General features: G+C 35.5%; 1 long non-coding RNA gene across 4 annotated transcripts; it reads right to left on the reverse strand.

Annotated features, from left to right (window-relative positions):
• Nucleotides 1-9720: 9720 nt before the first annotated feature.
• Nucleotides 9721-54689, reverse strand: LOC141922274 (uncharacterized). 4 transcript variants are annotated; one of them, XR_012622934.1, is made up of 10 exons: nucleotides 53074-54689; nucleotides 26984-27132; nucleotides 24428-24487; nucleotides 24223-24287; nucleotides 24021-24112; nucleotides 21291-21344; nucleotides 17895-18100; nucleotides 12499-12612; nucleotides 11327-11396; nucleotides 9721-10615 (listed from the first exon to the last, which is right to left on the reverse strand). It is a non-coding gene; the product is annotated as an uncharacterized LOC141922274 (long non-coding RNA). The 4 variants fall into 4 exon arrangements; XR_012622935.1 differs by having other exon boundaries at nucleotides 11275-11396; XR_012622933.1 differs by lacking the exon at nucleotides 11327-11396.
• Nucleotides 54690-66519: the final 11830 nt, after the last annotated feature.

Here is a 66519-nt window from a genome sequence, read left to right on the forward strand (position 1 = left end):
TTCATCTGGATACTACATAATACCTGCTGTTGAGCATTATTGTGCAGCAAATACCACAAGGAGTAATGTGGTTAAGGGGAACAATCGCACTGGGTGCAGGGATTGAAGGAAGTGCCCTCATTTATATTTGTTTAAGTTTTGCTCACAGAACAAATCCAGGATAATGTTCACGACTGAGTTGAATAAGTGATTTTGCTTTGCTTAGCCAGATACCATAATTCTGAGCACTGAGGATAAGCTTCTTCTGGCAGTAGCAAGGTATGCATTTTTTAATTAATTTTTTTTTAAATGTAATCATGGAACTAATAGCTATTTTGTATAAACACTGAAATTACAAAAAGATATTTAAAAGCTTTTAGTTAGGACGGGAAGAAACTTTTAATCTGAATCAAATTGTGTTTATTACTTCATTATACCACTAATTGGAAAATAGACCTTAACATTGGCTCACTTCCAACACTTTAAAGTCTATCAATACAATGCAAAAGAATAAAAGATAATGAAGCAAGGAGCCTCTGTTAATTTGACAATGTGGCTAATATTGGCAGCATGGTTTCACTATGATGATCCAGAAGATACGTTTCAAAATAGGAGGTCTGCCAGTTTTCAGTAACAATGTAAGTGAAGTGTCTTCATCTTTCTAGAACCTGCTAAAACCATTTAAACACAAGCTAAATTTGTTAATTTACTTTTTTCCCTGTATAACAACCTTGAAAGCAAATCCTGCTTTGCTAGCTAAAAGCGGTATAAATTTCCCAGTTTGTTATGCTTTTCATTGCCCAATCTGAGACACTTCTTTTGGCTTTCTACTAACACCCACAGTTTACATAATATAATTGCTTGAATTACACCAAACTGTAAAAAAGCCACTATTTCCATTTATTGTGAGAGAACAGTAGAGCACTACTGTTATCAAAAGAAAGCTTCCATGAAGAGGGAAAACATTTGTACAATAGAATAAAAAGAGAATGAATACTGACCAGAAATCTGTTTCTAAGAACAATATAGGTCTTACCCTCACAAAAATCCCCAAGAAAAGCAGTCCTCAAATCCTGTACCCTGTCAAAAGCAGACTTCAGTGATGCCAAGCAGTTGTAATACCTCACAAGAGTCTAACTTGAAAAGATCTTTTGATATGGCTAGCTACTGTTCTAAACCAAATTATATGTACGTTTTTGCACAATGAATGTGATAATCTTGAATTTTAAAAACATGTTATTTTATTCTCCCTTATATCTGCACCAACACATAATTTAGTTTCTCATTTTGACATCCTACAGATTTAAGCTTCTGGTGGCTTCCGCTTGGTTCCTGCTTGCTTAATACCACCAGAAATAAAGTACTCATGGGAGAGTTCTGCCTAAAGAATGAGCTCAATGGTGACACAAAATTATCTTCTGAGCTACAAGAATAAAGTATGTTTCAGTTTTATAGAAACTATGAAAATAAAGCCCTCATCCTTCATCATCTTGTTACCTTAAAAAGGACATCAGACGTGATAAGGAACTAAACTGTTCTAAAAGGTGAAGTATATTTTGGTACTTATTAAAACTACAACACAAAGTGTGGCCTGCTTCTCAATATAACCTGGTTTGCTCCTTAGCACAATTAAGACTACATGAAGACAGATTGGCCAGCCTGATGTGACTTGACTTTGAAAAACCATTTCAAGGGGTACAATTTCCACAGTCTCCTTTGTGTCATATATTAATCTTTACACAGTATTATGAAACAATGGACTAGTCTTATTTTATAAGGATATAATAATAGTGTAACAAGATAAAGATAACAAGGGCCAACCATGTTGTGACTGATATATTACAGAATCCATTTTGAACTGTACTGTTTTTATTACAAGCCACTTGGATGTGTTTTCACCTTCAGTTTATGACTACTTTTAGAAGTGCCACTTGTCTTAGATCAGTCCTTAAAAGCAGGAGAAGATTTCAGGCTTGCGTATTTCTCTTCCTAGCCAGTTTTCTGTATCTGTGGAAACCTTCAATGTATCCTATAGAATCAGCTGACATTCCAGGGGCTAAATCAAAATGTACTTTCATCTGCTCTTCACCTAATTAACCAGGTAATCACATCAGTCCAAAATATCATGTGGCTTAAACAAAGACAGAATGTTGCAACAATATATCAATTTGAAACTCATGCCCACATATCTGATTTGGAAACAGAAACAGTAATCTAGACTGGATGTTTAACACCAAGACTAAACTTTAACTTTGGAGCTGTGCAAAGACTGAAAAAAATGAATGCAACAAGGTTTTGATGAAAACAAAACCAGAAAAATAAGAAACCACCCTGGGGGTCTTTGCAAAATATGCTAGATGTCTTCTCATAAGATTTGGGGAAGAAGCAGTCGGAAAACAAATTTCAAGAGAGGAAAAAAAAAAGAAAATAAAATTTGTCATGTATGTGGAACTTCTTGTGGGAATAAACATTCACAGCTGATTCACAAAAAAAGAGTGGGAAAACACATGTCTATACAGACACATACAAACATCTCTTCTTATGCAAGTGGGCATTCAGAGACAGTTAAACCCCACAGAAATGTATTCTTCAATCTTTGACACCATATTCAGGAATTCACTCATTCTCACTGGTTTCCTCTTCTGTAGCTCCTGAGAAACCAGTTCCAAAGAGGTCACTGGTGTAAACACAGCAAGAGTTGTTAGAATACATGTTCTCTTGGCAAACCCTATTTTCCACTACTCTAAACCTGTTGTTTTGACCACCACTGCTTAATCCAGCAATGCTTACTAACAGCAAAACATATCCCTTAATCTTTATTAAGCATTCTTTTTCCACATTCTAGATGCTGTACCAAGTGAACATATGGCTCAAAAAAATTACATCCCTTATATTCAGCATATAGAGGATTATGCTTAAACAATTTCTTATTTTCCAACTAGCACACACATGCTCCTGAAGTCATACGACATCAGACTTTTAATAGCCTTGTCTGTGAAAGCTGACAGTACTCACAGTCTGAAATTGATGCTACCAGGTCCTTGATATAGCATAGGCCCTGATAGTTGGAGCAGAAGTTTCAGTACCCTAAAACTCAGATAGTCATCACACTAGTCAAGCAGCCACGGGCAAGCACGCTAAAATATGCTTTTCTGCCACCATGTTATGACATCAGGCTTTGGCGAGAAATACAAATAGGTCATTCTGAAGAATGTACAGTGCTTTCATCTTCAGCATTTTCAATGTATACCTACTTCAGTGGGTAGTGGGTTCTAGTTCCTTCTTTAAAAGGAGACACCTTGCCTTTAAAAAAGGTTTTATATGCTTGTCTCAGGCTGGTTATAATCAGTCATTACTGTGGAAGGATGGGAAGAGCTGATGATAATTTCTACACAGCTTCCCACATTACCTGTAGAAAAGATTGAGGCTGTCGTGAATCAGAAGTTACTCATGTGATTGGAGCTCCTGCAACGGTTCCTAGTGCTAATCTTAAGTAAGGTTCAACTTTGCAGATGAGGACAAGTTTAAACTTGACAAATACTGTGTTATCCATAATAGACCATGAGGTTTTCAGAGTAATAACTTACCAATAATAGAATGGCAGTAAATAAAAACATACAACATTGAAAAGCAAAAAAACCACAGCTGTTTTATATGATCTTATATCTAAAAATCCTTGCCTACTAAGAAGGTGATTTTCTTTTTTTTCAAAGAAGACACCAGGTCATTTTCATGATAAAAAAATAGTGTTTCTGTGTATGTAATATCTGATTGAAATTTATGAATTTATAACTCTAATTAATATTACAAGTTTGGTGCAAGGATGGAATGATTATCGTTAACTAAAAGCACACAAACTCATCTTTAAGAAATGTAGCACTTACAGATATTGCATTTCTGAACCATTCTGAGTCAATTCTTGTGAGTGAAGAGAAGAATGTGAACATAATGAGAAAAAATCAATAGCCCGCAGAATTATTTCAGGTGAGTAACATATAAAAAAGTGTATTTTTTTAAAGTGTAATTCACTTTGAAGGTTTTAACTGAACTGCAGAAGGTCATGATTTTTATTATGGTTACTTACAGGATGTTGCTAGAAAGTCACTAATCTTTGTTACTAACACCTATTATATTAGAGCAAAAAAGCTACCCTTCTTCATCTGTAGTTCTTACTATAATCTGTACTATTTCTTTTCAAAAGATTTAGTTATCAATAACATATATTATGTGAAGAAATCCCAGAAATCTGGTACCATTACTGAACATTCTACGGTGTTTAAGATAGTCTCAGCACTTACTCTATAAACCCTTGCTTTCAGAGGTTTATGACTGAGCCATAAAAATCAGTCCATTGTATAACTTCACTTATTAACTCTTATTTTAGGAGTCCATTCCCTCCCCCCTTTCCCCCTCACTAAATATCCAGAAAATTTTCTTTACCTAAGTTACAGAAAGTTATTTTTAGAAATACTCTTTTATGAGTGATTTTCTTCCAGTTCCTTTCCCTTCACAATTACACAGCATGATAACAAACCTTTTAATATAAATGTAAGATGATCTCTCAGCTTTCAAAGACATAGATTATTAATAACTCAATGATTCTAATACATTTAATCCCCAAATCCTGAGCTTCTATTTTAGCTTGCCTCATTCATTATTGAGAAATAAGGCCCTTAGCTGTTGCTTCTCTTTGCTGTTGTCACAAGCCTCAACAGCATCCCCACCTGATTCTGTATCAGCCTGCCAACATATATAGAAAGCTGTGAAACAGAACCACATTTTCATGAAATATTTGCAGAATTTCCACATCTTGGTGCTTGCCTTGTCACTTTGTATCTCTGTGACACAGACACAGGCCACAACACTAGCCTCACATAGTCTTAGCAGATTTTGGTGTTACCATAGCACCAGCATGTCTGTGTGATATCTGAGTGATGCCCTCTATATTGTGAAGAATTTCATTAGATTTCATATGGTATCAGAAATTCTTAGCATTTCAACTCCTCAGCTGCAAGCCACCCAAATGGCTGTCAGCCAGCCATAGCTACAGTAATCTCCCACATATATGTTCCTGCACACATAGGGTCTGGATCCTACATGATTGCCAAGCACTCAGATTCATATTATCCAGAATGCCCAGCAACTCTCTTTGGTTATTCTGTCACAATCATCACTGTAAGGCAGAGACTGACCTGATTGCTGCTGTCTCAGTCGAGAACTGCCCTGCAGGATAGTGCTAGTAGAACTACTGCCTGGCCTACATCACCCCACTCTTTGCAGAATATCTGCAAAGGATTTACTTGTCAGCAGCAGTCCATTCTGATCTTCTGAAAGAGCAAAACAAAGTGAATAGCCCTGAAATACACAAAAATCTGCCTGACCTGGAGTTATTGGTGAGGCAGGACGAAGGGTGGGAGGATAAAAATGTTCTCATATAAATAGGTCTCATCAAAGACAGCTGCTTATGTGGTAATCCTTGTCCTCTTAACTCTTAAGAGGAGCTCTTAGCCTTCATGAGAATCCATGTCATTCTTCTTCCTGGTGTTAGTTTGTTCAAAAAACCTCTGGAATGAATAAACTAACTCTTCACTGTGTCCAGCACTGGCATCCAAAGTAGGCGAGTTTCCTGTTTTGTGCAAGCTATTGCACACTTAGCCTCATTTGACAGATCTGGTACATTGTCACAAATGGATTTTGAGAAGCGGTGGGAAAGTTCTTCGTCTGACTTTTAATCCATTTTTTTCTCCCTATCATTCTGTGATGGCACTGTTGAATAATAGGCAAAGACTTAGGGCTCCTTTTGACCAGCATTAGCAAGGGGTGCATATGAAAACTGACCAAAGGGGCAGTGTGCAGGCTCTAGAAGAGTCTAGCTTTTTCATGTGTGCTGCTGGCTGAGAGCTGTGGAGAGACCCGGTGGGTCTGAAGAAGGACATGGCTGAGCGTTATTACACGTTCAGTCCCATTGCTGCATTCCTAAGTGATCTAACAGAGCACTGGTCCTTTCTCAAGGAGTATGTTGATGTAGTGTAATAAAAAGTGTATTGATTTGGCTGTCAAACACAAAGACAAACTCATGGACATTCCCAGAAATAAGGCAAAGTTCTCTTGTCCCTTTCTGTCTGAAGAGAAGAAAAAACACATCACACTTCCAGAGAGAAACTTCCTGTTTTCATTCTTTCTTATTTATTTATCTATTTATTTGCTTTCATCCATTTCTTTTTTTTTTTTTTTTTTTTTTTTTTACTGCTTTCTTCACGTTGTCTCAACTTTCTTCCCTGAGGCTTGATGCTTTCAGCTGGCCTGTTGAACCTAGTTCTTTTCTCAAGCAAATGATAACTGAAAGCAAGTAAAATCAGACTGTCTACTTAGTTGCTTATGATATATTGGCACTCTCCTAGATTAAGCCCTCTTAGGAAAGAGAGATTCATATGTCTATATTGTCCCAATGTTTCTAAATAACTATCTGGGGAACTGACATAAAATCAAATAGACTGATTGCTTTTAGTTTCTTTACCCTCTTCTGTTCATGTAGTTCAATGAAGAGTTTAAACTCCACCAGGAAGGGCATCAGATTTGTTTATAGTATTTCTAATAGCACACATATGGCTCAGTGAAAACCAGAAATAACAAGATATTCTAGACTCTCATTGTTTTTCACTTAGTGTGATCTACAGAGGCTGCACAGCTTGGATTCTTTTTGTAAGAGTATCACTAACTTTCAGAGTAACCTTCAGTAAATCTTTGAACCCCATTTTTCCTTAATTATGAAATGATGATAGTAATATTCCATAAACCACAAAACACTAAGTGTGATCATTATTATCTAATTAACTTCAAATTTTGTCATTTCCCTCCCAGAAATATATACATACTAAAACAAAACAAAAAAAATCTGCAATATTTATAACCTTCTTCAAGGCCTTTTCCCAGCAAGTGAAAGACACCAATCCACTAGTCTTTATCATGTGGAACAAGGATTCTACATTTACAAGTCATCATCAAATAGCAGGGGAGGAATCTGAAGAAAGTTACTGGTTTCAGAAGTCCTTGGATGAGGCCACGTATTTTTATTTAACTGCTTAACAGGACACAAGAGATAGTTTCCATTAGATTATAGAGTCAGAACACTTGGTCTTCAATTGCATCTCCCATTCTGAGAGATTAAAATTACTTTGCTTCTATGGGAAACTGCTCAGCTATAGCTGCAAGGTTATGTTCTTTCTAAGAGCACAAGAAACCTCAACATGGGCATTTCTATAAATGGATGTGTACACTGGATATGTCATGTCTGTGAAAAAGGAAAATTAAAATTGAAGCTGATACTAAACTTTCATACTAACACTTCCACTGAACAATCAGATTTCAGGATGAAATGCAAGAGAAATAATTTTCTCTTAATTTTCTTATCAAGTTTAAAGTTCAACAAACTGCATCCACTGTTTAGAAATGCTAAAATTATAACTGGTAATTCTGGATCATTTATTAATGGCAGTCACTTTTCTAAAAATAATGTTATCCGGACTCTAACAAAACAGGAACTTTTTAATTATAGACTCAAAGTACACATCAGTTGGCTGGGATACAAGAAAGCATACGAAACAACTGTTTAATTTTTGAAACATTTTCTTAATTGCAGAGAGAATTAAAGAGACAAAGGAATCAAGTTTCACAGACAAAATTTTCCTGCACTAACATCAATAGACATTTCTCTTTTAGCAAGTCATCAACAAAAAGAAGCTGGTTCTGCTCTGAACCATCTGCTTTATTGTATTTAAAATTACATATAATGATTATATGTATTTGAACATTTAACATTTCTAGCTACCTTGAGAAAAAAATGCAATTTCTTAGCCCAACTTTTAATTTATATTTTGGCTCATGCACTCACAAGGGAGAGAACGGCTGCTCTGTAGCAGTTTTTGAGGCCCCCAATCATAAAGTTAGTCAAGATTTTGGAGAATTACATAGAAGAGCTTCAGGATTGCTTCAGCCTACACTGCCAGTAGTTACCAACTGAACATACAAGTAGCCACAAATGAGACCATTTTGTCCCCTTTGTCAGGGAAATGACTCAGAGCCTGTGCCCAATTCAATCAGATAAACTAAAGTTATAGTAGCCATTATTAGGGACTTAGTGTAGTTAAGAATGTGACTTTTAAATATTTATTTCTACAGATAAATCATTACTTTGAAGTCTAGCCAAGTCCAAAGCTATGTCTGAAAACAATATCAGGCATTATATACGAGTCTTGCTTGTCTTTATTTTCTTTATTTCCATTTTAGTTTGTTTCCTTCTCATCCTCTCCACTCTAAATATCACCAAAAGTACTTGAATAAAGGACATTGTCAAAAGAAATCCATCCAAGTGCATTGCCAGCAATAATGCAAGTCAAGTAGTTGCTAGCTATTTTATTTCTGACTTTTAATTCCAGCAATCCTAGAAGTACACCAAATCAAAACACTTTTTTCTTTTTTTAATTGAAATATCTCTGTGAACATTTTTGTTTCTAACTTTTACTTTGAGTAATGTAGTTAAATCAATGTTTAGTTAGGTGTCCTAATATTTCTTTGTATCTGAGCAAAGGTATTCTTACTTTGAATTCTGTTATGAGTTTGATGAAGTGCTACTGCAGATTAATAAATTTACTGTGAATAAAGGAAGTGCAGCACAGCACGGGGGTTCACTGCATGGATGTATTGCTAGTCGGTAACTTATTTAATTACTGGTTTAACAAACTTTGTTGGTGAGTCAAAAGAAGCCAGAAGGTACTTTGGGCACTAATAAAAGCCTTCTAAGAAGACCTGCACATTATGGCTAGTTATTTGTTGAGATTGTGAAGAAGATTTGGTGCAGGAGTTGATGTAGTCAGGGAACTGTTCTTTGAAAAACCTTCTCATCAACTCAGGGTAAGGATGCTCCATGAAATACTGCCAACTTTTTGCATAAGGGGAAATTTCCATCCATGCATGCATGCTACATATTATTCCCACATTTTTCACTTTTTTTATGATTACATTTAAATATTCTGTTAAATATTTCCTTGTCTTTATATGATTAGAGTATATTTCCAAGGGAGGAATTTCTTTCTGCTGCAAGGAAATTCCAGAGTACAGTTAGTTTTGCTGGGATGGTGAGGCACAAGGCAGTTTATTTATTGATTAGGAGCCAATAAGGGGTTTTGATAAGGCTTTTTGTTTGTTTCTGTGTGGCGAAAGAGCTACATATATGAGGTTTTCTCATAAAATATTTATTGGTAGAGTGTTCTGGATATTATATTTATTATAAAATGGTAATATAATACAGTAGTGGAACTATAATATTGTTTCACAGAAGAGAAAATAATTACTAAAGAAAATATATCCATTGCCCATTTTAGAGTGCTTAAGCACTGTTTTTTGGAAAAACATTATGATCTTTACCCTGATATGTTGCACAGTACAAACGAGTAAAGGAGTTATAAAACTTCTCTGGATTAGCAGCTAAGGGGATCCCCTAATGATGTGTTGATGGCACAGATGTCACTACAACTTTCACTTTTTGTTGCAATGAAATAGAAGTGAAAACTTGATGGCAGAGGCATACCACAGTGCCACTTCACTCTAGCTGACCTCTAACATGTGTAATGACACTTTGGATACACTTAGAGACTGCCATAATTTATTACGATGGTACCAAAATGAGGCTAACAGAAGGTTGGAACAAAAGTTTTGCCCCTAGTTGAATAAATTCAAAATGTGTTGTAGCTGTTTCTGAATTTATTTTAAGATTTTACAATGCATAGTGAAACTGAATTAAAATTCTAAGGACTTCTCAGAACTTTTTCCAAAATAACATTATTTAAACATTTTGCTTCAAACATCATGTTTAAAGTATCCAGTGTACATAAGAAAGAATTAGGATAATGATGAACACATAATCTAAATGCAGGAACAGAGAGGAAGTTAACTAACACAGATTAATTTAGAGGATTAATGGGTTGTTTCCTCACTATATTTTTGTAATCTTCTAATGTGTCACAACACCCAACTATCTCAGGGAGAGTACTATTTTCTGTCTCATCTGAGAGAAGTAAAGAGTCACTTGAAAATGTTGCTTATAAAACTATATTTCTCTTTCAGGGATCTTGTCAGTGCTTTTACAAATCGTTGATCTCCTACTGCATATTTTCACATTTGATACACAATTATTATTTACAAGCAGTATGAATTCATTAGCTTTATGAAACTGATAGTTATTATGCATGAGTTGCTTCCTGTCCCCCAGGACTGAAATGAAAGTGAGATACTGCGTCTCTAAAGGCTTCCCTAAAAAGGACATTCATAAGTAAATAGTATAACTAAGCATTTGTTAGATTGACACTAATGTATACTGAAACACGTCTTACCTAATTTGAAGAAAAGATAATCTGGCTCCTTAATTTCCAGTATCAGTCTAGAAGACCTACATGTAGTGATGAGCTTGCTCAGAATGATTTTTTTTTGTCTGTGACTGCAGACTTGTTGACACCAGAAGTCCTTCTCATATTGCTTTTATGGTTACTAACATATTTCTTTGTATCGAAGCAACATGTTTCTCAGAGTTGTATCAACTTTGAAAGTTTCTGACTGGAAAGTTTCTGAAGTTGGATGTTTTCTGAGGAGAGGAATAGAGAGAGATCTAAATAAGAAACCTGTCTGTTTCCAAACAGAATAAATATTTTGACATGAATCTTTCATGAAAATAATTCATTATTTCCACCATTGAGCAAAAATAAATATAAGCCATCACAAAAATTTTACAGCTACCTTTTCCAATGAATGGCCTTGTGACAACTGATCAGGTAGTTAAAAACAAAACCTTGTAGAATGGTTTTCAATAAAGTCACAGCTGGTACTCTCTTTACAGGTACCAGGAAATAGTTTCATGTAACGTGACTTAGTTTATATCTTAAAAACCAGTATGCTCTCATTCCAACTAAGACACTACAGTCTGGGGAAACTTATATTACTTGCATGAATCAAGTCTGGCTTCTAACTTTCAAAGCTTCTTTTACATATTTTTCCATTTTCCTTAGCTTATGTTCAGCTATTGCAGCACAGGAATATATTTGCTAAGGTAATATGAATCTTGAAAGCCAGGACTAGTACCTCCCATAGAAGGTTTAAGAGAAAAAGCCATTTAACTGTGTTTTTCGAAGCTGCACAAATGACTTAAGAAAGTAGGGGAAACTGAGTGTTTCTGACTGCTCAGTTAAATTAGCAATTTTAATTAGGTGTACTAACGTATTTCATTTATGAGGAATGTCTTCTGACCTCATAACTAAACAGTGTGAACAAGATAAGCAGGAATATTTGTCTAGCAGACCTTGAGAGCATCCACCATCTCCCTGTCACATTCAAGAAAGTACCAGCCATATCTCCCAGCCTACATCCTCCTGTGACAGAAAGGAAACAAATGCAAGGGTTTGATGAGATATAGGGCATACCCCAGGTAGGTTCGCAGTCCTGATAAGCAGTGAATGTGGATTTGTAGGTCATCCACAGATGTCTTGAACTCTACATAAAGCCTTTCCCTACTTTCATCTTCTTTCTAATGTCTTTGCCTTACTCTAACACTCAGCATCATAAATATTAATTACTTACCATCATGGACACTCACTAACTCATTAATGATCACAGTATAATCACACTCAACAATTCAACAGAAGAGAACAAGCAAAACAAATTCAACATACAAATAAACAAGCATTTTCAAAAAACAGAAAAAGAAAAAAAAGTCACAAGCACAAAAAAATCCTAATTAAAAAGACCAGTTCAAAAGCAAGTAAGACATCCAGATAAACTGGGTATTGATAAATCAGTTTCACAGATTGACAGCTGAATGGGTTGACAACTGACCCTTATTATATAAAACAATGTTCTAGAACTAGTATTGCTAATCTTATTTCTAACGCTTCAAGCAGTATTAAAACTTATGCTTACACTGGTGACATACGCAGTCTCACAGGCACAGGGGCATGCTACCTGACCCATTCCTACAACGCTCATCACCTTCCTGGCCACCAGCCACACCATGTAGCAATGACAGGGAAGTTGTACTCCTGCACACTGCCTGCTGGGTGGCTGGGAGAGGGTACACATGCTCACGAAGCTAGAGAACTGATCTGACCTCAGGAGACACTCTTACAGATGTAGACAAAGGTCCATACAGAGAGCTTCTTTGCCTCAGGCTCACCACTATAGTAAGCTCTTCTCTCCTCCCATCAGCAGTCAGTGCTGCCATCAGGCATCCTCCAGGATCTTAAAAAGATCTGCAGCCAAGCATCTGCCATGGACTGTGATTCTGGTCTAGGTAACTCATGAGTTCACTCAGTCAAGTAACTCCTCATTCATCTCACCATGACCTTATACAGCCATCCTCAGTGCTTAGCAAACCGTACCCCTCTGCTATTAGTTTCAATCAACCACCACTAAGATCAGCAGTTAATTTCCTCTTTGGTTACACCAAAACCTTACAGTTTCTTTCAGTTCTATTACCATCATTTTAAAGCTGTGGGTTACACATTTGTCTCTGGCAGACTTCAGGCATCAAGAGATAGGTAAGCAGCCTCTCCCACACAAATATCTTGAGTACTGTGGACAGTCCTGCACCTGAAGAAAACATCATGGAGTTAGAAAGGTACAGAGAAGGAGTAATTACCTTACAGAGAGAGGTGAAAAGGCTGGAATTCTTCCATCTGGAGAGAAGGATGATGGGGTATGCTTGAGGGTCTGTAAAATCACAAGAGTGAATGCAGAACTATTTATTCAACAACTCCACAACAGAACCAGCCAGCACTCAATGAATTTATTAGATCAGTTTAAAACAGTTAAAAGAAAAGATGTCTGTACACAGCAGCAAGTGACCTCCCGAAATTTGTTGCCTCAGAAGCCTCTTGGAGGCAGCAGATTCAAAAAGGAATTAGAAAAAATTAAAGACAACAGGTCCATAAACAGGTACTAAAGTGAATAAGCAAAAAAGCACCTTCTAATATCCTTAATCTAATAACTGTGGATTTCTAATTTCTTCAATATGAAGAACTCATTAATTCTTACAAGTTCTTACCATTCTTATTCTCTTCCTATAAGTTTTTATAAGGTTTTCAACACCTGGTTGCATAAAGCCCTGGGTAACCTGGTCACCCCTCATAGCTGAGACTGCTTTGAGTAGGAGGCTGTATGAGATAGGAGCTTGGATGAGGATGGCTCATGAGGTCCCTTCCAGTCTGAAATATCCTATGAATTTATGACTGCAATAAATTTAAGAATTCAGGAAAAATAAAATTGATAGCCTTCTGGTGCCAGTAATCTTTTCAACAGAAAGGCCTTATCACAGGAAAAAGTACAGCTATATTGAAAGACAGAAAGTTAAAATTCTGCTACAATGTTTAGCACATATTAAAGTTAATGGGGCATATTTTGAAACAGCTTAAAGTCCATTCATCCCCACTGTTATAGTTAAAAAGAATAGAGCATCAGTCATAACTTGGTGAGATTTCAGGTGTCTACCTGGAGAGCAAATCTTAGCCCACAGAACTGTTCCCTTTCATTTGGAAGGAAAACAGTTGAGCTTGCTTGCTTGACAATAACTTCATTAATAAAGCTCCAAAGTGAGAAACTTGCTTGTGCACTGATCTAAGGGTAATGTAAATGGAGAAACCAGGCCATTCATGAAATAAAACCCTTTCACATCTTGTGTAAGCAGGATTCATAAAGGTCCATCACTCTTGTTTTCCAGTGAAGGGATGAGATAATTCTGCCGTGTCCCATATTTGCTTTTTTTCCTCCCTGCTCATCTTGATGTTAAAAAGTTAAAACAGCACGTTTTACTTTTTTAGTTTTTCATGAATAGTGCCAAGTAAAACACAAAATTCCTATAAATTATTTCACCTTTGGCCAATCAATGATTCTCATTATAATTATTATGGAAAATTATATGGTGATCATTAAGTTAAACCTTCATTACAATATAGCTGTAACCAATATTGCAATGGTCATAAATAAATCCTTTCAATTCAGTTACAAATTTTAATGATAAATCTGTGGGGAAGATAGACAATATAATTCTGGCTCTCTTAGACTTAACAACTAATCAAAAGAGATAATTCTCAGAAAAAATGTATCTTAAGTAGACTACTAAATTTATGTTTTAAAATGTATTGGATAACTTACTTCCAGGCATAGAGCTGATTTCACATATTCAGTCACAAAAAACCCTGACATAACAGCCTAAATATCACTGAAAGTAAAGAATCTGCTTTCTTTCCATTTTACTGTCACTTTACATTTGAAATGTACAACTTGTGAAAAAACTACAGACAATTCACGTAACAAAATATGAGCCAGCATATGTCAGTAGCATGCTTTATTTTTTCAAATTAAATAAATCATGCTATTTAACTTCCTATATTATTCACAATAATAATGACTAGAGTTTACTGACAGATATGAAACTCTTGACTCATGTATAACAGCAACCTTTTAAAAAGTTCCAAGTATAGACATTGTAGACTTAGGAGTTAGCATTGCCAGTTGTTCCTCTGCTTACAACCCCTGCACCAGAGGAAGCAAAAGCCCGTGGAAAAATTACAAATGTATATTCATCATTAGTAGCAACTTACCCTCCCAGCAAATTTAATTCATGTTCCAGAGACCACCACGTACGAGTACTTTACAAGGAACAGTGATATTCAAAATCACAGCTATAATATACACTATTGTATGACTGACCTAGTTTAATGATCTTTCACCATAATACTGTAGACTTGGCAGTGTTGGCAGACAAGCACAGGGAAAGGTACACATACCTGCAGGGATAGCCAAAAAATGGCCTCTTCGATTCTCTAAATTTCAGATAAATCAACTATGTTTCTGCTTCTTATTCTAGATTTTGTTTGCTTGGTGGCTTCCTGAGCTCGTAGTAGGAACTCGTAAAATCTGAATTTGGTTCTAGAAAAATCCAAAGCTGCTTTCCCTTCTTTCCAAACCCATTCAGGCATCCTCACACATGGATTTGATTGCTGCTATTGCCCCATTCAGTTTGGAAAATGGCATCCCACACCTACCTTGCAGTAAAATGACAGAAAGTGACATGCATATTATCAGCTTAAATGGTTTTGCTGAACTTCGTAGTTACAGCATCTGTCAATAGGCATATTGCTGACAAGGACTTGTAGTACAATGCAATATGTCTCATGAGGAATGAAGGGGAAAATATTTGATTTTCCCCTTCTCTGCTGGAGTATTTAAGAAAAGCCAGACTTCATCCTAATGCTATGCAGCAGCCCACAGTTTACTCCACAGCTACAAGAAACTTCATATTATTCAGCTAAGTTCGAGTATGAGTCAGGGTCAAAGCAATACTGGATGATAGTGAGAAAACTTATGGATTCTCTCAAATCCAAAATATAATATCTCAAATTGTCTCATATTTTGAATACCAGCATCTATCCTTGCCATGTCAATAGTTCAGCCTAAAAGGCTTGTGTCTGAAACATTCATATTAACCATTTTATTTTCCCTGGGAGTGAGTCACAAGCTAGTGGAGAAAACTGGTGTCTTTCCATTGATTTTAATGGAGCTATGACAGCTGGCACACACCTAAAAGTTTCATGACTTATCTCAGATTCCACACTCAATATGCCTTAATTCACGAACAAAGTAAAAGCTTGTGGGAAGAGACCATGCCTCTCTACTGCACTGTCTCATTACTAACACTTACGGAAGATTTGGTTTTAGAATTCATGACCTGCTATTACTTCAGAAAGAAATAAAGCTAAAACAGCAATGCAAAAAAAAAAAATAAAGCTGGTTTTATTACCTGGATTGTGTGTGTATTGCGTATTCAGCATCTTGGCTTCTCAGTCCAAAAGTATAGAAATAAACAGATGGCAAATAAAATTCTTAAAGCATCTTTAAAATACTATTGTTACATCCAGAAAAGATATATTTCCCAAGGTCACCTACGTCATAAAATGTTAAAGAGGAGTGAAGAAATAACTTGGAAGAACCTCTAACTAATCTCTCAAAGTACAGCAGCCCAAATTTTACAATGCATTTTTAGATAATCTCCAAATTTGTAGGATCAATTTGAACTAAATATTTTGACTGGACTGTAATTTCTGTTGTTTTATGAGGTAGAGAAATCTAGACTATATGTGTTTATTTTTTCTATGTCTTTTTTTCCCAGTTATGGCTATTCTTGAAGAATTCATTATTATGTAAAGGTTTTATATTTGAGTCAGATCTTAGGTCCATATCTAAGAGTGATTAAATTCCACAGCACTGAAACATTTAGCTTTACTTGCTTGCTTCCTTTAACAAAATCTATACCTATGACTTAGTTTCCTAAATTCAAGAAGTACAGGGACAAAAAGAAGTCTCAAAACCACAAAAATCAGGGTACAGCTGGAAGCCAACCCCATATAATGTTTCTAAAGTGGACAAGACAAAAAATATTCTGTAGCTTAGAATGTGGGCTACAAGGAAAGATAAATTTCAGGCCATATTCTGACTACCTGAAGTAAAATCCATGGAGTCAGTCGTCTTGTCTAAGGCCACATCCTCCAATACAACAAATATCCAGGATGCAGTTGTACTTGCATTCAGTCCAACTCTTCTCTTTCCCTATATCATGTCTCCATGCCTTCCACTTTGCCCTCTTCCCCTTCCACACAGACTTAGGAACTCACGCTTCAAAGTTGTAGTCCTTTAAGGTCACTTCCACCAAGTTAATCAGATACAGAACTGGTATACAATCAAATATACATCTGATACACAGATAATACAGAATTCTTCAGTGTCCCATCACACAAGTTGTAAAACACCCCTCAAGGCACAAAACGTGCCTCAACATCCAATCACAGAATAGGGCCTTTAATATAAAAGGACAAAAGCCTATAAAATGAAACATGCTAGAGAAGGAAGTCTGCAGTAATTAAGGATACTGCCTACATCTTGAGATTCTGCAATAGAATGGAACTTTTTGGTGAAAATACCCAGAGGATCCCTGAAACAAGACTGTATAAAGCACTCCAGAGTAAATCAGTCTGGCATAAGGGAAAATTCCTTCTTTTCCCTAATTCTGGCCATAGGTTTAATGTGGGCAGCAAATCAAAGACTGCCACACCAATCAGATACAGGCAACTAAAGAGTTTCCCAGCATGCCTGGAATAACAGGCTTTCCGTGGCATCTGTCCTTGTCAACCCCTAAGGTAGCTCTATTCTTTCAAAGGAAAGCAGCACAAGCTCTTACCCCAGCTACTACCCCAGCACTTCTCCCCAAAACAAATCACATATCAAAGGAGAGGATATTCTTTCTATCTGGGTCAGAAACCTTTAAAGACAGCAGTAATTGAATGCAACACTGGTATGAGGCAAGAAAAAAAGAGTGATCATATCTCATTTCAATTTCTGTTTGGTGTTCATATACAGGATCGGAGCAAGTTACACTGTGCCATCCAAACTAATTGTCAATGAAGAAAGATAAAAGGAGGCACTAAAAACTATCGATTGTTCAATGTGTCATTACAGTCAAGAAATGATCATATATCCATCTAAAATGCCATCTCCTCCAGAATAATATGTGCAGCATTGACCACTGTGTTTCAAAAAAACGTGTTAAAGAACTGGCAGAGGTTCAGAAAAAGGAGTTCAAATCTCAGAGAAAGATTCAAAGAAATGATCAAAGGGAGGGGAAAATGCTCAGAAAAGTTGGAATTCTTTTACTTAAAAAGGTGATGGAAAAGGTTACTCTTTCTTATCATGTATACCCATCACAATAAAGACATATGCACTGATAGTTTGGAAATGGTTGGGAGCTTCTGATCTCCATTTCTTGCAGTAATTGAACAGGAAATAATTCAATTAAAGGGTAGCAAATTAATCATAAACACCTTTTCTTCTACACAGCAGAATAGAAGTCACTGTTCCTGGAAGCTGCTGAGATCAAAATCTCAGAGATCCAAAAGAACATATGTATCTGATGAACATCCTGAATTCTTACAAGTATCAATAACCTTTATTTTGGAATATGTATAAAACTTCAGGACTAAGGGTAAAAACTTTGAAACTTTGTATCCAGCAGAATTCAGTTTAAGACCTAGAGGAACAGAAAGAAAAAAAAAAAAAAAGTAAATTATTTTAGATTAACCAAGCCAGAAATTCTCACCTTTTTTTTTTTTTCTATTTTTTTTTTTTTTAATGTAGCTACAGATCCAGTAAACAATATCTTACAATATCTTTCCTAAGGTCGGAATGAAAATACTGGATGAGACAGACCTCTGTCTAGTCCATTATGGAAATTCCTAAAACAACGGAGATTAAAATTATCTAGAAAATAAGTGTCATTAAATTTTTCAACAGAAATAGATCAATAGCAACAATGGTACCTTTCAAGTAATCCTACTGCTTAAATACCCAGGTAAACTGAATGTTCTGTGACAAGTTTAATTTTTTTTTTTAAGCAATACTTTTTATCTAATTTTATTTTTCCACTTTCAGGTATGATTTTTTTTTTTTGCATTACAGTTCAACTATGTGTCATATACTCTACCTTTGCCTTAGCTCTATTTTGATGCAAACTTTATCCTGAAAGACAGCTTGCTGCATGATTAGGTAAATTATAATTCATGGTGCATACTTTATTGCACATACTCATCTATACATTGCAGATATTAGGCATTTCATTGTTTTAATGGCAGTATAGCTATTGAATAAAAAACAACGAGATGTCATTTAGTAGGTAAAGGAAACATTTATGGTCCCACTTCCAAAAGTTATATCCCAATAAATATGAAGAATAGGAGAATAAAGTGTCATGAATTCTACAGTCATTTGCTGATATTACGGTGTGCCTGTGATAAACAAGGTTAACCAGACTGTTAAAAACACTATTTTCATACTCTTCAAAATCATGTGCTTTTGTACAATGATTCATTTTAATTAAATGTAAAATTAAAGTCTTCTTTTTCCATTTGCTAGTACATTACTAGAACATTTTTCATATGTCCATTATAACATTTTATTTCCCTTGTCATTAAAACATTAATTCTTCATCAATATATCTCTGTTTCCTCAACAAATTTATTTTGTTTAGATTTGTGTATTTTACCTATATGTATCCAAATTGGTTTTACTATTAAGAAAAGACATAAATAAGCTCAAATGCACCAAATTTCCCAACATTTTGCAAAACTACTTTTATTTTTCTTCAGTCACTTCAAAACATATAACAGCATCATTCCCTTTGGATAACTAGAAAGTTCTAAGCCTGCCTGCAAAGAATTGTATAGTCAAATTGACTTTGGCATGCAAAAACATCCCAGACACTATGTATTGTATTGTGGTCACCATGGACCCCAATTAGAGATTATTATTCCTGAATTACGGTTCATTTCTTAAATGTCAGATGAAAATATCAGCAGTTGGTGAGATGTTTATATATCCTGAAACATCTTATAAAATGAAGCTTTTGATTTTTAAAAAAAATAAGAATGGCTGAAAGATTATTGTCACAAAACTTTATTCTTTATAGATTTTATTGGAAAGTAACTAAAGTGAAACAATCTCCCTGTGCAGCTCAGTTGGCATACAGTCACAGAATCATCAAGGTTGGAAAAGACCTTGAAGATCATCTAGTCCAAACATTAACCTAACACTGACAGTTCTCAACCTCACCATATCCCTAAGCGCTATGTCACAATCTTTCTTAAATTAACATTTAAGCAGGTACAGCTTTGACTTTATATCATGCTGCATTTCTGAATGCTTGGTAATGTGGCGTCAATGCTTCTTTTTCCTTAATGCAATATTATCAAACTTTAATTTTAAAAACACACATACAGAACACCTACTGGCCTCTTTTAATTTTATTTTTTAAGGAAGCAGAGCAATCTCCCAGACTTGATATGTCATTAGAGAGAGAGGTGTTTTCTCACTTTTCCCCCCTGTTAATTTATTTTAAAAAATACCAATAACATTTACAAAATGTTATTGTATTGTTAACACATCATTATATGTTAATTTTTACAATTAAAAATTGAAAGGGTTTAATTTTGAAAACTTTATGCATGACCTCTGCTAGTCTTTAGAAAATTAAACCTGGGAAATCGTATTCAGATATATTTCTTTAGTAATATTTTTAAGTTTTTCTATACATGCAATAACAATTCTGCATAGTATTCACTGAATTTGTCCAGAATGCCATCATGCATAATCTCTGGATAAGCATGTGAGTTTCAAAGTGATCTTGAGAATTAGTCTGGTCACACTCACAGATGAGAGTTACAGAGTAGTGAAAGGATGAGAGTGTCTGCTCTCTCACAGTAGCTGTAATTGAGTCCAGACTGGACTAGTGAAAAAAACCTTGATCTCACTCTAATCAATGACAGAATTTTCACTGTAGTGATGAGACTACAGAGTGTTCATTGATGTAACATACACATTACACAGAGTAGAATAATATGCAATTTCCATAAATTGGGTTTGCTCTGTTTTATTCATATTACATTGAAAATTATTTCAAAGGTATCTTTCTAAAGATCACTACCTCTCTTTCCTAAAGCATTTTTAGCAGCCCACTTTTCTTCTCCTTTATGTTCTTTTATTTGTTAAATAGTATTTCTGTCTCTGAGTGGCAGTCTCCATTGGCAGACCTTCCTGAGACTTTATTTTCACCCATATTAGCACTCAAATGCACTATGCAAGGTATAACCTGAATATAGGCAGTTTCTGCAACTGTAAAAGAAGTATGCCCAGCAGAAGTATGACTAACTTGGAAATTAATCACACCTACTTCTGTTGTACTTCCAATCTAAAACTTCCATTCTCCTTCAGATTATAACTCAGCAATTCAGGTACACAGGCATTAACATGGCTCAGGATTTTAGAGTCAGAATACTCAGCATGGTGGTGTTTTAAACTAAACCCTTTTACTTGTCACTTGAGCCAGATTAGGAACATACAGACTTGTCTGTTATTACACTGCAGGTAACACAAGAGGGGACAAGGTTTTCTTTGCTGTTGGGCTCTGCCAGTCTGCCTGCTGGCTCCACACCAAAGCACCTCTGCACCACATTCAAAGAGAACAATATCCCTCTGAGGAAGCTGGGCAAGGGCTTCTCAACATCTGCAGAGAGAAAGAACCATTTCTGTCACCACAGAAGTCTCAACGGGCTTTTGAATTTCACAAACGCATCTTCTGATTGCTCCTGCTACAAATACAGAGAAGAGCTATAGATCTGATGGAGAAATTGATACTATGGGAGAGAAGAACTAGGTTTTTAGCCTACCAAAAATCCAAAGGTTTGATACGATTGCCCTCTGCAGACATATCAAGAGGCAACCTATCAAAAAGAGAGAGATGTTATTTCATATCAAGGGTAATGTGGCACAAGAAAAAATGAGTATAAATTGGGCATGAAGAATTGAAATTATTCTAGAAATTCAAATCAAGTTCTTTGTTATGGGTCGCTGTTCTGAAATACTGGGAAGACCAAACATCAAATCTGTTTTTAATGTGGACTTTAATAAATTGATTAATGGCATTACATGATACAATTTCTTGTAATATTAAAAACCAGAAAAAAATAAAAAAGAAAGGAAAAAAAAGAAGTCATGCTTAGCTAAGCAGGATATAAATAAGAACGTCTGATATTTCATTGTTTGCCTCACAAACTGCAATGATTAAAGTCGCTGATTCAGGCACCTGTACCTTCAAGTTGATCACCCTACTTGCTTTAAGACACCAATGTTTCAATTTGTTTATCAGTGTTCCTATTCTGATATGCATCATCTTCACCTTTTCAAGTAGTAAATATGCAGCACAAGAAGGATTCACATTTCCGTTCTGTTATCAATAATTGTTAAGTAATATAAGACTCTATATTTATTAAAGCCTATAAAAGTAAAAAAGAGTAGCACTAGGTCACTCACTTTCTATATGTAAGTGGATTTCCCCCCCCCCCCCCACTGAGTGTTCTTATGAGAAGGAAAAACTAGATCTCACCATCTTTGATGATAATGCAGTACAGATTTGGAGTCTTCAGGAACTCAATTTAAAACAGCAAGAGCTGTTTACAGAAAGTTTTTTTGTAAATGTATCACTCCAAGCCCTGTCTTCTGATGTGATCTTTGAAATTGTCTTTTCCACTGAATATTTTGTCTTAGTTATATATGTTTACTATACACTAATGGTATAAATTATACCTCTTGCCCCCTAGTGTGTATTTTTCATATGAAAGCTCAATATCTTGGATTCATTAGGAATTAAGTAAATAAGTTTTGCAGAAGTACAGGAGTCCTACAGGCAGTATCCTAGAAACCAATTGGATTTTCTAGAGAATTATGTTTTTTCTATAGAGTGTGCTGAAGAATATATACAATTAACAGCAGAATTTTATACAAAAGTTGAAACAACACACTGGGAAAGGTGTCAGTTTTCTCAAATTCCCGAGGACATTTCTACAAGGTAACCACACAGCAGCATATTAAAGTAATTATTCTTCATTTATTACATTTCGGTCCCAGTACAAGTCGATTGCACTTTGTGATAAACATTCATTTCTTTATAACACTGAGTTTATTCAACATTTCAGACACATACAATCTTTTTGACCATGGTGTATTATCAATATTGAAAAGACTACATAGATTTGGGGGTCAATCATTCTCAATCTGGTTCAATGACTATATCATAAAAGAAATTGGAGATAGTTTGGTGACCAATGAGTAGACAAAATTAATTAAATGAGAAAGAAATTTTAGTAATATATGTAAAATTGAGTTCAGAAGGGAAACATGTTTGAAGATGGCTATAAAATGGAAGTATAGGCATATATCAAGCATTGTTAGAGACAGTCAGTTTATCAATTGTGCTAATCACATCCAGAGGAAAATTATCTAAATAGGTAAGTAAACTATACTGGACACAAAACATTGGGCTATGTTTATTAGCTCAGTACACACTATCTCATTGGTCTTCAGCCATGAGACAACCTTTACTTTTGGCACCTGTAAAACTGCCATTTTATAAATCACAATAATCCATAAAGATGAAAACAAACATATGTATGATTAAATAGGGAAATCTTGTATAACGAAAATAATGGAAACAACTTTGTTCAATAGCTGATGCCTATACAGATGCTCCAACTCAAAGGAATAATTACAATGACATAAATTATGTAAATTTAAAGACAGGCATATAGAAGCAGAGATTTCTAAAATTTTATAATTATATAGGAAAAAAACTTCTGAAAATAAAATTGATTTTCAAATCTGTAGACCAAATCTAGAAACAGACAAGTTGGTAACACAAATTAAAAGCTCTGAAAAATAAGACACATTATAATTGTTACATGAATTGTATAATCTTCATGCAAATTTATAATCTAGCTTTGAAATTGGCATTCATTGGCACTGAGACAACTAGTAATTATCTATAATGCTTACTGACAAGTTGGAGCATTAAAACCACTAGGTGCCACTTTTTTTTTTTTTTTATTCTCTAGGTCACACAATATAAAAAGAAAAACTCTGCTTTCCAGCAGGTTTGAAATACATGACAGCACCTCTTTAATGCGTATCTGTAAAGGTGACATACATTTCACAGAACATTAAATGTACCATTTAAATCTATTCATTCTTAAGAATACTGATTTTAGAGTTGAGATGTCTTTTACCCTATCGCCAAATCTGATCTTTGTTTTCTTTTCCTTGGTTTGGGGGAATAGCGATTGAATTCAATCTGTCTGATATAAGACACTTTTCATCAAAACCTATTTTAATTGTTCCTTTAAGGTACCTGAAAAAGTGAGACTTTTTTGGTTCTTAAATTAGTGGCAATATTGCCATTGATCTCAATGGAGACTGAAGAAAGGAGTGTCATTGACTAGACTCTTTTAAGAAAGAGGAAAAAAAAATTACACAAAATCCATGAAGTATTGACAAGTTCTATATTGATGAAGAAATATGTGCTTCACACACAAAGAAGCAAAAATAAATTAGGATCAGCATCTCACCTGTCTCAGGTTTCCAGTAATGATTATCTCCAATCTATTTTTATGCAGTGGATAATGGAACTGGGGCTCAGTATCCTGTTTTGGATCCTTGGCTTAAAGATTTCAAAAACACAAATGTCTGAAATCAGTATAAGTCCCTAGTGATACAGGTTTTTGTACAGAAAGAGCTAAGTATCGTTAGCACTTAACCATCAGTACTTACATAACAGTTTTCAGTGTTCAAGGGCACATTGGCAACTGTTTCAAATCACCTGTAAGTTAGAGGTACTGCATGAGAAGGAAAAAAAAAAAGGGGGGGGGGGGAGTAAAAACAGCAAAGATTACATAAATTCACAATAAAGTATTCAGTTATATAAAGAATATATTCAAATCATAGAGGCCTATGAAAAAGATGACTGTAAAAGCACCTGGCAACTTTTATCTCTGCAGACAAAAGTCTGTGCATTTCTCTTGGTGGTAAATTTTACCTGTGGGGAAAAAAAAAAATGAGATTCAGTTAAAAATACCTTTTTTTCAAGATTGAAGAACAGGTTAAGTCAAGTATGTTAGCTGATAACTGGGACTGAAGAGAAAAAAATAAAGTAATTTTACATTGTTTAAAAAACCTGTTTCTTAATTAGTTTATAACTGTATTTTGAAATGAAACAATCTTTTAGAACCACTGGTGTAAGTAATAAAGTCAAAGTGATACCTTCCATCAGCAGCCCAGATTGCATGTCTGACTGTCCCCATCTTAAAGCTAATGGAGCAAATGCTCCACCTTTACAGGGATCCCCTTTATTGTATTAACAGCCAGAGTAACATCAGGAGAAAAAGCACAGCAGTAATAGCAGTATTCCTGTCTTGAGAGGCAAGAGGATATGAAGGAGGGGTGTTTCTTGTTATGGAGGAACATGCTCCTGCTCTGTGGTACAACCTGACTGTCACTGTTACATCTCTTTCAGCTGAGGATTAAGCTACAACAGAATTTCTCTCTTTAACCAACCTTTTCCTCTCCCTTCCATCTCCTACCTCCACCTACACGAAAGGTGCTGATCAAGTAACTGACAGAACTGTGAAAGAAGAGAGCAAAAGATCTAGAGATTAATGTATTGATCTGTTCCCTACTACCAACGTTTTTGTTAATTTTATACCATTTGACTTGTTTTATCTAGAAAACACCTTCCCCATATTATCTAGCCTAGGAAAGTGATGTTATATATTCATGTACACATATCACTTCACAGGGGTTTCAAAGGTCTTTACAAATTGAATGTATAGCACACAAGAATCTTTTCAGATACCCGGGAATTGCAGTTAGTTTTAGGGTAAATTTCAGAGACTATAGTGATTTTGCACAATATTACGTAGTAGGAATTGAAGACTGCATCCATTTGGAACTGCAGGTGAAGTTAGGTAAGGAGAAATTAATTACCAAAAATGGAATTTTAATAGAGTGCTAACAACTCCATTCTTGCAGAACAATACTGACATGCTTTTGCTTTTGTCACTCGTGAAAAACATAATCAACTCTATAATATGGAGCCCCTTACTCACTGCTGAGTCATAGATTCAGAATTGACTCAAATGTGTACAAGGTTTTTTAAAAAAAAATCTACCACTTGATTTTCTTTGTGGTTTTACCAGGAGGAAACCAGCCTCTTTGATCACAGGGTTGTTGCTTTTTTTTTTAACTCAGGAACAGGCCTGTTTGATTACACAACTGAAAAAATACAGACCAAAATGGATTTTACAAATGGAAAAAACATTTTAGATTAATTTCAGCGGTTGAGCCCAGTTGTCTGTTGCATCACTAACATTGTTTTCTTTGTTTTTGGAACAATCCCAGAAGGAAATGCTTTCTGTATGTACAGCACAGGAGCAAGATATGACTAATGAGTCTGTACTGTCTTTTAGGGCTGTCATAAGGTTGCTGTCAACAGTAGACTCATGGTCTGACAGTGAGTGCTGAAAATCCAGGATCAGGTGAAGGACTGGGGTTCAGGACCTTCCCACACCTAATCAAATTAATACTCTGATCGACATGCAGACATGTCCAGTTTGTCAAGGTAGAGAACAGGAGGGTTAGCCTGCTGGTAGTTTAGTTGTAAAGATTGTTCTGGCTAAACACTGCAAACTCTCTGTACGCCTTACAAATATCCATATTTTTTTATGTGCAAGGAATCAGTTGTGATTTTCCTACAAACTTTAACTGTAATTTAAAAGACATCAAATTTCCATTAAATAAATCAAAACTTTTGTTTTGTTCTGTTTTCTTTTAGTTTTGCCTTTACCTAAACTCAAGAATCATTCTTCTCATCCAGAGCAAGAGCCTTTGGTGCTGATGAATACTGTATCAGAATTTTACACTTAACATTTCATAGAATGTTAAAATCACTTTTTTTTTTTTTCTGTCTCTGAGAAAGCCATAATTGTAGTTAAGCTGAAAATTAACAAAATCTTTAAACATTACCAGCAATTATACTGAAAAAAGCTTCTTGTTTTGGTGGTAATAAGCAAGACCATGAAAGTCCCAGGCATACTTTTTCAGATCCCTTCTGGCAGTTATGCTGTCTGAATTAGATACAGCCATTGCAATTATCCTATAGATTATAAGAAGTACTGAAAGGAAGCTACAGCCTGAATACAGACAGCATATGTGATTTAGAGACAGGGCTTCCAAGATTGATTACCAAATAACTGGAGCATCTACATCATGTTTTATTGGTGTTGAAACAGAGAGGGTAATATTTACCCCATCACCTATTCACGGGAGGTGAAGACAAATATATCTGTGTCCCTGAAGTCTAGAGACTTGAGAACAGCTGCAGAAGAGCTCAGAAATAGGAGGAGTTTGTCAACTTTCTCATTAACCAAAACCTGAAGACACATTTTCACATATCAGAAAGAAACGTTCTGAGATTCAACAGCAGAAGCTCTCTACTAATTTCTATTCATCCCATCTTCTGATGGGATTGTCTCACCATGAAGAAGCTGTTGTAATCCACTCCTGCTAAGTGGGACTAGGACCCAGCAGATGCCCTTTGTCTCTGTTGTGCCAGGTCACGCGGGTACTTTGAAGCTGGTGCAGAGAAGGCTCCCAAAGGAACAGTGTGCTCAGGGATTCACATCTCTTCATGAATTTTTAGACCCAATTAGAGCAGGAGGATGAAGCACAGAATAGAAAAGAGGCTGTTACGAGTTATTATACATCATAATACTTGCTTCTGCTTCTGCCTTTCATAACATATAACACAAGATAGCATTAGAATATTATTCAACTTTCCTATACAAATCTTAGGATCAATATTACAGCAATCCAAAGAATCTATAACTATCTACCTCTGCTATTGTCCTTCAAAATTTTTACATATTTTCCAATCATCACATTAAACTAGCCTATTAAACTTGATCAGTTAATGTTACAAGTACTTTTCTGGCCACTTTCCCACTGCCTTGACACTCTTCTAAAAGAATAAGGCAAAAATTTAACAAAAAGCTATGTATAAAATATAATCGGCCTATCACTGAGAGTTCAAATTACTTTAAGATGTAATATTGGACTGAGTCGGGGTCTTAACACACTTCAGCTAATGATACCCACTGAAATCAGAAGTAAAATTCCTGCTGACTTCTTAGGGAGGGGAATTAGTCTGATGCTAAACAGTTTTAGCAGATTAACTACAACTACACCTTTCCTCCCATAGTCTACAATTTTTTCTATTCCAACTGCTCTCCTGCCTTTTCTTCTCCTTAGGATGAGTTGCATTCTCTGACCTACATCAGTTTAATGTTATTTCACTTGGACTGTCCCTAATCTAATCTAATCTTTTAATTCATGTTTAAATTGATATTCAGATGTTAAACATCAATACATGACTGTGCATGATGAAGGGTATATTTTAAAGTTGTTATCTTCACTGTCTTGCTTGTTCTCTCATCTCCCCATCTAAAAACTAAATTAGAATAATTAGCAATCAACACCCATATGGAATTTACTTGTGACTGACAGGTGAATTGTGCAATTTTATGATGGGTGAACTGATATAAAATGGAAAAGAGAGAAGACTATCAATTCTGTTCCCTAGGATTAACTCATCAGTGAATAAATATTCTGTAAGAGAAACAGCTCCATCCCAGTTTAAAAGATTTTTCTGCTAAATAGAACATGCAAAATAATTTAACTATCTAACATTCAGATTAGGCCCCTAGTATGGATTTCTGAACTATGCCACACATTCATCTTTCCTAGAAATGCTACTACTGAAATTTTTCTTCAACCTCCTGTTTTCTGTCTTTTCAATTTAGAATTTTGGTACTTCCAGTTAAAAAAGATCTTCATTTTCCTGGAACTTTTGATTCTGGACCGTCCAGATATAAACCTCAATACAGCACACCTTAATTAATTTTCTTGTTTGAGTTTTAGGTTCACATTTTCCAAAAAGTGAAAGCCTCCACATTTTGGGCTTGAATTCACAAATGCAAATGACTCTCTTAGAAAATGTTAGACCGAATGCAAGGAAAGTAATTTTTCTTTACAATTACAGTACAAGTCTCATATGTGCAGTATACTAATCTTCACTTCATTACACAACTGCAGTTATATAAAGTACTTTACACCCAGAAAAACAATAATTTGGATGTGATTTCATGCAAAAGAACAATTGCATCTACAAGATATTTTCTATTTGAACTAAGTGCACTCTAAATGGGTTTAATTTTGGAGCTACAACTAGAAGAGCTGCTGTTTAAATATTGTTTCCTAACCAAAAATCTACAGTACATATCTCTTTTTTACCTAACATATAACAACTGAAATTAATGTTTTATGTAGAATGCTTGTTATATTCTATTGCCTCTTGTTCACAGTTAAGTACAGTCGGGGAACAGAGTGAGATGAAGCACCCTTGTCCTCAAACCCAGCAAATAAATATAGTTACTCAACTGACAGGAGAAGTATTGGTCCTTGCCAGAACTAACCCTAGCAATTTTCTGTGGATCTATTGGGAGTCAAAAATAAAGTCCTCCATAGACAAGTAATTTCCAGAATTAGTGTAAGATTCAGGAAGAATTAGGAAAAAGATTTTCTGGGATATACTCAAGTGAGATATTGTAAGATGTGTTAGAGTTAAATCTATGGCTACAGAGTGAAAAATGAGATGCTTGTTCTAAGTCAAACCTAGACTGGATTCAGATTAGAGATTTTTTCTTAACATTCTTTATCACACTTGAAGCCAGAGCTGAGTCATGCACACTTAAAAGGCAAAATTCAGAGCACAAGAGGTAGAGACATATAATAGATCTGTCTCAAAGTCTGTATCGGAGGTTTTAAGATAGGTTTGTATCAGAAAGTTTCGAATTAACTGGAGATAGCTTCCTGTAAGTTCTTAAACTCAAGAGAAAAAAAATGGAGTTTTGTAGCAATTAAAATGATTCTACAGGATTGTAATAGTCAAGGGTTGGAATTTTTTTTAGATTTTTACTAGCACTGTATTTGTTGGCCTTATTAACATGCTGGAAAAAAACATCTTGAATGCTAGAGAACTTCTTAAAAATCAGAAGCTTTTGAGAATGGCATTAAATCCCCTGACAGTTTGTGTGTTTGCCTTTTGATTTTTTTCTTTTAAAATTATTCTCTTTCAAATCTGGATGAAAACTGAAAGACCTACTTATTGAACATGAGGCTAACACGGGACAAGAAAGAAGTCAAGAGAACTGAAGCTGACAGACCCTTTGGTAAGTAAGTTCAAAGAAGAAGGTTTAAGGCAGAAAATAAGGATACACTATCACAAAGACAAAAGGCTATCTGCTTTCAACATCTTCTAAACAGGTTGATGTAGATGGTGCACCTTTTTCATTGGCCTTCTCCAGAGGGCACAAACTGAGAAAGGAAAGATTAAAAAGCTATATTTCTATCTAAATAGCCCGGAGTTATTATATTTGTGGGGAATCTTCAGGGTCTGTGCTGACTGAGTATAGTTAAAGAAAACACAGGAAACCAGAAGGGTAGAGCTGTTGAGAAAAGCTGATCTCTTAAAATTTATGATGATCGTCAATGCCCAGTGTGAACACTGTTTGCTGTTGCCACCGCAAGACACAAACCTACTGGCAGTTATGTCAAACATACACTCAAGGAGAAAATGTCCACGGAGAATGGGACTGTGTCCTCCAACAATTTTACTGGGGGCCTGTGGTCACTCATAGGCATGTAGATCACCATAGGTCAGTAATCAAAAATCAAATAATCACTGAGGACTAGTTTGGGAAAAAAAATCTTGTTGATTACTGTTGTTTAACTGAGTCTTTATGCAGTAGTGCGAGTATAAGATAATTTGGTACATAGACCTAGAAGTGGAGTTCTGCAAATCTTCACAGCCATGCAAAACAATTTCAAAATCTAAACATGGAAAAACATATAATCTATTATTTAAATCAACGAAGTTCTGTTAGAACCTATCACATATTCTGGTGTATGACAAATATCTACTGAGCCTTAGCTGACATATATGTGACACAAACTTTTGCATAACAACTAACTCCAAACAGCTTAGACAAGAGCCTCATAGTTATATAACCTTCCACCCCACCTACCTATCAGCTATTTGAGGCTTAAGTGCTGCAAAGGTCATACACTTTCTTCTTTAATGAGGAATAAGCTACCCTATGTACACATGTGTTCTTATTCAGTTAATTAAATTTCTCTTCAATTGATTTACTTGTTGACATATAATATCTTGAAGACCTTACAAGCTATACGACAAATTGCGAGATGTGCACATATAAAGAAACACACTGTTGGCAGGAGTGAAATACAAATTTCAGGGGTAGGTAAACAGCAAGATGCATCACCATTTTTAACTCCAGGCTTAAGAAAAGATGGATTTGAATATGGGCCACAAGCACTATTGAATTTGTCAAGATAAATTATAAAATATAATACTATTACCTTTGGGATACAAATAAGAAGAATTAAAATGGTGAACTGGGCACAGTCAGTGCTGCAAAAGGAGTAAAAGGCAACATTTTATATTCTCCACACCTTCTAAAATTTAAGATGACAAAATACCAGAGGAGAAATTTACACAAAAAGCAGCTGCACTTGAATAGACGGATGGGGTGCGCAAGCATGATCAGAAGCTGTCTGCATAACAAAGTGGACGGAAAACAAAAAAATATTCTACTGGAAACAAACTCTACAGAACAACTGTACTCTGTGGACACTTAGGTGATGAATTAATGGTTTGCACATACAATAAATATACTCTCAAGAGGCAAAGTGGCATGAACACTACAGGTCTAATTGAAAGGTTTGGAAAGGGTATGAGACCTCCAGAACATCATGTTTCCACACTGCTGTAAGGAGTCATCCAGTAGCAAAAAGAATTGGATTCCTTCATCCCCATTTCCAAGACACTTGCAATTTATCCATCTCAGACACCAGGCATGCAAACACCAGATTTAAGTCACTTGATTAACTACGCACTACTTAAGATCTGCTTTGAGTTTCAGTGCAAATACAAAGAGGGCGTAAGGGTTATGTGAATACTTTTAACCTGACTGCTCAGTGGGTCTCCCATAGCAGAAATCAAAGCTGAAAGAAGTGTGAGCACAGTATTTTAGTGAGGCACAAATCAGTCCAATGGAGGCTACTGATTTGTATAGTCCCAAGCTACCAAACTGTCCTTATTGGGAACAATAGGTCATCTGCCTCAGGAACTCATCAGGAGCCAAAAGCTGCTACCCTAATACAATTCAGTGGCTCTCACAGAGTTCTGAGTGATGGAAACTTGTGCAGCATACAGCAATTTGTTTTACAGCTCCTTTGGTAATTCAGCAGGAGCCAAGAGCAATTGCTTTATACAAAGGCAAGATGATGGCCCATTAATCAGTAAATCAGTGCTGTCAAGGTGGAAGAGTGACAATTTTTAAGTTATTGAGGGTAGACAATACCTCACACTAGCCATGCCTTTTCTTCAATTGAACTTTAGGACCAAAAGCATGTGCTTTTGAAAGTCTGAATGGATGAAAAATACAGGAAGAGTGTACAAAGGTGAGGAGAAACATTTCTCTTATGTTGAGAAATTGTCATGGGCAGATTTCTAGGAATATTTACAGAAATATAATTCCTGCAAAAGCAGTAGAAATTAATTTCAGTCATTATTGGATGTGAGGACACTCACTACACCAAACCACAAAATTGCACATAAATATCATAGTAGATGGCACCTAATCAAAATGCCAAAATAACCTCTCAGACTAATCATTATTTAAGATAATTATCACAGAATCATAGAATCGTCTAGGTTGGAAAAGACCTTGAAGATCATCCAATCCAACCATCAACCCAACATTAACAGTTCCCAACTACACCATATCGCTCAGCGCTATGTCGACCCTACTCTTAAACACCTCCAGGGATGGGGAATCCACCACCTCCCTGGGCAGCCCATTCCAACGCCTCACAACCCGTTCTGTAAAGAAATACTTCCTAATATCCAGTCTAAACCTTCCCTGGAGCAACTTGAGGCCATTCCCTCTTGTCCTATTGCTTGTTACTTGGTTAAAGAGACTCATCCCCAGTTCTCTGCAACCTCCTTTCAGGTAGTTGTAGAGGGCGATGAGGTCTCCCCTCAGCCTCCTCTTCTCCAGACTAAACAACCCCAGTTCCCTCAGCCGCTCCTCATAAGACATGAGCTCCAGAACCTTCACCAGCTTCGTTGCCCTTCTCTGGACACATCGAGTAATTCAATGTCCTTTTTGTAGTGAGGGGCCCAAAACTGAACACAGTCATTGAGGTGCGGCCTCTCCAGTGCTGAGTACAGGGGTAAGATCACTTCCCTGTCCCTGCTGGCCACGCTATTTCTGATGTAAGCCAGGATACCATTGGCCTTCTTGGCCACCTGGGCACACTGCTGGCTCTTGTTCAGCCGGCTGTCAATCAACACCGCCAGGTCCCTCTCTGACTGGCAGGTCTCCAGCCACTCCTCCCCAAGCCTGTAGCGCTGCTGGGGGTTGTTGTGGCCCAAGTGCAGCACCCGGCATTTGGCCTTATTGAAACTCATACAGTTGGCCTTAGCCCATCGCTCCAGCCTGTCCAGGTCTCTCTGCAGAGCCTCCCTACCCTCGAGCAGATCAACACTCCCACCCAACTTGGTGTCATCTGGAAACTTGCTGGGGGTGCACTCGATCCCCTCGTCTAGATCATCAATAAAGATGTTAAACAGGAGCAGCCCCAAAACTGAGCCCTGGGGGACACCACTCATGACCGGCCACCAACTGCATTTAACTCCGTTCACCACAACTCTTTGGGCCCGGCCGTCCAGCCAGTTTTTTATCAGATACAAACCAAAACTAAACAAAACAGTATAAATCCAGTGAAGAAGATTCAAAAGCTTTAAGTTTCATCAAGGCCCAGCACAGAGTGAAGATTGTCATTACAGTTCTTTATACATTAAAATAACCCAAGACATGCCATGTTAATTTTCACTCCTAAACTATTCTCTTAGCTGGAGGGTTCAATGCTTAGCAGCCTCTCCCATTGCTCTCGTAAACCAGCCACTTATTTAACTATATTCCAACATTCTCTGTGCTGGCTTGCAAAACAGCAAATACTGGGTGCACCCAAGCCTTGATAGTGTCTGGTAGTCACATACAAGGGGACCACTGACCATAGTGACAGCTGCATGACAGCACTGTTGGTTTACACTTCGTTCCTCCAGGAACTGCTGAGCAAATCACTGAGAAATAATATCACAGCTGGAAGTTGCCCATGTCATTGCATGTCTCTGTATGAGATTCAAAACTGCTACAAATCTTATTTAGATCTCATGAAAATATTTCCACAGACAGCTGGTGAGCACTGCCTGATCTGCATTTTGTTTTTCAATGAATCACTGCACTGAACTCAACCAATTCAGGTTGTTCAGAGCTGATAAAAATGCTCCCAACTGTATTACTGACAGCTCTTTTTTGTAGTAAATCCCTAGACATGAAATCAGGGTAAAATGGAAAGGGCCAAACAAACCACAGACTTACCTTGTCGGCCTTAAGATTCCAGGACCACAGGAGAGGCAAATTTCATGTGAACCCTTAGGTCTCCTACTGCAAATGTGACCTACTCTGTACCTTCCTGTTGTATATGAGGCAGAGTGCCAGGTGTCACTGACTGTTTCACAGATGGCACAAAAACCAGCACTGTACGTTAGCCACTTTTGTTCTGTCTTGCTGTTAATGAATGTGTGTGACACCTAGTTCTGCTATGCTGTTCACAAAATCTATGCTGACACAGTAGAAACAGCTGGCAAGACTGCATCCTTAGACATGTTGCATATATTTTTACCATCCTCAGATTAAATTTAAAGTTAATTATATTGTGCCTCACCTGATTTATTAATCCTTTCCTTACTATTACTATTGTATTCATAAACATCCAGAGCCCATTTTAAGTTATAAAAAATGTTTTACCTCCTTGTGCTCCCTAGATTTCCAGCTTGTAAATTAAAAAGTAATATAGCAGCTCTTCATTCCATTCTGAAGAAATTAAAGTTACAGCATTATGATTACAATTATTAATGAAACCATTTCCCAAAATTACTTTTTTATGATGTACATGAAAAAAAGCATATAACAGCATAACAAATAGATGAAACAAATGTTGAATGGAGCGTGCCCAGCATTTGATTCTGATAATTAGAAATACTGAAGAAGAGATTTATCAAACTAGGGAAAAAACCCATGATGTTAGAAGCCAAAGTATCTTAATATTTGCAAGAGAAACACAGAACAAATTCTACTGCTGTTACAAGCTTTGCGCATAATTTGGGTTTCAACAGGCATAGTCCTCAAAAATGAAGGGAAACTTCATTTAAAGGGCTGCAGTTTGCATAAGAAGCTGTTGTCTTTAGAAGAGATAGAAGTTTCACTGGATGCAGAGACTCCATTGAGTCGGTTTTCCTCATTATGATGGCACCTGCTGAAAGACTTTATTATATTATGTTCTATCATAACTGCTTTCTCAGGAAGGTGAATTATGGTTTGTGGTACAATGATAGGTAGTTAATCACTGGTGGTATTTTGTGCTCAGTATTTTCTATACATCAGTGCACTGCACTGTCAATGGTTTATTATAGTGACTGATTTGATTTGATGAAGTGTGATGATTTATTAAATATTTTTTTAAATTTTCAGGTGATATTTCAACAGTTAGTGACACATTCTGTTGCCATTACCTTCAGCTAATTAGCACTCCTGGATATTTTTTTTTTACACAACTGACTGAAGATGAAACACAACACCACCAGGAAATTGCATGAAGGATGTGACACCAGAAAGACTGCAGTTCAAATGCTTTGGACTGAATTCAAATGTGGTATTTTAGCCACTGGAATTCTACTGGGGAACTGAAGATCCACTGAATGTACCACACCTGAATTTGGTTCCTTAATATTAAACTATGATGCTGCTCTTGATTCTTTCTATAGAAGAGCTCCACTGCCTGGGTAAAATTCACCTCAGCACAATAGGTCAACACAAAGCCTATGATTAATTGAGCCCCACTTATGTGTTACTCAAAATAGCACTATAACCTAAATGGTCTTTTAGCGACCCTCTATAGAAAAGTAAATTGTCTTCCCTTTGCCCCCGCCCCCCTGACCAATCTCTCTCTCTGGATATTCAGAGGTGTACTTTTCTGAATAACAGTTTGGATTTTTTTCACATTAATTGATATAACCAGATAATCTAGGACTAAGGGCATCAAACAACAATGATCAAATGAAATTCTCAAACAGGCAGGTTCAGTATTTGACAGGGGAATAAAAGGAAAGTGTTAGCAATATCGTTAATAGCATTCCTGTCAGTAGCAATAAGAAATGTGCCGTCATGACTAGCAAATACTTCACAGCTGAAAATATTTTATCTCTCTCTCCCATTTCTACTTGTATCTGTATCATCAAATGAACTGTTGATCTCAAAGGAAACATGATCAAAGCCTAAGCCTGGAGTGTGCATCTTATCTTCCATATATACTATGTCATTTTCTCTAACAGTTGTTGTAACTACATTGTGTTTTGTGTTACTTTTTCCTTCAGAAATGTGTATGAATAGATTGTTACCTTATGCTTCCATTACATTGCCTTTAAATTGGCTTTTCTTTTCCTGTTACCTCTTACACTGGCAAGAAAAATAATAAGTATAATAGAAACTCAACATACTGTGATCAAATCCCTGCCCTTTCCTGTTCCATTCTTGCTTGTTCAGTTTTGCTCAATCAAGGCACAGCATCATACAGTCAATTTTATAATCCCTGGGTATTTTCCTCTAAAGCTGCAGAATGGCCACAGGCAACATACTTAAATCCACAAGCAGTATCAGACACTTGATATACCAGCTTTATAGATTTTTTAAAAATAAATATTCCACTAATATAATATTTCTTTATTTGGATAGCATTTAGTTAATAAATATACTTTATTACAGTAACATATTCTCAGCTATGTTTATATGTAATATTGATGACATTTTATAGATATAGGAAACCTTGACCTTTATTTCCAAACTTGCTTGTAATATTTAACAGTAGACAATACAAATAACATATTTATGCTCATAGTACATTTATTTTTATCACTGTAATATACTCTCTGATGGTGATGTCACTGCTATGACGTCTTTTACCAAAGTCAACACCAGGGTTTTTTTGTTAAAATTATCAGTGAGGAGAAAAAAACAAACAAACAAAACAAAAAAACAAAGGATGATTGTGAAACAAATGCTTTTGTGATTCCTTTTTGTATGACATGAAATGTCAGGAAAGGGATTAAAGATAATGTTATAATTTAACAAATACAAGAAGAACAAAGATCCTTATTGTTTTAAAGCTAATGGTAAATTATCTTTAGCTCAGAATCAGTTTCCAAATTGGAAAAACCTCCAAATATTGCATATACTTCTGGTCCCTTTTCATTTAAGAAATGTGAATTTAAATTGGAATGGGTTTCATAGCAGGACTAATACAATGATTAGATGACTGGAAATATTTTTTTTAATTTAAATATAGATTAAAAGAACCTGTATTGTTTTGTCTGCAGAAATGAAACTGGAAAGGGAAGCTGAGGAGGTCTGCAAATATTGTAGGGACAGGAGTGTACATTAAGATGAGAGATGAATTATTTCAGTTACGAGACATAATGGTCTATGGTCACACTGATATGAAGTTTCCTTGTAGTAACTCTGTAGATATGAAAGGTGTTTTCCAGGCCTCCATAGACAGAACTTTTAAAATGGAATTTAAAATAGTTAGGGAGCATTTATGCTCTTTACAGATGAGAGAAAATGTCAGAGAATATAAGTGGATCATGGAGTAAAAAGGAAAGCTTGTGTTTAAAAGCCTTTCCTAGCCATCTTTTTCACCTCAAAGGTAATGTTTGCAGGACACTGAACTGCTGTTTGAATGTCTAATCTCTCCTGCTTTAATTTTGTGAAAAATTACAGTTGATGCTTTTCTTTTTTACTGTAGATCTCAAGTTTATCACAGTGCGTTAAAAAAACATTTTGTTAACTGTGATGAGGGAGAGGTAAATGTTTAGGAACATAAATGTATGTGTGGAAACCTGAGAGTGGCGAAGGGGACAGAGCTAAGTGCCTCAAGAAGTGCATTCCATCTTTGTTCTTTACATGATCTTTTTTTCTCCCTTTCTAGATGTACATAAAAAATTTGTAATCTTCATCATCATCCCTTCCTCCCGCCCATACACATATGCTCTCAAAGCTTTGTTTTGATGTTAGGGAGTCAGAGCTGCAAGAGGAACCAACATGAACACATCAGTCTCCATCTCACACTCAGTGACAGAAATCCATAACAATTTGCTAATCTTACAAGCAGAAAAAAACCCCTTTCTTCCCTTCTAATCCATGAACAGCTGACAAGTTTCCCTTTTCTCCTACTGTATAGTGGTGTGTGCGGCTGTGATAGAAAAAAATTACCCATCCAACTCAATGTTATCCACAGCTTATGTTTATTTACAGGCCAAATTATCAATTATCAGCTCTAGTAAGTTTTTCAGTCTCAGCATCAGTGCTCATATGCCTCACAAAAACAGAAGGAGAATTGTTCCTGAGGTCACAGGGACAGATTGCACAAACTAATTTATAAAACAGAGAGACATAAACCACCAAAAAGCAACAGTGTGCAATTTCACTGAACCAGAAGGAAAGGCAAACGTAAAAAGGCTTATTTGAATCTGGCCCAATAATTGACTTCTTCAATATGGTAATTATCAAAGATATCCATGCAATCATTCCCCTTCTTGACATATTCTCTATCAATTAGAAACTGAAGTCAATTCGCAGTACTGAAATCATTACTGTTTTTACCATTAGAGACTAGTGTGAAGTGGTGTCTCTAATTTTCCAATAGCAAATTGAGACAAAAAACTAGTAACGCAAAACCACTATTTACATAATATAGTCCCACCAATTTAAAGCAAAAATTCCTCTCCAAAAGAGTATGAACAAACTCAGGGTATAATAGATTTAGCAGTTCATGCAACTGTATAGGAAGCATTTTTCCTCCTTAAAGGTTTTTTTTTTTTTTAAATTTCACATAATTTAACCACTTTTTAAATTAATTCCCTTCAAGAATGTACAACACTATAGTTTTTATGGCAGAAGAAATTACTTTTCTAACTTACTCTATAAATAATGTAAATAAACATATTTTAACATTGGATATGATGGAGTACACAACAAATACGGCAAACACGCCAGGAATAGAATAAAATCCAGCCAGGTTTTTTTCAGTGAAGAAGAAAGTACGTTTTCTTTGAACACTGTTTGACATTAGCTTGATGAAATCTTTTTTGGATAAATGATTTGGACCAAGAGGACTCTTTTTTCCCCCCCCTGCAGTTTACCACACATGTATTTTCTTCCCTGTCACTGCTGTGGCTCTGAGCATTACAGCTGTCTAGGATGCAAAATGCCAGAAGCTAATTTACTGCTCTGCTTAATTAAAGTTGCTTTTACCATTGAAGGTAAAAGAAACTAGATCTCTGTTAGCTGCCATTAAAAATGATAAGATATTTGCATTTTTGTTCAGAAGTGCCCTTGCTCCCCTAACAGTTGCTGTAACCCACTAGAGAGATTTTACAAATTATTCAAACTTCCCCACGCAATTGCCAAATATCAACACCTGCTGTTTCACAAGTAATAGACTTCTGCTTTAGCATGGGCACCACAGTTAGCATGTAACTAAACTAGGCATACAGAAAAAAAAGGCATGTTGCTGAAAGACTGACATGTTCACAAAACTCTCACATGCAAAGACGCTTAAAGTTCCATGTTACAATCCTATTTTTTATGTTGAACCTCTCTGTCCTTAATAATAATAAAAAATACATCAATATGAAAGTAGGAAGAAGATACAGCAGGAAGGCATTAACATTTTCAATTCATTCCTCCCTGAAATATCTATCCAAAGTTTGATCTTTCCAGAATTATTGCAGTTTGGTATTTTTCTTGATGCTTCTTCTCTTAGGCATTTGTGGGCTTTCAGAACAGTCACTAAATATGTGGAACAGGATGCCTCCACTCACAGATGTATAATAAAAAGGGATAGCAAAATACAACCTGGCAGTAACCTCTCTGCATCATGTTCTTGTTGAACACTGATGGTATTAGAATCTAGTCAGCAAGGATCTGCCCACACATCCTAAGGGACTGTTGTTAAGGTCAACTGGAAAATAAATTAAAGCAATTCCAGCAGAAAAGGAACAATATTCAGAACATTTGTTCAGATTAAACAGGAAGGAAATTTATTCTCTGGATTTGTTTTTACTCATTTCTTGACACTAAAAATACTGACATTTTATGATATGTTGTTACCTGTTGAGAAAGCAGGAATGATGATAGGTTTGGGGAATTACAGAATCCAAACTGCTTGATCTGAAAGGGTTATGGTGACCTATGGCCCTTCTTGTCTCCCACTTGCCCCAGAAAACAGTATGAATAACAAACACTGCTTTACAACTGCAGGTCATTGCAGGTGTTTACAAGGCAAAGAAAATAACAGCAGAGCTAGAATCTGAAAGTAAATAAATCCAGAAACAGTCTGTGTGGTAAAACTACTGCAGAAGCATGACTGGAAGATCACTATGACAGGCGCATTTAATTAAATCACAAAGAAATAATTGCATCTCATTTGTTCAATTCCTTTTCTTATTTCTGCTAGCAGAAACACAAATGTTTACTATTATTTTAGCAAAACATATTTTAAAAAGAATGGATGCTCACTGTATGTATACCATGTCAAAGGTGATTTCTCTGATAGCAAGAAGTTATTTGATTGAGAAAGAGTTCTGTAATTCAATAGTTCAGAGAGAAGTGAAATATAATTAGAAATATAGGCATATTTTTAGAGAAATAAGGATCTCTATGAGTTATATTTTTAACGTATTTTATTTTCAAAGCCCAGGCTACTTACTAGTCTGTGAATCTATGTGAATCTCCACTGATTTGCAGGGTATCATGTTATCCCTCACAGGAGAATTAACTACAAAAACCTAAAGCTCATCCATTGCCTCCACGGATCACAATCATACTTGAACTATTCTGGTGTAATGGCAACAGTAAATAAAGGTTCTATATTAAGTGCTATTGCTCTTGAGAATGAAGTGAATTGCTTTTGTTCCAAACTCTTCTAACTGTCAATTTAAAATCTCAAGCTTGACTGCCTCAAAGCTTTAATATTCTACCAGAATTTTTATAGAGTTCTGAAACTTTTCAAAAAGATAAAATATTTAAATCCTAATATGGTTAAAATACCTAATCTGAAAGTCTTTCTTTTTTAATCTGATGGAGTCTGCTGGACTTTTTGCATTTTCAAATACATATTTTAATGCCAAATTGAAGATATGTGATAGCTTTCCAAAATTTAGGGACTGTTTCCCCAAAGTTCTTTACCTGTGTTATAATGTAAGCACATTTATTTTCACTGACTTAAATTAAAAGTAATGAATTTTTAAGCAAATAATTCCTGTGTTTCTTAAAAAATGCTGAAATTAAATTAGAGCCATCCTTAAAACTAAATAATGGTTATCTGTGGATGTTTAAAGAAAATGTCGACTTCTCTCTAGATCGTTTTAAATTTATGTCTAAACTAAAATATTTATCAACACAGTACAACAAGGTTGGACAAGAGACCCAACACACATTAAAACTCTGAATGTGTCCTTTTTCACCTTGATTTCCAAAGGTAGGAAAGCTGTGCTTGATCTTTGAAACAGCTATGACACCTTCTGCCCAGGTTTACAACACAGCTGGCACAGAACCAGAAGGACAAGCTGCCATATACTGGAGTTGTAAGCTGACTAAACTGACCAAATTTGAGGTAATAGGTATTTAAATTCCTCATCAATTCCCATGTTTCCACCTTTCCCTAATCTTGCCTAATGTAGGGTTTAAAAGTCCTCAAAAGACTTCGACACTGTTCCTGAGCTGCACTGTCCAGATTCTATTTTTGAATTTTCTGACAGCTGTATGAGAATTGTAATTCTAACTTTTCTATGGTTGTTAGAGTCCATGGTCCAAAATATTGCAGAAATAATCTATTATCAGTTCACATAACCTACACAGTATCTGTCAAGCTTTTTTTGTTTTAAATTAATTCTACTAATCCCATAAACTTTAGACTTCTTCCAATAAGTTTGTGCACAGAGTTTTCCAAGTTTTGTTCCCCATATTTCTCCTTCTCTTAATACAGCTGCAATATGTGTTGATCTGATCTCCTTCTGTCTAACCACCAGGATAGTCAGTCATATTTGTAATTGTGCTCTTCTGCTTCAGTCCAAATAACCTTAGTATTCTTTCCACTTTGGCCTAAGAAACCTGAGTTTGAATTGCTTCACACAAGATAGGGAAATGGTCCTGTGCCTCATACTGTTTCAATATGTATTCTAATCCCTAGTTTCCAAACAAAAGAAAATGTGGCTAGGAATCGCCCATTTTTAAAAGAAAACCATTATCTTCCTCTTCAGTTTCTTTCTCCCACTTATCCCTGCTTCACTCATGGTTTCTGAAAGAAGATAGATCAGCATTTACCTTTCAAAAGGGTTCATGGGCCACAATGTGGGCATGACTGGGTATGTGCTGCTTCCTACAGTCTCCTGCAGGTGTTAAATCCCTGTAGATTTCCTAGTCTTCTGTAGGAGCTAGATTTAAGACACATCTGCATGTAGTATTTTCCATTTACTATTAGAACATAGTTTACTTCTGAGACATCTAAGACTAAGCCAACACTGTTGATTCAACAGTTTTGAGATATCCAAGCTATCTGTGAAGAAGTATAATCTGAAGATGTTAGGACAGATGCTGCAAGCAGAATACTCATATCATCTTATCCTTACTGATATGACTTCTAAAATCTTGTTTGCTAGTACGTAGTCTCCTATTTGAGTTAGTAAAAGTCACCCCCAAGTAAAACAAACAACAATAAAAAGGTTACTAACAGTACTTCTTCCTCAAATTTGTTTCATAATAACAAGAAAGCTAAAATGCAGCACATTGAATCTAAGCCTAAACAACTCAGTGCAGCTGATGATTACCTACAAGTGGTGAGATGACAGCTCTAACCCAGACAGAAATTTTGAAAGGTAAAGTAAATCCTATAGTGAATGCACAAAATCCTTGTTTATTTACTTTCATAAAAGCATTAAAAATTAATTAAAACAAAAGCAGCAGATTTACTGCTGGCAGAGTCAGACACTAGAAGGCCCTAAATATGCAAAATAGGAATAAAATATAGTGGACTCAATTTCATGTTATTTGTTATCTATTTGTTGCCATTATGAAATAACCCAAATAGAATGAATTAAAAGCAAAAGATGAGCACATAGGGCTTAACAAGATTATGAGAGGAGAATGAGGGGTTTAAATGATGGGCATGCCAAAACTATAAAATATTCACGTTTCTGCAATATCAGAGTGCACAAGACAATTCTTTGCTTAATGGAGTTTTCCTTCTTTGTAATTACTTCAGTGTCTGGGTCCACAGAGAAAATACCTCTAGTACACAAGGATTTTGCCACTTCTTTCTTCATCTTTATGGTTTATTGTTGCTTGACTCTAGTTTTAGTAGTCAGTGCTCTACTTTCTACTGTGCATGTTGGCTGGGGCCTTCTCTTATGCAATGGTATGAGCAAAGGCAAATCTACTATAGTTCTTGAAGTGTTTTCTCTATAAATCAAAGAATTTCACTAGATTGAGAGTTGAAGTGATTTTGACTTTCTTAATTTTCTTTCTTAATAATTCTCTTTATTAGTTACAGATACTTTTTAAAAGTGTTGACTGTAGCCTGATTCATTATTTCTCATTAAATCTTGCTCTGCTTTCATGATATTAAATAACCACTTCATTTTAGTATTGAATGAAGTGATCTTGCTATCCTTTGCACCCCAGGTTAAGTACAAATACTGGCAGGTTCTTATTGCATTTGTAAGATGATCTATATTAATATTTAAATTAATGAAGAGATCTTCTCTAGCTTGCACCACTCAAATAGCTGCCTCCTCTCTTTATTGTACCATGTGCCCTGCACAAACCAGCTCTTTTGCCTTATTTACAAAGGAGGCTTTTGCTACAAAACCATCTGTGAACTATATTCTAAATTCATCTGTACTTACAGAGGGAGAAAGAATAAGAACAGTGGAAAGCTGGAAGATGGGAACAAGGCTCATTGCTGATAACTCCATGCTGCAACTATAGACTAAATTTCAATCATTTCAGACAATTAACCTGCTCCCCAGCAGCAGAACACTGGGATCCAACGTCAGCTGGATACTGAATGTAGATGTATATGCTACAGGGAGTTGACAAGGTTCTATATGATCTTGTGTGTATACCAAAACTATGCAACACGCTGACTAGGAGCTACTTAGGAATTTGATCTGAGAATGATTGGAGAGAGATTTCAGTTTCTTCATAGTTTAAATTTTTCTGTGTTTTAAGGGTTTTTTTGTTTGTAGGTTGTTGGGTATTTTTTGTAATTTTACAAACATTGCATAAAATATGTTTTACAAACATTAAATTCTAAAAGAAGATTCTTTGTATATGGAAACTCAGGTTAATGCAGTATCACATTGCATTTCCCTATGGCATAATTGATAGAATTTACTGTGTATCAGAAGTGACTACAACTTCTCCTAAGCAATGTGATGAAACTAGAAAGCTACTACTACATTGTAATAAAACTAGCCCAAAGAGCAAAAGTATATGCAATCTGAAAAAATGAGGGTCAGAAGTACCTGAACATAAATATCCAATCCTAAGTGAAAATAGAGTACTAAAATAATAGATATCTTAAAATCAATCTTAAGCAAGAAAAAATGTTTTGATTCATTAACTAAAGTGGACAAAAACATGGTCCTGAACTCTCTTTACAGCCTCCATCAAAAAAAAAAAAAGAAAATTGCTTTTCAAAAAGTGTTTAGCATTTCCCCTCATTGCAAGGCTTGTCTGAAATAAAAGGCAATATAAAAAGAAATTACTAGTTACTACTAGGCTCAATCAGCATTTTCCAAAGGGGGAAAACACAGGCTTCATCAAAGTATTCCCTATTACATCATCATTTCTCTAAAGCCAATGAAGTAATTCTTATTCTGCCAATGGAACTTAGTAGCAACTCTGATCTTTGCATTTCTAAATAATAAAGTGTAAAACATGCAATATGCAGCTCTACCAGACTATGTAATTTGCCTCAGGGAAAAGACAGTTGCAGAGTTTTCCCATAGATAGTACTGTTCTGAGCACAGGAATAGATATGGGATACTCAGAGCACTACTGTTCAAGAGGAAACATATGAGGATATATCCTACTCCACTCTATATTTTTCTTGCTTTTTATTGATTCATGGTGCTACTTCTCACCCTTTTTTTTTTTTTTTGTCATTTATTTTTTTGCATAACAATGTTCAAATTCTGGCCATATCTCTCTTCCTAATCTTTACACCTCCAGGTCTAGTGGTTTACACTCTAGATCCACTACAAAATTCTTTTTCATGACTTAGCATTTTATTCTCCTTCACAAAATAGTAATCTGAAGTAGTGAACTATGAGGAGTAGATTACAGTGGAATTCACAATTTTAATGATGATCATAAATCTTGCTCTGTGGTGATGTAAAAAATCACATATCTCCAAGCTGCAAAATGACCAGCAAAAAATTAGATGAAAGTGATAAATACATTAAAATAAAAGGAATTATATTAGAAGGAAGCTTCAGAAGGATAATCTCAGTCAGAGGAACCTATTTTTGTCAGCTGTTTTAATAATGTATCATCAAATCATTAAAGCCATATGGCTATGGTTGCAAGGTTTAGATTTTTGGTTTTGTTACCAACTAAAGCTGGATTATACACTATTGCATAAATTATTTGAACAGACCAGCAGTATTTGTTGTATAAATGGAAATTATTATTTCATGCAGTTAAACAATAATGATGGCTACCCTTATATGAACTGAGCATTTTCATATGCACATTTCAGATGAAGGTCACCTTAGTGTTAAGCTCTATGATTTTATTGCACTGTAAAACATTATTTGTAGAATCATTTAATAAATGAAATGGAATACTACCTATAAATAAGGCTGATAATTCTCAGAACAGTAAAACCAAAAAGTTCAGAAAACAGTGTGATTTATATTTTCTATCTTTTTACTGAAGCTGTGGACCACAAATCTACTGATACAGAAATCTAAATGAAGATGGTGTATCTCTAATAAATGGTCAATTAATTTTCAGCTAGTTAAATTTAACTTTCTATATTTTATGTTTTCAACAACAGATCTTAAAATCAGAATTACCTGAGAAATTTGTGGTTTATAATATTTCTATTTTATGTTCCTCTGTTGACAACTGCTCACTAGAAACAAACTTTGCAAATATATATAGCTCTATAATCAAGCAAATCAGTACCAGCAAAGTAACTTTTTAACTTTAGTACTAAAATAGTATAACAGCAGTTGCAACAAATAATTTATAGTTAAATAGATATTTCAATTTGGTCTCTGAATATTATTCAAACCTTGTTGCAATTCTTAAATATGGTGACATTTTAGAGGGATTAAAATAAATGACATTTCATAATGACTGATTAAACAATCAATTAAACAATACTTTCTATTATTGCATAGAAAGTTAATATTTCTCTATTGTTACTATGATTGGAATAAAGGCTTTTACAGCTTCACATTATTTGAGATTGTTACAGGACTAATGGCAGGTTCAGAGTTTTCGTAAGAAATCAGACTCTTCAGACACCTTTGAGGATTGCCCTAATCTGACCTGCCAATAGAGTTTATGACTACATGGAATTTCTACTCTGTTATGAAAGCAACATCTGCTTCATAATGTAAATCAGCAAGTTATAAAGTTGTACATTAATGTGAGAAAACATCCTTTATTCTCCTGTAGTGACACAATGTAGATTGTATAATCACATCTCTCTCAGTACTATTCCATGGCTCATTCTCATTCCTTTACTGCCTGAAAAAAAAGATAATCTTAAATAGCCTCCCAAGAATTACATCCTTTACACTCAGAAAACGGACTCAGTACTTTCTGCTTGAGATAACATCTTTAGCTGACAATATTTTTTTAGTTTTATTGTCAAGCTACAAAATACAAGAATTTTAAGAACTGATCTTTGTTTCACATCTGAAAGCAGAAGTAGATATGAGTATTAAAGATCTTGTTGTCAATTCTATGATGTATATATGTTTGGGTGTATAATCTAGCCATAGGAACAAACATATATGCATGATATACTGCCACAATATGATGTGCAACAGCAACAAAAATTAACTTCTCTGAGTTCACGACTATGTGAAAAGAGTGAACAGAAAAAATACCACATGAAATTTAGTAAAAAGAATTCACCAATACTTTACCCAGATATAGCAATCATCTTTTTTTTTTTTTTTTCCCCCTGAACTAATGAATTTCTGGAATTCAACCAATACTTAAAAATAAGCCACCACCCAAATACAATTAAAGTGGATTGTTTACTTAGCATAAAATGTAGACACACGACTTCAAGGTTTGCTATTCTGAAGATGCAGAAGAGACCATATTGAAACCAGAGGCTTCAGAACATAACTACACATCTATTGTGTCAGGAGAAAAAAAAAAAAACAACAACTCTTTTTTTGTGAGCAAAGGTAGAAGGAACTGAGACACCTCATATTTCCCATTATCTTGTTCTCAACCTGCAGAAACTGCTATTGTGCTAGAAGAGGCTGAGACAGAGAGGTAGAAAAATACAGGAAAGAGACGAGGATAATTCCCCTTTCCTTTTATTGTCTTCCCCTCAAGGAAGCTGGTGGCACAAAGTTTGTTATCAACATCCATTGCGGAAAAATGTTCCAAAAAATATTTTAATGGCTTTGACTACTTTCAGTAGGAATATAGGTTTAGAGGTACCTATTGATCTGAGCAACAAAAGTACATTTTGGTCCCAAAGTGAAATCAGAATTTATGCAGAACTGGGGCTCAGTAACTATTTAAGTCAAGTCTGCAATGGAAATTCCACTGCCTTTTGGTATCTGAAAGAATATGAGTAGCAATAGCACACTACAGTCCTCTAGCCCAAATATTTAGCTTGTGACAGGCAGCAAGCATCTCTAGCTATGTTTTCTACCATTTTAACATGTTTCAATAAACAAAACAAAAGAATATAGCAATTTGTTGTGCGTACATCTGCAACCTTCACCTACGGGTAAAATACCCAAAGTTTGGCAGGATGGTGAAAATGTGACTTTTTCTTTTCTTTTTTTAAAGCTAAAATTAATTCTATTTTTAAAAAGAGAATGATGGTTAAAAGAAAAAGAAAATAAGCCCAAAATAATAAGTGCAGTCTATTTTCATTGCTTTTTCACCTTGTACATCTGAATGAAAAGACACTAAATTGCTTGGAGCAAATACTTATCAATTATATGTCACACTGTCCATTTAGAAGCAGTTTTATAAAACACATAGAGAACTGAACTTTCCTTTTACTTCTAAAACCTGTATTTTTTTTGAAGTTACAATTAACTATCTTATTGTCTAAGTTTTAAACTACATGAAATCATAAATCCTCTCTAAAGGGCCTTAGAAAACCACTAAAATGTAAGAATTTCCTATACTGCTTTTTAATGTATTCATAATAAAACTAGGTTGGTAAAAAAATACTTAAACTGGTTAATATGAAGATCTGGATTTTTTTTTTTTTTTTTTTTTTGATACATGGAAGCAGTTCCTCTGAAGTCAATATTCTCCTAATAGCATAATATTATGTTCCCATTAAATCCTCATCTTAGATCCACCCCAAAACATAAGTATACGCCTTTGGACTGTAGCAATGATGGTTTTTATCTGGTAGGGTTTTGAGAGTGCACAGATGGCTATTATAGATTACTAAAATGGGACTGTGTAATAACAGTGCCAGCTGTGTAACAACCAGTCCATCTCTAAAAGAGATTGCAAATTCCAAGAGGGAATTCTTTCAGAAAAGGTCTGAGAGCTGCTTCAGAGGAGCTGAGACACTACATTAGGAGGACAGAATTCTGGTTTTACACAAAGAACAGAATGCTTCTAGCATATTTGCCATTAAAATTGTGTTTCAGCGAGTTGTTTAGGGAAATGAAAGAGCTGAAATACTCTCCTTTATATTACAGTGATTATACCATTAAACACTCAGCTCTGATTTGTCTTAATTTTTCTAATCTGACCATAAAAAAATTAACTCCAGACAGACTAGAGCAGTGGAGTTACTAGGAGGAAAGCTGATTTCCAGAACATTAGTCCTAGCTGTGATAACTAGGTCCACAGTGCCTGAAAACTATCTCTTGAGGAATCTTTGCTGGTTCATTTGAAAAGATAGTGTGTCTTTGCTCTACATCTCATTGAACTGAGGGAGGGCAGGAAAAAAACAACCACATTCAGAAGCTGGCCCCTGAATTCTTAAATATTGGGATCATTTTATATTTCTTTCAGGAGGCAGCAACTCCACACAAAACTGGTCATCTCCTTCTTTTTTTTTTCCCATTCCTTTTTTTCTGGCTCGCTGATACATTTAGCAATTAGAGGTTCACATTAGGCTAAATGCCTTTTTGTTAATTACTGAAACAGTTATTGCATGTGTTTGGTATCCTAGGGTTCAGTTCAGTATGGATTGACAGTAATAAGTATCTTGCAGAGCATGTGTTTTGATATCGGCCACAATTAATTAAAGTAAAACTTTAAATAATTCTGTCATTATTATAAATACAGGGACATCTTTACAAAGATGTCAATAATGTCACATAAAACTTTGCACAAAGAAGAAGTCAATATTACAGTAGATACCACTTTCTGGTGTCTCAGCTGAAACACTGAAGACCAAAAAAAAATATAGTCCTTTTTTTTCTCCTACATTCAGATTTAATCAAAATTCTTACTCTATACTGAAGCAGTGTAGTATTGTCAGTATATTTACTACATTTCTACTTAACTAAATATATGAATCAAGCAAAACATCTTCCAGTTTTTTTGGCTTCTTTCCTCTCTCACAAAGAACTTGACTGAGTCCTTACTCAATACAAGGAACTTGATCCTGGGAAAAGATCAGTATTAACAATAAAAACGACTGGGTTAAGGATCCAGTTCTCACAAGGAGCTTAATCAGCTGAGGATTTTACAGTTTTTACTGTTGGCTTGAAAATCTGAAATAAAATTTGTCCTCACTGAATTTAAGGAGAGTTTTTTCATGAGTTTTGAATTGAAACATCGTTTCACCAGAATTTGTCTCTTGAGATGCAGACTTCTTCAAATCACCACAGAAAAGTTGGTCTGAAACATGCACTGTAAACAATTAGCTACAGAATTCAGCACTTTGTGTTTTCTCATAAATGTGGAGACCCTACTCTAACATCTATGAAACGTTTACCTGTGCAAATCCATTGAGTTTGCACATAAATGTTTTTTTCTGCATATATGCAGATACTCCTACAAACATACATCAATTCAACAACTGTTTGTCAAATCAAAAATTCATTCTCTATTATACAATAATAGTGCACACAATTAGCAATTAGGAGGACCAATACACAAAACTGAACAGTTATGAGGAATTTAAAATTATGATAGCCACACCCTGGATAGCTCTTAGTCTAAATTTCTTTCTTCATTTATGTACTATCTAACACTATTTCTGGGCTATTTCAACCGTAAGTTGATCATTTTAATGCCAGGTACAACTAGTCCAGTTGTTTTCAAATAGGAAAGTAAAATGAGTAGCACTTACTTTTTAAGATACACTTTTTAACAAGTTTTAAAGAAGTTAAATCTGCAAGAAAAAAAATATTATAGGTAGAACCAGAGTGGGAAAAAAAATAGTATTGTCAACAAAAATAGCTGGGTTAAGGCCATAGCATGACAGTATGATTCTATCCTTTCAGAAGCTACAATTCATAAATGTACAGATAAAGCTAAAGGTGGAAGACACAAACAAGTTTAAAACCTCTTCATCAGATCATATATAAAATATATGGGTTGAGGGAATAGAAAATGTTCTTCTGGCTGGCTAAGCAGGGGAATTGCTTCAACTACCATCATTTCCTTCTAGTAGCAGAAAGAGTACTAAACATAAAACCTTACAATAGTTCCTGCAGCAATGTCAGCTGGAGTTCAAGTAGTACCAGAAACTGCTGAAGTGTCCTTTACAAGGTGAAGTTACTGTCCTGTTAATGATCTGTTGTGTTTTCTTGATAATGTCATTTGTCCTGGTTTATGCCTGACTTATACCATTATTAAGGAATAAAATCATATTTGTAACAATATAATATTTTAATACTAGTCTTTTTCCAAAAGTTCATATATTTTCAGTGAAGGAGGTCATTCTTTAGTGCTTCAATTAGGGTAGACTCTAGCTTCTGAGATGAGTTTTTTTGTTCAGATTTAATGGCTCTTTTATAGACAATTGTATCATAAATTGTTTTAACTATTCTGTTTGGTCCTTTTCTTTGTTAAGAATTATTATTGTGCCTCTGGCTTAGGAGCTTTACTTGCTAATTCTCCAGTTATCTTACATCAGTTTTAGGGCTCCACTTCCTGGAAGACTCCTAAGATTTTATGTGGTGACATTTTTCACGCTCCAACCTTCATATGTGAGGTGGCCTCTTTCCTAGTTTGAGGTGTATTGTTTAACTAGGGCATTAACATGACATACATTGAAGATCACTTTAAAAAAAATCTAGCGCACTCAGTCATTTCCTTCTAATCACCCCACAGAAGGAGCTATCAGAGCTGAAATTAGAAATAATTTTTTGGAAGTTGCATTAGATTCATGCCATTAAAGTATGCCTTTTTCTTTTCATGCAGGTGCAAAACAGTCTTTGAACAACTCTCTAATATTCTTAAAAAGTGTTTTATTCACTGGATATAATGATAAAAAAACCTCAACTGATTTGAAAATCATCATCTAGTACATTCTCTAGCTAGGACAACTAGATAGATGATAGCAAAGATAGATGATAGCAAAGATAGATAGATAGATAGATAGATAGATAGATAGATAGATAGATAGATAGATAGATAGTAGCCAGCTAGATAATTAAAAGCTGGCCAATGCACATGAAGGGGAAAACGGCTCTCGCAACATTTTTGCAGCCTAAAAGGTTGAAAAACACTGGGTGTTCCAATAGAAAATCCACCTAAATAAGAAGCTTTAAGAGCAACACCATTTTCTGTCCACTAGCTTCATTCATCTCCTCCTAATTTGCTTAAGTGGAAGAAGGTTGGAAATGAATAACTTTTGGTAGACTTTGAAGGAAACACCTGTTCTGATAAAACTGCTTTCAGGAAGAAGCAGGGTGGGAGACACAGCATAAGAGACCATTTCACATGATGCATAGAATTATGACTGAACTTTCCTAACAACAAGAGAAGCTTCTGGCCACTTCTAAATTCATGGCATCAGTGAAATTTCTCAAATCATTGCAACAGAAGATCAGACCCCTCATGTCTTTGGGTGTAATTACCACAATAGTATAACAGGATATACTCTGTAGAAAATAGATTGGAAAGGTCAGGGCTAGATTACTGATTAAAAGGCTTTCCATACATTTTCATTGCATATTTTTTTCAGCAGAAATTCATTACAACTTGCCTTATCTGCTCTTAACATTCATGAAGAAGGGTAGGATTTTTTTCTACAAGCAAAAAAGAAACAATCTAGAAAATATGCATATCAGATATTGTGCTTTTACATAGGTATTGGTGCAGTGGAAATAATAAAATGGCACATATTTAGTAAAAAAATAAGTTGTTTGCTTGAGGGGAGGGTATTTTTTGTTGTTGTTGTTGTCTTTTATCCCAGAAAATGCAGTCACTATCCTATTTATGTTTGGCTAGCTGACCTTACATAGTTGTTTTCCTTCATCTATCATATGACTTTTAATGGCTTGGCAGAGCACAACATTTCTAACGTATTTAGAACTATGTAAACACCCACTTCCTCTAGCTAGGATTTCTGATTGAACTTGGCTGGTATCTTTTGCAATTTCATGTGTTTTTATATATATATATTTATAAATACATATTTCAAATATGGTGTAAATTCCAATTATCTTTTATCCATTAAAGCCAGTTAAGGGCTCTGAGATTAGAATCAGCTTCCTCTGTGATAATTTTTACCTTTTTTTAATGTACATTTCAAACTCAGATCAAAAAAAACCCCAAACAACATAACAAAACTTTCTGATTTGGTACTTTCATTCTTATTACAAAGAATATAATGAAAAAAAGAATGTATGTTTAGAGGACAGAGACTGCATATAACAGCCCAAGAGGTGTTTTCTTACAACTTGCTCAACAATATTCTGTAAGTACCAGGTACCATTTTTATTTAGACAGAGTCAAAAACACAGGTCTCATCTCCCTTTGGAATTCATAATGACACTTTATTTTGTTGTGGCTACTTTAATTTTTTGTACAGATTTATATGCAGGGCTTTTAAAAATTATAAATGTGTCCAATACTTTATGTACCAAGGTATAGAACTCACCTTAATAGTCTCAACTGGGCATAATGTAGATCCGAAACACCATCAGGAGCAGAAAGCAGAAATAGGATCCTAGGAAAAGAGTCAACTATTTCCTAGGTCCAGCGGTTAACATTTTTGAGCTGGAAAAGACTGCAACATATTTTAATGAGTTTAGAGCTTTGGCCAACACTCCCAAAGTGCTGTTATTCCCGATTTTACAAAATGACCGCAAAACTCTCAAAAATGGCACTAACTGCAGTGACAAAAAGTCTCCAATTGTATACTTATTTTGTTATCTTGGGTAACAAATTTACAGAACAACATTAATGGAAAAAAAGAATATATGCTATTGTCTGTGACAAGTTTGACAATGCCTGTATGCACCTAGGTAATGCTAAAAGCAGTGACCAAAACATAACATCCTGCAATAAACACCATCTATGATATTGCCTTTTGAACAAAAACTTCCTTCAGCTGAACCAATAGTTCTTCCTTGACTTTAATTTGTAGTTAAAACAAGCAAAGCTATGTCATAAATTGATTGTTTCAGTGATATTTTCACACATATACACACATACGTACACACATGTATCACAATATCCACAGCGGGACTAAATGATACCATAGATGGCCATTGTAGCAATGGAGTGAAATCAGAAATAGTCAACCTTATCGAGACATTTCTTTTTTCAGCTGCCTTGGACCAAAACAAAGCAGCAACTGCTGTGGTTAATTCCCAGGGGAAAAAAAATCCACAAATCTGAATAACTTCAAAACTTACTGTACATGTTTCTTTGGTCCCAATTAACCCCATTGCCATAGCAAGATCAGCAGAACCAGGTAGATTCAATACAAAAAAAAAAACCCACAAACTTTCTTGAGAAGGAAAAAATGAAAATAAGATAAATTTTCAAAACATATATGATAAATTTTTAACCAAATCACATTTTTTCCTAATTGTTATGTACAGGGGCATGATTTTGCAGAAGGTGAACCAGTAACTGACTGCAAAGGCAAGTGGTGAGGCACCGATTGTCTAGCTTTTACTGTACACATCTGTGCTAACACTTCTGCCAATGCAGCATTAGTGTTCATGATTCATCAACTCTCCTGGGTGGATCAGGAAAGGAGAAGGCATCTGTTTGCAACACAGTTGACAAGTGAGACTGGGATCCTGCAGGAATATTTTCAAAAATATACTCTTAAGAGGCACATATACTTTGATCCTTCCCCTTCCACCTTGACTTTTCTCCATTCTTTCCTCTCTTGCAGCATTTTACTAGTGAGTGATTTTATATCCTCACAGTAATAACAGTATGCTTTCCCAGGGTCTAGCAGTTTGTGGAAAAGCAAGTGCTTCAGCCCAGGAATAATGAAGGGAATGAACAGTATTACAGCACTGCACGGTGTCCTGCAGAGTCTCCAGAGATGTCTTATTCAGCAGTGTGCACCAGCAGCAGCACAGTATTGAGTTCAGATCAATCTGTCTTGCTTCTCAGCAAGGAAAATAGCCAGGACAGAATATCATGCTGTCACAAATTTAATCCTTTAAACTAAACTACCAGAGATACCTCTACTAGACACAGGACAGTGTACTCCACCTATCCAGAAAGTACAAGCAATCTCCTTCAACAGTACTATCTGCAAAGGTGCCACCTCCAGTACTAATGACAAGGCACTGCATAGGAGAAGTCATACCTTTCTTTCTCTTCAGCCATATCTCTTACCAACAGTACCTGTTTAGATTACCATGGCCTACTTTCTGAAAGCACTTTCTTTATCCTACTTTAATTTTTTTACATCACAGAAGACCATGGTTATCTGACATAAGAATAAGGGAACCCAATATCCAAGTAGTTCATATATTTAAGGACTTTACAAACCTTTGTTGTTTCTTTTCCATGTGTGGCTAGGATATCTTTAGAAGTAGCTCGTAAATGTTCAATAGACTTTCATTTTAACTAGTAGATACTTATTCTTCCAAATCAATTATGCATTTTTGCAAACAGTAGAAGATTTGGGAAAGAATCACATAAGTTTTGCATAGTGTGATGTGTGTCCTCCATTGGACCTAAACCCCACAGCAAATATCTTCCATAAGTGTTGGCAGGTCTAAGCTAGAGCCATTGTTCTCATCTTACAATACCTGAATAAAAATGTACTTTCAAAAACTATCTATACCTTGCTTGACAATTTTATTGTGAAAGAACAGAACAATCAAAGACATTTCCTAATAAAACTTTTTTCATATGTTAATCTCCTCTCCCCCAGCCTTTGACAGCTCATTAAGATTAGTAAGTATTGGTAGGTAAAAGTAGTTAGGAGAAGCTCACAGTTGCACCTCTGGTTTAATAGCAGATTATTTTCTCCCATGAGAATCCTTAGCCTGTTAAGGATACAGAAGCATGTGCCCTACTCAGTTTAGGGTTTGGCTTCTCTTAAGCAATGTAAGAAGGTGCAGATGGCTTTTATTGTAGTCATCTTTTCTGAAGGATGAGCTGTTACTATCAATGATGATAAAATAGTCTCATACTGTTATCTTTACCACCGTAGAGCTGTAAAAGTCAATTAGAAAAAACTGGTTACGTAAATTATGTTCTCAGTTTCTATCCCTACAGAACTCAACTGGTCAAGGAGGATGGCAGCCAGAATGAATCTTTTCTTCCTGGCAAACAGAAAAACCCTACTAAATGTGCAGTCTGCACTTACCAGACAGGGAATGTCAGATGTCAGTAAGACCACACTGCAAACTGAAAGCCAGTAGAGAATGATCACTTGCCTTTTTGAATTACTCAAAATTCATGGTGAACAAATGGAGTCACAGACACTGAGCTTGTAAAAGCCTTTCAGATTTACACCATCATTTTTTTCTGGTTTATGATAGATATAAATATAGAATCTCACCTACAGAGAGAGAGAGAGAGTACAATCAGAAAACTGAAGGGAATTGCAAGAAAGACTTCAAGATGAAATTTTCTTTCCCACTGACCACTCTATAACAGACAACAGGTTATAGATGACATAGAAGCATAGAAGATTCTTTTAAGAAGCTGGTAAAACTATTGAACTGCTGTGCTTTAAAACTAACAGTCCCATGTGCATACAAAGATATTCTTGAATCTATTTTTAAAAGCAAAAGTAATGAAACTCTTGGTAAATGTACAAGTTTTATATTTAATAATAAATAATAGAAAACATATAACTTTCAAATTGCAGTTAAGTGAAATATTTGCTAGCTAGTAGAGCAGGTATCAAAATTTTCAGTTTAATACCCAGTTTTACTACAGCAAGTACAAAAATCCAGTGATAAAGCAATGAAATATTAATTTATGCACATAAGCAACAAAATTTTTTATATGACTTTACCAAGAGCCCAGGCACAAAAAAGTTGTAGATATTTTTCCTACCAGTAGTATTTTATTCTAGAATATCAGCTGCTAAACATTTATTTCAAAGGTGAGGCATATCACACTAAAAACTTACACTATACATCAAAGTTTCTGGCCGAGTTCTTAGGTTTTCCATTTTCTAAGGTTATAAATAACTGCAAATGTAGTAGCTTCTACCATCTTCCTTGATTTACTTCCTTTCTCCAGTAGTGACTGCCAGTTTTTGGACACTAGTTTTAGTCATTAGATGACAAAAAAACATATGCTAGATTTATCTCTTCTATTCTTTCTCCCATATTCTACTTTTTCCACAAAATGCAACTTATAGCTAATGACATTTTCTTCATTTTAATGAAAGTGACAGGCCTAGTTGCTACCTCCAGCTTATGTGAGAGATCATGTGGCTCTAAAGAGTTTGTGTGAAAAGAGGACCTCAGTCAAAATATTGTTTGCAATTATATTACTGTAGACTTCTTACTAAGTCTGCTGAGGTGAATTAAAGAAAAACCCTGGCCTCTCTCATGGTGCATCTTCTATGACACTGGCCTCATATCAGTCACCTAAAATGTCTCAGTTGTCTTAAAACTAATTTATGATTAACTTAGAATGCACACCTCCAGAAAACAGGGCTATCACAAATTTCACTCGATTTGATTCAGTGAAGCTCTGCAAGATAAACACTACATATGTGATTTTTAATTCAGATCTATTTCTAAGGCACATTGGATAGTGTTGACTCAAATAATTTACAAAGAGGGAATAAGATACATAACCAGTATGAAAGGAGAAAGATACACTTACTCACATTGCTACAGGAAAAAAAACTTGAATTCATATGCTAATGTTTTTTATTTGAGTAAAAGAACTTGAATCTAGACTTACTAACTTTTCCTGAATCACCTAGTAAAAAACTGACACCCAAAGTGTTTGTCTGGCAAAACATACTTTCAGGTAGGGTGTGATTCTGAGAGAGTCTAAAAAGTCCTAGACTCTTTTAATCCTTGTAACCAGTCACAGAAGTATAACCCTGCACATAATCTAGGAAGTACAATTTTCTAAGGTGAGCCTTAGATAAGCAAAGTTCTAGAGCATAATTAATTGAGAAGTAATCTTAAAAAGTATCTGTCTTTTTGCAGAAAAATAAATCCCTTTCAGTACATTAGGATGAGTATTCCACCATAACATGAGCACTATAGATGGAAATTCTTCTGCAAGACCATTTCCTCTCAGACTTATATTGTCTTTCAACAATTTCTACACGGTCTTGATTTCCTCCTTGTTCTTGTTGAACCCATTTCATTTTGTTTTGCAAGTATTTTGCTGACTCCTTCCCAGCAATTTTTTTCCATCCTGAAAGGATTCTATGCTGATCAGATAGGAGCAACCTAAGCTAACTTTCACAAGAGCTTGTATAATAACAGCATTTGGCTCACAGATTGTCTCAGCCTATAGCCCTGTTATGACAGCTGCTCCCATGACAAATGATAGGAGCTTACAAACAAGGCAGAGTTGCAAAGGACAGTGGATTTCAAGGAGCCATCCACTAAGTTGTTTGCAGATAGAGCAGCTATTTACAATGTCTAGCACAGTATTTACAGTGCAAAAATAGATATGAGATCCTTCAGTATTCCCTAGCCATACTGATGTTCTCATCTATTCTCACTCTTGGCTCCTCTTCTCTATCCTCTCCTCCTCATTCCCCACAACACCCACACAGAAGCACACATAAAACTCTCTTCTGTTTGGAAACACTTTTCTAGGAAGTTTCATGAGGATAAATTCTGGGTAAAGACACAAGATACAAGAAAGTAATTACAGGAATAATAAGAAGAGTGCTTGTTAATTGTTTGTTGCATTGGTGTTGGATTACAATGAAAACTTTCTACTACTTCCTAACTACAATACCATTTAATTTATAGGTGTAATAACAAATCTTCTGACATGAAATACAATCTAATTTCCATGGAGTAATTTATTCTTAATGTTTTAACCACCGTACTGACTATATTTTGACCAAGTCTGTACATATTGTTCATAACTGAATGATAAAAAAATAAAAATTTCTAAATTGTCAGCTAGTTTATACACATAAATCTTCAACAGGAAATGCTATATCTATACACGAATGACCTACAGTCCAAAGAAAGTTTTAACAAAAAAAAACCTAAAATCACTGATTGGTAGTTAAAATCCTAGAACAGCCTTGAAAGTCTGAAAAACTTGTTTCCATTTACTATACTATAAGCTGCAAAACAAAACATTACTTGGGTCTGAGAAACACAAAGTGGTCAGATAATCTGAGAACTCAATAGGTCTGCAAAACTTTCCCCCTTTAGGAAACACTTGCTAGGATTTAATCTTGCCCTTTCATCTATAATTTACTATATCTCAGACTAAGCAAATGCAATATTATTTTCCAAGCACAAAGAGATTTCTAAAATGTGATCAACCACAGGATTTCATTTTGTTTAATTATACGAGTAGTCACTCAAGGTGAATGACACAGAACAAAGAAAAAAATCCTTACATTTCTGCACTTCACGAAAGGACAAGGAGTTATCTCGAAGATGACCAAAAGTATCCTAAGGACAAAAAAGTCTTAGTGTAAGTCCTTACTTTCCATACTTGAGTGACATATTGATTTCCCTTTCAAAGCTTTCAATTTTCTAGTCACTGAAACAGAATTAGAGATATTTGCACATTGACATGATGATTATTCATATACCCTAACTTTAAGAGTCTATCTGAGGCTGAAATTAAGATATTAGTCTCCTTAGACCTAGATTGCAGTCACTGGAGAAAAGGTCATTGTTTTGTAGAATTCAGAGAAACAGAATGAATGTCCTATTCTGAACATCTGGAGAAGTGAAGAACAAGTCCCAGTGCTGCAGAAAGTTTAGGGAGAGCAGCCTAACTTAGCCAGCCACAGTGGTGATGTGAATATATCCCCATTATTTTCTTTCCTCACAGCATTTTACATAACCAAATGCTTTTGTCAGCATACCCGTGACCTCAAAGACCAGACCGAGAGAAGCTGTTATTGACCACTGACATTCACAAATGTGGCACAGCAGTACAGATATGGGAAATTTTCGTGATAACTATATCTTTTCCTAATGCAAAATTAAAAGGAAGCAATAGCAAAATGTTCTGTGGAAAACTCTCTGCTTAGACCAAGCTCTCTAATTACATCATTTCAAATCAAAGTAAGAACAGCCAGCAGCTCAGGTTCAAGTATCTACACTGAAGCAGTTGGAGTATAGTCTTGGTAGATTATGGCATATTCCAGGTAGGTAGAGTTACTCTCTTTGGACCAATGCATAGTTAATTACCTATAGAAAATAAAGAACAGCTTGAAAACAACATATCCCAGTACAGTCGATTGCATGGTAGGAATGATATTCATCTATGATGTGGCCTAAACATACAAATCAAATTTTGACTTTCAGCCTGGCAGAAACTTTAATTAAAGAAGCATCTAGTTTTCTAGGTGCAGCTAATCGTATAACTAATGCAATTAATAAGTACTAGAGAATGCCTCCACTGCTCAAACGTCTCTGAAAGCATTATGTAGGAAATGAGATATTGCCTGATAATGCACTGTTAAAGGCAGAAAAATATGGTAACTCATAACATAGATTCCTTGCATAAACTGAAAGGAAACCAGATTACTTGGTCTTAATACAGACAATCTAGTTAACTTTCAAGAGCTGTGGTACCGTGAAAAATATTTCTCCTCTTTCAACATTTCAGGCTGTCTGTACAAAAAGCCATGAAATTGTACAGATGGCAGAGTTTCACCTTGCACTTGAAGGCAGCACAAGATCAAGGGGAAAGGATTTATCTGTGGAGAGTTTTGTATGCTCTCACATGCAGGTGTTTTTTCTCACACACAGACAACTGGTACAGTGATCAGTAATGACATTTTTTTCTGTACCTTCTTATCAGGCATTCTCAAATCATCAGAAAACCTGGTGGGATCTTTTCCCTAATCACAGCCAAATTTGAGTGACCATTTCCCCACTGTATTTCATTTGCAACTGTAAGTTAACCTTACATTAATTTTGCACATCATCTCATGTGGCCTCATCAGGACTTTGGATGGCATTGTGACTTAGACTTCTTTACTGACCATATTCTACCCCAGACTACAAATCACCACTGAAAATGCCAAGTCCTTTTCTCCCTGGTGCATATACCAGAGCACAAATCACTTACAGATTCACCATGCTGATACACAAAAAGTCTTAAATGTGTTTTGAAAAATAAATTACAGCAACACTGATTGTCCTTTGACTTCCAGCACTGTAAATCAAAAATAACTTTATTTTAGCCAGTTATACTACACAGATATAAAACTGGCCTAAGAGAACTGAAATTAAAAAACCCCACATGTTCTCTCCCACATCTGTGTGTGTGTGTAATAAATCACCTGGAAATGCCATGTTTTACCATAGGTTCTAAGGTGAAAGCCTCTTTTATAGCAAACAACACCAAAGTGCTATCAAAGCACTGCTGACATGTTTAGCCCAACAGAAAGAATTATCTGTTGTTTATGGATTTACTATAACAAGGAGAAGTATTAAAATTATTATCTCTTCATAACTGATTATGTTACAACAGACTCTCCCAGGGTGCATTAATATTGAGGTAAAAACCATATGTAAGTTTCTCGAGAATTTCCTGGTATTAAAAATCCTGCTGGAACAATCAGAGAGGCAGAATGGGATGCAGTATGTTCTTCAAAATAGTACATTTAGCTGCCCTGGTTGTGTCTGTGCTACTAGCATTTTCAGATACACAATGACAGTGTGTAGCTAATTGCAGTCACTGGCACAAGTCCAGCCAAGGATTTTGTCAAATGCTTTTTTTTTCCATTAAATGAACAACAAGAATTAATGCGAGTTCAGAAAGTATCTGGCATTTATGCAGATAGGGTTTTTGTGCTTTGCTATTTGCATTTTTTCTCTCATAGGTGGTGCTATAGCAACTGAAGGTGTGGTAACTCCCAAAAAAAACAGAAGAAAAAGCACAGTATTCACATTTTTAAAACATTATCAAGCAAGCAAAAGTCCCAATCAGATATATTCATTTTTAAAATTATACTATTTTTTATAAAGAATTAGACTAATTTTTAAGAACTGCTTTCATAATAATTATGCACCTTTTGTTCATTATTTTAGCCACTAAACCAGAGTTAAATCTATATGTCAGTTCATCTTGGCCTATATTTGCAGAGTAATTAGTGAATTGAAGTGTTCTGATGCGGCTTTTCATTTGAAAAAAATTAATGGTCTTCCAAGACTGACAGGCAAAACTGGGGATCTCAGACTTGTGGTCATTTCTGTGGGAAAAACATAAGGGAAGACTAAAGGAGCAAATTTGGTTTTCGTTTAGAAAAAAAACTTTTTACTTTGTTAGGGAGTAGATAGAATTATTTACTTTGCAATGTTTATGGAAGACTACTAATAAAACCAAGAAGTACATCTTTGTAAAACTCACGAATATAAAAGGGAAATGCAAAGTATTGCTACAGAAGAGCTGAATGCCCATACAGAGATGGTATGTTACTAATCCCTAGGAGGGCTTTGATACTAAATCGGTTGTACAGAATCAACCATCTCTTCAAACACAGCTATCATGGAGGGAAGAAAATCTTAAATGCTTAAATGAGAACTCATAGAAAAGCATAAAGGATCACAGCATGCTTACAATTTGCAATTCCAAATCTTTTCACACCTCCTAAAAGCAAAACCCTGCAGCATCCAGACTGATAAAGTGGAAGGAAAGCAAATATAAAATGCAAAGAGATCGTTAGGATAATGACTTCATTTGAACAATTTGGTGAACAGATCAATGATTTTTTTAAATTATAAATTAAGTCAAGGCTGCATAACAAAGTGAAAAGTGACATGAGAATGCAGAACTCTGTCAGAGCTGATATTGTCAGGAAGGCAGAAAGAAAGACCAAAACTGCCTGAACTTTCAAAAATGAATATGACAAGTTATATTTATTAAGAGCATTAATGACCCATTTGTCATTCTACCACCAACTCAGCAGGGAGTTCGAATCTTTATTTGACATACTGAAACAATAATGACTAAAGACATTCACAGCTTTTACTGTTGTTGTTCTTATCTGGTATTGAATGGGAACAAGTATAAACTTTGCATGTGAAAAGAAGGATAGTAGGTAAGGAAAGTAACTGAACTGACCCACATTTTATGCAACTGGAGGCAAGGTCAGTGTTTCATTTCACCCTTCTGTTTAAAAATATATATGCTGAATTATTAATACCATACATGGTGATGTTGTCGCTAGAGTTGTGTAAGTAAAGTATGCAGAAGTTGTGAGTACTGGGCATCATCCAAACAGGTATTTGGTTCAACCTCTAGTTCAACATGTCTTATTACCAGAAGAAGGTAGAAAATTAAGTCAAAGTTGTGTCAAATAAACAAGAAGAAAATTGATATCAAGTACTATTTTAAGACAATAGAACTATTAGAATCACAACCAGTTTAACTAAAAGACTGCAAAATCCAGTGACAATTCATAATCCACTCTTGTCCTAAAAGACATAGATAGGTTACTTTACCCTTAGAAGGGTCCTGGTTTAGCTAGGATAGGGTTAAGTTTCCCCAGCAGTGGGGGGAAGCTCTAGCCAGGTTATTCATATACCATGTTGACATCACATCCTGGCGCCAGAGCGCGGGAAGAATCAGTGACCATGTGGGTTGGCGCAGCCGGTTCTCTCACTGCTGTATCGGTACATACCTTGCTCTGTTCATTGTTATCACTGTTATTGTTATTGTTGTTGTTGTTTGGTTGTGTTGCTGTTGCACTGTTGTATTAAACCTCTCCTTATCTCAGCCCCGGGGCTTTGTATTTCACTCCCTTTGTGGGGGAGGGGCAGCGGCCGCGTGGTCTCGGACCCTGGCAGCGACTAAACCACCACGGAAGGTTAGCTATAATTACTCAGAGGCATTTCTGGGGGTTTTGAGCTTATACACATGGAGAAATTAAAATACAGTGATAACACCCATATAAATTGGAAAAAAAAAAGTTGTAGCTGACACTTCTGTGGTGTTAAGTACCTCTGAAAGCATGTCTAAGAGGAAGGTATATCTATTGCCTGGTCAGCAGAATCATAAAAAATTGTAAACCCAACCAAATAAAACTTCAGTGTAATCATGAAAGTTTGCCATGGGGCTCAAACCATGAGATTTCTATGCCTTTTTGGAAAAAAAATAAGCTTTTGAGAAAATTAGTTTAAAGTCCTTCCTGTCAGAGGAATTTATTATAAGCCTGATAAGTTGGACTGCTCTGCTTATAATGATATTTTCATTCCTTTCTTAATGTTTTCCAGCTGACTGCATGAAGATAAAATATTAGGACCAATAAAACCTACAATAAAAAGTTCATAAAGAAGCAATCTGCTATCAAGAAACATTAAGTATGAAGCAATGCATGACAACATTCCACGCCCTTGCAGGACAGGGAGACCACACAGGCCTATTCCAACATGTAAAAAGAAAATCTATTCTGACCAATGATAAGGGACAGCACTACGGCCTGCTCATACAATACCTGATATACATGGAAATAATACTGGCCTGACCAAGAAGAACCAGAAAGTTCTGTCAAAGGATAGTGATAGTGTGGTGGTGCTGACCCCCTGGGCCAAGTTACCATGTCGGGAGCCAGCCAATATTATGCTATTGTCTTGGCTACAAGTGCAGTGAGCTGAGATGATCTGGCACTTTCTTGTCATTTATACAAGTGCAGTAAGTTGGGATGCTTAGGGACAACTTGATCATACCCAAACCCCTGCTGCCTGACAGTGAGTTTGGATGATTAGGCCCTCCCTGACCATACCTGGAACTCCTGTTGCCTGGGAACAGTATGTATAACTCCTGTGTCCTGGATCGTAGCCTGCTCTGGAAGGTACCATAATTACCTGACAAGAATTGTGGCTGAAATGAAGAATTACTGACCAAACTCAGTTATCTTGCGATCCTAAATGAGACCCTTTGACCTCTCCAGGATCGCAGCAGACTGTGACCCAGTATCTCCCTCTCAGCTGGGATGCCTCTCAGAGCAGATTTTGCAAGGATCTTGAAGAATAGATTTCACAAAGACTTCCAAGATCATCCACTGGTAGATGCTGACAAAGGGAAAGGGTTTAAGATTGTCTGCTGACAAACACTTGTGAAGGAAAATAGTAATTCATTACGATTAGCTTTTGCAATATTTCAATGATCAATTGTTACCAATAATTTACTATCATAGGTTAACCTTTATATCTCTCTGTGTGTGTTCATGTGTGTTTGATTTGGGAAGCCCTATAGTGTTGATTATAGCAAATGTTATTAAATCACCTTTAATAATCAGCCAATGACTAAGTGTTGTTAAAAATCATTCAACCTAATCCTGTGTTTTACTGTAATAGCGTTGATAAATCTTAAATTGCTGCTACCTCAGAAAACTGTGTAAGAACCATAATCACTCATTCCTCAACAAATTAGCATAACAAGTCAACAAGATATTTTCCTTACCATTTATATCAATTCCATTAGACAAACCATTGACCAAGTCTGGGACTAGATTTGGATCTAGCTGCACCTAGACTCCTCTCTGAGAAGGAGTTTAGAAAGCAAGGGTGGCCAATCTGAACTTCGTGACTCAACAGGAGGGTCTTCTTACCCTTTATATTCCTTTCACTAGGCATAAATCATTGATCAAGCCTGGGACTAAGACTGGATCTAGCCTCACCTGGCCTTCTCTCTGAGAACAAGTTTAGAAAGCAAAGGGGTCCAGTCTGAACCTCGTGGCTCAACAGAAGAGTCTCACTTACCTTTTTACATCTTCAGTCCCTGTATAAATCATTTAAAATCAATCCTAACTTAAATTTCCTTTATATATTTCTTCTATGTAGTAAATAATAGAACGAACCCTACCACTGAAGTTTGTTAAGTCACTCTCACAAATTCACATTAAAATCACTTTTGCTAATACCTTTGACAGTGATTCTTTAAATGTTCTAAACCTCTCATCCACAACACAGTGTTAACATACATTCCACCTGCAGCTCCAGAAGATTTTCAGGTGACTGGTTGAAAATAGATGGAAAGCAAATATCAGAAAGTCAAACAACAAAAAGTTAGAAAAGTCTGTAATTAAGGCTGCACGTTTAAATTCATTCATCTGTCTACTCTGTATTTCTGAATTACGATACATTTAATTATATAATTACATACATTTCACTCATTCAATAAATAGCAAGTCACTGCTTTGAAGAGAACGATCTTGGTTTCATTTCCTTCAGGAGCTGGAAGGATTATGGCAAATCAAATAAGATACTGCACGAGAAGAAAGAACAATCATATGGCTTAAGAATTTTTACACTCTCCTGGAATATTGGATTTTACCCTGTCTCTGAAAGAAAGCTCCTGGAGGAATCTGGACAAAATGCTTCAAGTGAATCTTTTAGAAATCCTAACTAATCAGTCCCCATTATTTGGACATAGAAATTTGAGACCTGATGATAAAAATTGCAAACCCACTAAACACTTACTTGTGAAAACTATGTCAGTGGGATTTGATTGTATAAAATTGAATGTCAGTGTTTTGATTTTAAAAAATGTTCTGTCCAAACAAGTACCATGCAAGATTCTGAAATTTTCTGAACTAGAAATATCACTCCATGCACCCTGGATTAGCAGACAAAATAACTAATGTTTCATGTACTTTAATAAAGTTGATAAAATGGAGCCAATATTATATACTTACATCATATAAAAAAACATATGAATAAATAGAAATTCTCTCTTCAGAACAGGGCTTAAATATCATTCAGTACTTTAGATTGGGTTTGCATATTGAGAAACAAAGATAAAATAAAATATTGAAGCTGAGTGTCTGCTGCTTATCCTGTGCACTGAACAAGTCTTGAGGATGGGAAATCCAACATGTTATCATGCTCATGCCTTCTGCTTCAACAGTTTTTCTAAGTAGAAAGTGGCTGATAGACTTAAGGTATTAATAATGATTCCATTCAGTGCATCTCTTGATACACAC

The sequence above is a fragment of the Strix aluco genome, chromosome 4, assembly GCF_031877795.1.
Source record: "Strix aluco isolate bStrAlu1 chromosome 4, bStrAlu1.hap1, whole genome shotgun sequence".
Lineage (NCBI taxonomy): Eukaryota > Metazoa > Chordata > Aves > Strigiformes > Strigidae > Strix > Strix aluco.